The sequence below is a fragment of the Bidens hawaiensis genome, unplaced genomic scaffold, assembly GCF_021521415.1.
Source record: "Bidens hawaiensis isolate Kalapana, Puna unplaced genomic scaffold, B.hawaiensis_p1.1 tig00053967_1, whole genome shotgun sequence".
Taxonomy (NCBI): Eukaryota; Viridiplantae; Streptophyta; class Magnoliopsida; order Asterales; family Asteraceae; genus Bidens; species Bidens hawaiensis.
The window spans coordinates 1,150-73,238 of NW_027499716.1; the positions used below are offsets into that span (position 1 = coordinate 1,150).

Sequence of the window (72,089 nt, forward strand, 5' to 3'; positions counted from 1 at the left end):
GCCAAAGGGGTGTGTTCATTGTCAGCCCGAAAAACTGAGTGTGGGGCTATTCACCGAAAATGACCATATTTTCGGTCCAGGAGACCTGCATCGAACATTTTATGACCCTACGAAAGAATTAGATTGATTTGATGTCCCTAAAAAAGATTAGACTTGCATCGAAATTTTGCTACTACGGCCAAATTGGTATGTTCACCGTTAGCCCGAAAAAACTGAGTATGAGGCTTTTCACCGAAAATGACCATATTTTCGGTCCTGGAGACCTGCATCGAATATTTTTTGACCCTACGAAAGAATCGAATCGAATTGATGTCCATTGAGCTTTCCCTTGGCCCGTTCGAAATTTTTCTACTACGGCCAAAGGCGTATACGTTCACCATTATCCCGAAAAAATTTGAATATGGGGCTATTCACCGAAAATGACCATATTTTCGTTCCTGGAGACCTGCATCGAATATTTTATGACCCTACGAAAGAATCAGATTGATTTGATGTCCCTAGTGCTTTCTCGTGGCCCGTTCGAACTTTTGCTACTACGGCCAATGGGGTATGTTCACCGTCAGGCCGAAAACACTGTGTATGGGGATATTCATCGAAAATGACCATATTTTCGGTCCGGGATACCTGCATCGAATATTTTATGACCCTACGAAAGAATCCGACCGATTTGATTTCCCTAGAGATTTCCCGTGGTCCGTTCAAAATTTTGCTACTACGATCAAAGAGGTATGTTCACCGTCAGACCGAAAAAAATTGAATATGGGGCTATTCACCGAAAATGACCATATTTTCAGTTCTGGAGACCTGCATCGAATATATTTTGACCCTACGAAAGAATCGGATCGATTTGATGTCCCTAGAGATTTCCCGTGGCCGTTCAAAATTTTGCTACTACGATCAAAGGGGTATGTTCTCCGTCAGCTTGGAAAAAATTGAATATGGGACTATTCATCGAAAATAACCATATTTTCAGTTCTGGAGACCTGCATCGAATATTTTTTGACCCTACGAAAGAATCGGATCGATTTGATGTCCCTATAGCTTTAAACTGGCCCGTTCGAAATTTTGCTACTACGGCCAAAGGGGTGTGTTCACCGTCAGCCCGAAAAAACTGAGTATGGGGCTATTCACCGAAAATGACCATATTTTCGGTCCTGGAGACCTGCATCGAATATTTTATGACCCTACGAAAGAATTAGATTTATTTGATGTCCCTAAAGCTTTCTCGTGGCCCGTTCGAACTTTTACTACTACGGCCAATGGGGTATGTTCACCTTCAGTCCGAAAAAACTGAGTATGGGGCTATTCACCGAAAATTACCATATTTTCGGTCCTGGAGACCTGCTTCAAATATTTTATGACCCTAAGAAAGAAGCAGATCGATTTGATGTCCCTAGAGCTTTCCCGTGGCCTGTTCGAAATTTTGCTACTACGGCCAAATTGGTATGTTCACCGTCAACCCGAAAAAACTGAGTACGAGGCTTTTCACCGAAAATGACCATATTTTCGGTCCTTGAGACCTGCATCGAATATTTTTTGACCTTACGAAAGAATCGGATCGAATTGATGTCCCTAGAGCTTTCCCTTGGCCCGTTCGAAATTTTGCTTCTACGGCCAAAGGGGTAAGTTCAACGTCAGCCCGAAAAAAAATTGAATATGGGGCTATTTCACCGAAAATTGACCATATTTTCGGTCCTAGAGACCTGCATCGAATATTTTTTGACCCTACGAAAGAATCGAATCGAATTGATGTCCCTAGAGCTTTCCCTTGGCCCGTTCGAAATTTTTCTATTACGGCCAAAGGTGTATGTTCACCGTTATCCCGAAAAAAATTGAATATGGGGCTCTTCACCGAAAATGACCAAATTTTCGGTCCTGGAGACCTGCATCGAATATTTTATGGCCCTACGAAAGAATCAGATTGATTTGATGTCCCTAGAGCTTTTTCGTGGCCCGTTCGAACTTTTGCTACTACGGCCAATGGGGTATGTTCACCGTCAGGCCGAAAAAACTGTGTATGGGGCTATTCATCGAAAATGACCATATTTTCGGTCCGGGATACCTGCATCGAATATTTTATGACCCTACGAAAGAATCAGACCGATTTGACGTCCCTAGAGATTTCCCGTGGCCCGTTCAAAATTTTACTACTACGGCCAAATTGGTATGTTCACCGTCAGCCCGAAAAAAATTAAATATGGGGCTATTCACCGAAAATGACCATATTTTCAGTTCTGGAGACCTGCATCGAATATATTTTGACCCTACTAAAGAATCGGATCGATTTGATGTCCCATGAGATTTCCCGTGGCCCGTTCAAAATTTTGCTACTATGATCAAAGGGGTATATTCACCGTCAGCCTGAATAAAATTGAATATGGGACTATTCATCGAAAATGACCATATTTTCAGTTCTGGAGACCTGCATCGAATATTTTTTGACCCGACGAAAGAATCGGATCGATTTGATGTACCTATAGCTTTCTAGTGGCCCGTTCGAAATTTTGCTACTACGGCCAAAGGGGTGTGTTCACCGTCTGCCCGAAAAAAACTGAGTTTGGGGCTATTCACCGAAAATGACCATATTTTCGGTCCTTGAGACCTGCATCGAATATTTTTTGACCCTACGAAAGAATTAGATTGATTTGATGTCCCTAGAGCTTTCTCGTGGCCCGTTCGAACTTTTACTACTACGGCCAACGGGGTATGTTCACCTTCAGTCCGAAAAAACTGAGTATGGGCTATTCACCGAAAATGACCATATTTTCGGTCCTGGAGACCTGCTTCAAATATTTTATGACCCTACGAAAGAAACAGATCGATTTGATGTACCTAGAGCTTTCCCGTGGCCTGTTCGAAATTTTGCTATTACGGCCAAATTGGTATGTTCACCGTCAGCCCGAAAAAACTGAGTATGAGGTTTTTCATCGAAAATGAACATATTTTCGGTCCGAGATACCTGCATCGAATATTTTATGACCCTACGAAAGAATCGGACCGATTTGATGTCCCTAGAGATTTCCCGTGGCCCGTTCAAAATTTTGCTACTACGATCAAAGGGGTATGTTCACCGTCAGCCCTAAAAAAATTGAATATGGGGCAATTCACCGAAAATGACCATATTTTCGGTCCAGGAGACCTGCATCGAATATTTTATGACCCTACGAAAGAATCGAATCGAATCGAATTGATGTCCCTAGAGCTTTCCCTTGGCCGCTTCGAAATTTTTCTACTACGGCCAAAGGGGTATGTTCACCGTTATCCCGAAAAAAATTGAATATGGGGCTCTTCACCGAAAATGACCAAATTTTCGGTCCTGGAGACCTGCATCGAATATTTTATGACCCTACGAAAGAATCAGATTGATTTGATGTCCCTAGAGCTTTCTCGTGGCCCATTCGAACTTTTGCTACTACGGCCAATGGGGTATGTTCACCGTCAGGCCGAAAAATTTGTGTATGGGGCTATTCATCGAAAATCACCATATTTTCGGTCCGGGATACCTGCATCGAATATTTATGAACCAATGAAAGAATCAGACCGATTTGATGTCCCTAGAGATTTCCCGTGGCCCGTTCAAAATTTTGCTACTACGATCAAAGGGGTATGTTCACCGTCAGCCCGAAAAAAATTGAATATGGGGCTATTCACCGAAAATGACCATATTTTCGGTCCTGGAGACCCGCATCGAATATTTTATGACCCTACGAAAGAATCAGATTGATTTGATGTCCCTAGAGCTTTCTCGTGGCCCGTTCGAACTTTTGCTACTACGGCCAATGGGGTATGTTCACCGTCAGGGCCGAAAAAACTGTGTATGGGGCTATTCATCGAAAATGACCATATTTTCGGTCCGGGATACCTGCATCGAATATTTTATGACCCTACGAAAGAATCAGACCGATTTGATGTCCCTAGAGATTTCCCGTGGCCCGTTCAAAATTTTGCTACTACGATCAAAGGGGTATGTTCACCGTCAGCCTGAAAAAAATTGAAAATGGGACTATTCATCGAAAATGACCATATTTTCAGTTCTGGAGACCTGCATCGAATATTTTTTGACCTACGAAAGAATCGGATCGATTTGATGTCCCTATAGCTTTCTAGTGGACCGTTCGAAATTTTGCTACTACGGCCAAAGGGGTGTGTTCACCGTCAGCCCGAAAAAACTGAGTATGGGGCTATTCACCGAAAATGACCATATTTTCGGTCCTGGAGACCTGTATCGAATATTTTATGACCCTACGAAAGAATTAGACTGATTTGATGTCCCTAGAGCTTTCTCGTGGCCCGTTCGAACTTTTACTACCACGGCCAATGGAGTATGTTCACCTTCAGTCCGAAAAAGCTGAGTATGGGGCTATTCACCGAAAACGACCATATTTTCGGTCCTGGAGACCTGCTTCAAATATTTTATGACCCTACGAAAGAAACAGATCGATTTGATGTCCCTAAAGCTTTCCTGTGGCCTGTTCGAAATTTTGCTATTACGGCTAAATTGGTATGTTCACCGTCAGCCCGAAAAAACTGAGTATGAGGCTTTTCACCGAAAATGACCATATTTTCGGTCCTTGAGACCTGCATCGAATATTTTTTGACCCTACGAAAGAATCGGATCGAATTGATGTCCCTAGATCTTTCCCTTGGCCCCTTCAAAATTTTTCTACTACGGCCAAAGGGGTATATTCACCGTTAGCCCGAAAAAACTGTGTATGAGGCTATTCATCAAAAATGACCATATTTTTCGGTCCGGGATACCTGCATCGAATATTTTATGACCCTACGAAAGAATCGGACCGATTTGATGTCCCTAGAGATTTCCCGTGGCCCGTTCAAAATTTTGCTACTACGATTAAAGGGGTATGTTCACCGTCAGCCCGAAAAAAATTGAATATGGGGTTATTCACCGAAAATGACCATAGTTTCGGTCCTGGAGACCTGCATCGAATATTTATTTACCCTACGAAAGAATCAAATTGATTTGATGTCCTTGGAGCTTTCTCGTGGTCCGTTCGAACTTTTGCTACTACGACCAATGGGGTATGTTCACTGTCAGGCCGAAAAAACTGAGTATGGGGCTTTTCACCGAAAATGACCATATTTTCGGTCCTTGAGACCTGCATCGAATATTTTTTGACCCTACTAAAGAATCGGATCGAATTGATGTCCCTAGAGCTTTCCCTTGGCCCGTTCGAAATTTTGCTACTACGGCCAAAGGAGTATGTTCACCGTCAGCCCGAAAAAAAATTGAACATGGGTCTATTTCACCGAAAATAACCATATTTTCGGTCCTGGAGACCTGCATTGAATATTTTTGACCCTACGAAAGAATCGAATCGAATTGATGTCCCTAGATCTTTCCCTTGGCCCGTTAGAAATTTTTCTACTACGGCTAAAGGGGTATGTTCACCGTTATCCCGAAAAAAATTGAATATGGGGCTATTCACCGAAAATGACCACATTTTCGGTCCTAGAGACCTGCATCGGAAATTTTATGACCCTACGAAAGAATCAGATTGATTTGATGTCCCTAGAGGTTTCTCGTGGCCCGTTCGAACTTTTGCTACTACGACCAATGGGGTATGTTCACCGTTAGGCCGAAAAAAACTGTGTATGGGGCTATTCATCGAATATGACCATATTTTCGGTCCGGGATACCTGCATCGAATATTTTATGACCCTACGAAAGAATCAGACCGATTTGATGTCCCTAAAGATTTCCCGTGGCCCGTTCAAAATTTTGCTACTACGATCAAAGGGGTATGTTCACTGTCAGCCTGAAAAAAATTGAATATGAAGCTATTCACCGAAAATGACCATATTTTCGGTCCTGCAGACCTGCATCGAATATTTTATAACCCTACGAAGGAATTAGATTAATTTGATGTCCCTAGAGCTTTCTCGTGGCCTGTTCGAACTTTTGCTACTACGGCCAATGGGGTATGTTCACCGTCAGGCCAAAAAAACTGTGTATGGGGCTATTCATTGAAAATGACCATATATTCGGTCCGGGGATACCTGCATCGAATATTTTATGACCCTACGAAAGAATCGGACCGATTTGATGTCCCAAGAGATTTCCCGTGGCCCGTTCAAAATTTTGCTACTACGATCAAAGGGGTATGTTCACCGTCAGCCCGAAAAAAATTGAATATGGGACTATTCACCGAAAATGACCATATTTTCAGATCTAGAGACCTGCATCGAATATATTTTGACCCTACGAAAGAATCGGATCGATTTGATGTCCCTAGAGATTTCCCGTGGCCCGTTCAAAATTTTGCTACTACGATCAAAGGGGTATGTTCACCATCAGCCTGAAAAAAATTGAATATGGGACTATTCATCGAAAATGACCATATTTTCAGTTCTGGGGACCTGCATCGAATATTTTTTGACCCTACGAAAGAATCGGATCGATTTGATGTCCCTATAGCTTTCTAGTGGCCCGTTCGAAATTTTGCTACTACGGCCAAAGGGGTGTGTTCATTGTCAGCCCGAAAAAACTGAGTGTGGGGCTATTCACCGAAAATGACCATATTTTCGGTCTGGAGACCTGCATCGAACATTTTATGACCCTACGAAAGAATTAGATTGATTTGATGTCCCTAGAGCTTTCTCGTGACCCGTTCGAACTTTTACTACTACGGCCAATGGGATATGTTCACCTTCAGTCCGAAAAAACTGAGTATGGGCTATTCACCGAAAATGACCATATTTTCAGTCCTGGAGACCTGCTTCAAATATTTTATGACCTACGAAAGAAACAGATCGATTTGATGTCCCTAGAGCTTTCCCGTGGCCTGTTCGAAATTTTGATACTACGGACAAATTGGTATGTTCACCGTCGGCCCGAAAAAATTGAGTATGAGGCTTTTCACCGAAAATGACCATATTTTCGGTCCTTGAGACCTGCATCGAATATTTTTTGACCCTACGAAAGAATCGGATCGAATTGATGTCCCTAGAGCTTTCCCTTGGCCCGTTCGAAATTTTTCTACTACGGCCAAAGGGGTATGTTCACCGTTAGCCTGAAATAACTGTGTATGGGGCTATTCATCGAAAATGACCATATTTTCGTTCCGGGATACCTGCATCGAATATTTTATGACCCTACGAAAGAATCGGACCGATTTGATGTCCCTAGAGATTTCCCGTGGCCCGTTCAAAATTTTGCTACTACGATCAAAGGGGTATGTTCACCGTCAGCCCGAAAAAAATTGAATATGGGGCTATTCACCGAAATGACCTTATTTTCGGTCCTGGAGACATGAATCGAATATTTTATGACCCTACGAAAGAATCAGATTGATTTGATGTCCCTAAAGCTTTCTCGTGGCCCGTTCGAACTTTTGCTACTACGGCCAATGGGGTATGTTCACCGTCAGGCCGAAAAAACTGTGTATGGGGCTATTCATCGAAAATGACCATATTTTCGGTCCGGGATACCTGCATCGAATATTTTATGACCCTACGAAAGAATCAGACCGATTTGATGTCCCTAGAGATTTCCCGTGGCCCGTTCAAAATTTTGCTATTACGATCAAAGGGTATGTTCACCGTCAGCCCGAAAAAAATTGAATATGGGACTATTCACCGAAAATGACCATATTTTTTCAGTTCTGGAGACCTGCATCGAATATATTTTGACCCTACGAAAGAATCGGATCGATTTGATGTCCCTAGAGATTTCCCGTGGCCCGTTCAAAATTTTGCTACTACGATCAAAGGGGTATGTTCACCGTCAGCCTGAAAAAAATTGAATATGGGACTATTCATCGAAATTGACCATATTTTCAGTTCTGGAGACCTGCATCGAATATTTTTTGACCCTACGAAAGAATCGGATCGATTTGATGTCCCTATAGCTTTCTAGTGGCCCGTTCGAAATTTTGCTACTACGGCCAAAGGGGTGTGTTCACCGTCAGCCCGAAAAAACTGAGTATGGGGCTATTCACCGAAAATGACCATATTTTCGGTCCTGTAGACCTGCATCGAATATTTTATGACCCTACGAAAGAATTTGATTGATTTGATGTCCCTAGAGCTTTCTCGTGGCCCGTTCGAACTTTTACTACTACGGCCAATGGGGTATGTTCACCTTTAGTCCGAAAAAACTGAGTATGGGGTTATTCACCGAAAATGACCATATTTTCGGTTCTGGAGACCTGCATCGAATATTTTATGACCCTACGAAAGAATCAGATTGATTTGATGTCCCTAGAGCTTTCTCGTGACCCGTTCGAACTTTTACTACTACGGCCAATGGGATATGTTCACCTTCAGTCCGAAAAAACTGAGTATGGGCTATTCACCGAAAATGACCATATTTTCAGTCCTGGAGACCTGCTTTAAATATTTTATGACCCTACGAAAGAAACAGATCGATTTGATGTCCCTAGAGCTTTCCGTGGCCTGTTCGAAATTTTGCTACTACGGCCCAAATTGGTATGTTCACCGTCAGCCCGAAAAAACTGAGTATGAGGCTTTTCACCGAAAATGACCGTATTTTCGGTCCTGGAGACCTGCATCGAATATTTTTTGACCCTAGGAAAGAATCGAATCGAATTGATGTCCCTAGAGCTTTCCCTTGGCCCGTTCGAAATTTTTCTACTACGGCCAAAGGGATATGTTCACCGTTATCCCTAAAAAAATTGAATATGGGGCTATTCACGGAAAATGACCATATTTTCAGTCCTGGAGACATGCATCGAATATTTTATGACCCTACGAAAGAATCAGATTGATTTGATGTCCCTAGAGCTTTCTCGTGGCCCGTTCGAACTTTTACTACTACGGCCAATGGGGTATGTTCACCTTCAATCCGAAAAAACTGAGTATGGGCTATTCACCGAAAATGACCATATTTTCGGTTCTGGAGACCTGCATCGAATATTTTTTGACCCTACGAAAGAATCGGATCGAATTGATGTCCCTAGAGCTTTCCATTGGCCCGTTCGAAATTTTTCTACTACGGCCAAAGGGGTATGTTCACCGTTAGCCCGAATAACTGTGTATGGGGCTATTCATCGAAAATGACCATATTTTCGGTCCGAGATACCTGCATCGAATATTTTATGACCTTACGAAAGAATCGGACCGATTTGATGTCCCTAGAGATTTCCCGTGGCCCGTTCAAAATTTGCTACTACGATCAAAGGGGTATGTTCATCGTCAGCCCGAAAAAACTGAGTATGAGGCTTTTCACTGAAAATGACCATATTTTCGGTCCTTGAGACCTGCATCGAATATTTTTTGACCCTACGAAAGAATCGGATCGAATTGATGTCCCTAGAGCTTTCCCTTGGCCCGTTCGAAATTTTTCTACTACGGCCAAAGGGGTATGTTCACCGTTAGCCCGAAATAACTGTGTATGGGGCTATTCATCGAAAATGACCATATTTTCGGTCCGGGATACCTGCATCGAATATTTTATGACCTTACGAATGAATCGGACCGATTTGATGTCCCTAGAGATTTCCCGTGGCCCGTTCAAAATTTGCTACTACAATCAAAGGGGTATGTTCATCGTCAGCCCGAAAAAAATTGAATATGGGGCTATTCACCGAAAATGACCATATTTTCGGTCCTGGAGACCTGCATCGAATATTTTATGACCCTACGAAAGAATCAGATGGATTTGACGTCCCTGGAGCTTTCTCGTGGCCCGTTCGAACTTTCGCTATTACGGCCAATAGGGTATGTTCACCGTCAGGCCGAAAAAACTGTGTATGGGGCTATTCATCGAAAATGACCAAATTTTCGGTCCGGGATACCTGCAATCGAATATTTTATGACCCTACGAAAGAATCAGACCGATTTGATGTCCCTAGAGATTTCCGTGGCCCGTTCAAAATTTTGCTACTACGATCAAAGGGGTATGTTCACCGTCAGCCCGAAAAAAATTGAATATGGGGCTATTCACCGAAAATGACCATATTTTCAGTTCTGGAGACCTGCATCGAATATATTTTGACCCTACCAAAGAATCAGGTCGATTTGATGTCCCTAGATATTTCCCGTGGCCTGTTCGAAATTTTGCTACTACGGCCAAATTGGTATGTTCACCGTCAGCCCGAAAAAACTGAGTATGAGGCTTTTCACCGAAAATGACCATATTTTCGGTCCTTGAGACCTGCATCGAATATTTTTTGACCCTACGAAAGAATCAGATCGAATTGATGTCCCTAGAGCTTTCCCTTGGTCCGTTCGAAATTTTGCTACTACGGCCAAAGGGGTATGTTCACCGTTAGCCCGAAAAAACTGTGTATGGGGCTATTCATCGAAAATGACCATATTTTCGGTCCGGGATACCTGCATCGAATATTTTATGACCCTACGAAAGAATCGGACCGATTTGATGTCCCTAGAGATTTCCCGTGGCCCGTTCAAAATTTTGCTACTACGATTAAAGGGGTATGTTCACCGTCAGCCCAAAAAAAATTGAATATGTGGCAATTCACCGAAAATGACCATATTTTCGGTCCTGGAGACCTGCATCGAATATTTTATGACCCTACGAAAGAATCGTATCGAATTGATGTCCCTAGAGCTTTCCCTTGGCCCGTTCGAAATTTTTCTACTACGGCCAAAGGGGTATGTTCACCGTCAGGCCGAAAAAACTAAGTATGGGGCTTTTAACCGAAAATGACCATATTTTCGGTCCTTGAGACCTGCATCGAATATTTTTTGACCCTACGAAAGAATCGGATCGAATTGATGTCCCTAGAGCTTTCTCTTGGCCCGTTCGAAATTTTGCTACTACGGCCAAAGGTGTATGTGCACCGTTAGCCCGAAAAAACTGAGTATGGGGCTATTCACCGAAAATGACCATATTTTCGGTCCTGGAGACCTACATCGAATATTTTATGACCCTACGAAAGAATCAGATTGATTTGATGTCCCTAGAGCATTCTCGTGGCCCGTTCGAACTTTTGCTACTACGGTCAATGGGTTATGTTCACCGTTAGGCCGAAAAAACTAAGTATGGGGCTATTCACCGAAAATGACCATATTTTCGGTCCGGGATACCTGCATCAAATATTTTATGACCCTACGAAAGAAAATGACAGATTTGATGTCCCTAGAGATTTCCCGTGGCCCGTTCAAAATTTTGCTACTACTATCAAAGGGGTATGTTCACCGTCAGCCCGAAAAAAATTGAATATGGGGCTATTCACCGAAAATGACCATATTTTCGGTCCTGGAGACCTGCATCGAATATTTTATGACCCTACGAAAGAATCAGATTGATTTGATGTCCCTAGAGCTTTCTCGTGGCCCGTTCGAACTTTTACTACTACGGCCAATGGGGTATGTTCACCTTCAGTCCGAAAAAACTGAGTATGGGGCTATTCACCAAAAATGACCATATTTTCGGTCCTGAAGACCTGCTTCAAATATTTTATGACCCTACGAAAGAAACAGATCGATTTGACGTCCCTAGAGCTTTCCCGTGGCCTGTTCGAAATTTTTTCTACTACGGCCAAATTGGTATGTTCACCGTCAGCCCGAAAAAACTGAGTATGAGGCTTTTCACCGAAAATGACCATATTTTCGGTCCTTGAGACCTGCATCGAATATTTTTTGACCCTACGAAAGAATCGGATTGAATTGATGTCCCTAGAGCTTTCCCTTGGCCAGTTCGAAATTTTTCTACTACAGCCAAAGGGGTATGTTCACCGTTAGCCCGAAAAAACTGTGTATGGGGCTATTCATCGAAAATGACCATATTTTCGGTCCGGGATACCTGCATTGAATATTTTATGACCCTACGAAAGAATCGGACCGATTTGATGTCCCTAGAGATTTCCCGTGGCCCAATCAAAATTTTGCTACTACGATCAAAGGGGTATGTTCACCGTCAGCCCGAAAAAAATTGAATATGGGGCTATTCACCGAAAATGACCATAGTTTCGGTCCTGGAGACCTGCATCGAATATCTTATTACCCTACGAAAGAATCAGATTGATTTGATGTCCCTGGAGCTTTCTCGTGGTCCGTTCGAACTTTTGCTACTACGGCCAATGGGGTATGTTCACCGTTAGGCCGAAAAAACTGAGTATGGGGCTTTTCACCGAAAATGACCATATTTTCGGTCCTTGAGACCTGCATCGAATATTTTTTGACCCTACGAAAGAATCGGATCGAATTGATGTCCCTAGAGCTTTCCCTTGGCCCGTTCAAAATTTTGCTACTACGGCCAAAGGGGTATGTTCACCGTCAGCCCGAAAAAAAATTGAATATGGGGCTATTTCACCGAAAATGACCATATTTTCGGTCCTGGAGACCTGCATCGAATATTTTTTTGACCCTACGAAAGAATCGAATCGAATTGATGTCCCTAGAGCTTTCCCTTGGCCCGTTCGAAATTTTTCTACTACGGCCAAAGGGGTATGTTCACCGTTATCCCGAAAAAAAATTGAATATGGGCTATTCACCGAAAATAACCACAATTTCGGTCCTGGAGACCTGCATCGAATATTTTATTACCCTTCGAAAGAATCAGATTGATTTGATGTCCATAGAGCTTTCTCGTGGCCCGTTCGAACTTTTGCTACTACGGCCAATGGGCTATGTTCACCGTCAGGCCGAAAAAACTGAGTATGGGGCTATTCAACGAAAATGACCATATTTTCGGTCCGGGAGACCTGCTCGAATATTTTATGACCCTACGAAAAAATCATATTGATTTCATGTCCCTTGAGCTTTCTCGTGGCTCGTTCGAAATTTTGCTACTACGATCAAAGGGGTATGTTCACCGTCAGCCCGAAAAAAATTGAATATGGGGCTATTCACCGAAAATGACCATATTTTCGGTCCTGGAGACCTGCATCGAATATTTTATGACCCTACGAAAGAATCAGATTGATTTGATGTCCCTAGAGCTTTCCCGTGGCCCGTTCGAACTTTTGCTACTACGGCCAATGGGGTATGTTCACCGTCAGGCCGAAAAAACTGTGTATGGGGATATTCATCGAAAATGACCATATTTTCGGTCCGGGATACCTGCATCGAATATTTTATGACCCTACGAAAGAATCAGACCGATTTGATGTCCCTAGTGATTTCCCGTGGCTCGTTCAAAATTTTGCTACTACGATCAAAAGGGTATGTTCACCGTCAGCCCGAAAAAAATTAAATATGGGGCTATTCACCGAAAATGACCATATTTTCAGTTCTGGAGACCTGCATCGAATATATTTTGACCCTACAAAAGAATCGGATCGATTTGCTGTCCCTAGAGATTTCTCGTGGCCCGTTCAAAATTTTGCTACTACTATCAAAGGGATATGTTCACCGTCAGCCTGAAAAAAATTGAATATGGGACTATTCATCGAAAATGACCTTATTTTCAGTTCTGGAGACCTGCATCGAATATTTTTTGACCCTACGAAAGAATCGGATCGATTTGATGTCCCTATAGCTTTCTAGTGGTCCGTTCGAAATTTTGCTACTACGGCCAAAGAGGTGTGTTCACCGTCAGCCCGAAAAAACTGAGTGTGGGGCTATTCAACGAAAATGACCATATTTTCGGTCCTGGAGACCTGCATCGAATATTTTATGACCCTACGAAAGAATCAGATTGATTTGATGTCCCTGGAGCTTTCTCGTGATCCGTTCGAACTTTTGCTACTACGGCCAATGGGGTATGTTCACGTTAGGCCGAAAAAACTGAGTGTGGGGCTATTCACCGAAAATGACAATATTTTCGGTTCTGGAGACCTGCTTCGAATATTTTATGACCTTACAAAAGAATCAGATCGATTTGATGTCCCTAAAGCTTTCCCGTGGCCCGTTCGAAATTTTGCTACTACGGCCAAAGGGGTATGTTCACCGTCAGCCCGAAAAAACTGAGTATGGGGCTTTTCACCGAAAATGACCATATTTTCGGTCCTTGAGACCTGCATCGAATATTTTTTGACCCTACGAAAGAATCGGATCGAATTGTTGTCCCTAGAGCTTTCCCTTGGCCCGTTCGAAATTTTGCTACTACGGCCAAAGGGGTATGTTCACCGTTAGCCCGAAAAAACTGTTTATGGGGCTATTCATCGAAAATGACCATATTTTCGGTCCGGGATACCTGCAACGAATATTTTATGACCCTACGAAAGAATCGGACCGATTTGATGTCCCTAGAGATTTCCCGTGGCCCGTTCAAAATTTTGCTACTACGATCAAAGGGGTATGTTTACCGTCAGCCCGAAAAAAATTGAATATGGGGCTATTCACCGAAAATGACCATATTTTCGGTCCTGGAGACCTGCATCGAATATTTTATGACCTTACGAAAGAATCAGATTGATTTGATGTCCCTAGAGCATTCTCGTGGCCCGTTCGAACTTTTGCTACTACGGCCAATGGGCTATGTTCACCGTCAGGCCGAAAAAACTGAGTATGGGGCTATTCACCGAAAATGACCATATTTTCGGTCCTGGAGACCTGCTTCGAATATTTTATGACCCTACGAAAGAATCATATTGATTTCATGTCCCTTGAGCTTTCTCATGGCCCGTTCGAAATTTTGCTACTACGGCCAAAGGGGAATGTTCACCCTCAGCCCGAAAAAAATTGAATATGGGGCTATTCACCGAAAATGACCATATTTTCGGTCCTGGAGACCTGCATCGAATATTTTTTGACCCTACGAAAGAATCGAATCGAATTGATGTCCCTAGAGCTTTCCCTTGGCCCGTTCGAAATTTTTCTACTACGGCCAAAGGGGTATGTTCACCGTTATCTCGAAAAAAATTGAATATGGGGCTATTCACCGAAAATGACCATATTTTCGGTCCTGGAGACCTGCATCGAATATTTTATGACCCTACGAAAGAATCAGATTGATTTGATGTCCCTAGAGCTTTCTCGTGGCCCGTTCGAACTTTTGCTACTACGGCCAATGGGGTATGTTCACCGTCAGGCCGAAAAAACTGTGTATGGGGCTATTCATCGAAAATGACCATATTTTCGGTCTTGAAGACCTGCATCGAATATTTTATGACCCTACGAAAGAATCAGATTGATTTGATGTCCCTAGAGCTTTCTCGTGGCCCGTTCGAACTTTTGCTACTACGGCCAATGGGGTATGTTCACCGTCAGGCCGAAAAAAACTGTGTATGGGGCTATTCATCGAAAATGACCATATTTTCGGTCTTGGAGACCTGCATCGAATATTTTATGACCCTACGAAAGAATCAGATTGATTTGATGTCCCTAGAGCTTTCTCGTTGCCCGTTCGAACTTTTGCTACTACGATCTAAGGGCTATGTTCACCGTCAGCCCGAAAAAAATTGAATATGGGGCTATTTATCGAAAATGACCATATTTTCAGTTCTGGAGACCTTCATCGAATAGGCTAAAGGGTATACACCGGTGGGGACATCAAATTTTTTTCGTTGGTCATAAAAACTGTGTATGAGGCTATTCTCCTCATTCGCTCACCGGTAGGCTAAAGGGTATACACCGGTGGGGATGCCCACTGGTCCTAGGTGGCAGCTGATGTGGCTCTCCTCACGTGAGCGGTCTCACTGGAACACCCCCCCCCCCCCCCCGCCTTCTCATATTTTGGTCACGCGTGACCTGAGGCTACTAGCCATGGTCAGTATGCTCATTCGCTCATCCTTCTCTCATCCAATCATATATTATTATTTCTTTTGTTTTTTCCCTTTTTCAATTATTTTTATTATTAAATATGAAATGATAGAGAATAATGTATTTCCTTGGTTGAATGGTGACGTTGAATGATGGAAGGGAGGTTGATGTGGCGAGACGTGGCGAATGAGGAGAATGGTGTTAAGGGGTGTATACCCCTTAGCCTTAGCAGTGGATAGGGTTATAACTAAATCCTTCTATTAAAGTTGGAGAAAAAAAAATTACCCAATGAAGGCATGTAGATGGACCTTCATAATTTACTGTGCGTGGCTGAGAAGTTCAACTTTCATTTAGAGGGTGACGGTGGGGTTTGGTATGAGGATCGAACAACTAAGTTCATGGTCTAGTTTTTGAGAAAGACGATGTCAAATGCATCTACTCTCAAAAGGTGGCGTTGGGTTTAGTCTGAGTTTTGTTAAAAAAAATTGTTTACGTTAAGCGGGTTCCTCTCAAAGTGCCTTGGTGCCCTAGGCAAGGGCGTGAGCAAGGGCATCCGGCCTTAACCCAACTCGTTATTCGTTTACCTCAATCTTGGTTACTCTATATATACTGATTACGCACTTGTAATCCCTTAAAACACCTTAATAGTATTAAACTGCTAGTTGCAACCATTGATGTATGTCACATCAGCCGAACCACGTAAATGTTTGTGTCCCGATTTTCTTTTCTAGTTCATGTTCATGTGTGTGATTGCATTAGTTCCAATACCTAACATGAAGAACCTATTTTCATACTTTAAAAGCCCACTCATCTCGACATGATTCTATTTAATCAGTTCCTGTTTTAACACGAACCCATCAAACTCATTCAGTTCTTCATTGAAATAATAATAATAATAATAATAATAATAATTCCTGAAAGCGCGTAGTAGAAAAAGTCCAAAAACCCCTTCAATAACGTAAGCATTACTTTGATGACTCCGTGACCACCTTCCCACACCAAAGGACAAAACAGTCATTTTACAAACAAACCCAACTTCATATGCCATTTATTCATTTTCTCCGGTTCTCAAATATTTATTTCACATTTTCACCATCTAACATTAATCAAATTCTCACCAGAATCCTCTCTTGTTTCTGGCCGTCGAGAAACCATACCGCCAACATTTAATTGCAACAGTTGTTGTTAACAAAGTCAAAGCACCTTAGTTGCAGCACTTATTATTATTATTATTATTATTATTATGATGATATATTCATCTCTCTATGCATTTATGTACCAAACATGAAGTCCTCAACAACATCAACTACATACCTTTAATGTTTTACAAAAGTCAAACATCTTATTCTTATTCTCCATCTCAACAATTCACTTTTAATACATTACTCAAATTATGATCCTTCATTTCCTAGTATTCTCCGTGATCGTAATTGTCACATCTCCTTTCTCATCTTTTGCTCAGGCAAACTGTACTCGCGTTTGCGCGGCCAAAGATGGTGGCCACGCAAACGCGGTACAGACTGTACAGTACCCGTTCGGATTCTCTGACGGTTGTGAAATCCGTCTGGATTGCACAGCCGCCGGGGAAATCCGAATCAAACAATATTCTGTTCAGAATATTACTAGAGATCATATCATGGTTATTCTTCCGGCAAAATGCGACCGCCCGTACGAAGAAATTATTTTATTCAATACCGTTAACTACGCGCTGAGTTCACGTAACGGGTTGTTGTTGGAAAACTGCAGCTCGACGTTGAACGAATGCGTGATGTCAACTAGTCGTTTCGAGAATCGTTTTAACTTACAACAGTGTGGTACTGGTATTAATAATACAAGTACCACTAATAATAATAACAGTACTGTTGTTAACAACAACAGTACTGTGAATTGTTATTCGGAGGATGATCCGAATAACGAAGAGTTAATGAATTTGACATCACTAGAACAAGCAAATTGTCAGGTCTTGTTCTCTTCGATCAGTGTTGATATATTGAACGGGAGCGTATCGACTAGCATGCCCGTGTCGTTCGAGTTTCAGTCTTTGGAGTTGAGTTGGTGGGTTCACGGGAATTGTAGTTGCGATGAGAATGCGGTTTGTCGCAATGTGACGAAAGCGAATCAGACGGTCGGGTATCGGTGTAACTGTAACGACGGGTTCGCCGGAGATGGGTTCGCTGCAGGAGAAGGTTGCCGGAAAGGTTAGTTTTTTTAATAATGTAATATTATTTGATATATTGACTTTCCTAAAGTTTTATTGTTTTATTTTGGGATTCTTATCAGAAAATAACGTGGTGACATTTTCGTAATTAAATGAATAGCGGAATTACGTTATAAATTATGCTACTTGTAAAAATAAATTGTTGTATTTAGATTGTAGTGTAATGATGATTATGTTATAAAAGTGAGAAGTGATGGAAAAAATAACGATGTGATATTTTCGTAATTAACTGAATAGCATAATAATACGACGAGAGTAATAAATTTATACTACTTGTATAAGAATTTGAAAAATATGTTTTAATGTAGTTACAAATTCACGTAATTTCAAATTTTCAAAAACATAAACGAGTCATTTTTTTCTTTGTTTCTCACGCTTTGTAGAATAAGAACCATTTATATTTAATAATAGGTATATTAGCTTCTAAGTTTTGTAACAATAAAAAAAGGTTGTTTGTTTTCTTTTTATAAAAAAAATTAAGAATATGTTTCTTATTTTTCTTTTAGGAAAAAAGAAACAAGGTTGTGCACTTTATAGATATTTATAAAAATGACAATTTGTCAATAACATGTCTGGCTTATCTTCTTGTATTATTATAAAACATTAAGAATGTAAACTCAGTCAATCTTTTTAAATATTATAAAATATGTACACGAGAATAAATAATTAAAACAGAAAATCAACAATAGTAAAAAAGTTGGTTAATAATATATTTCAAATTGTTTCTAGATAAAACATGGATATAAAATTGACTTTTTGGCTAACTTATACACATAAATGATAAAACTTAAATCTATATAAATGTTTAACACGGGATTAGAACACTCCAACCTATTTTTTAAAGTGACACCTATGCATAAACATAAAGTTTTATAAAAACTTACATAAAATAGACATTTTTATTCTTTTTTTGGCTTTATTACGTGTGAATTCCAACTTTAACCAATATTCCCTAATTATACAAAAATCAAAATAAAGAAGCGAAGAATAAACTTTATTCTTTTAGGTGCATATGGAATATAATTTAAGAATGATTTTACAATATAAAATACCATATTTTATGTTTTATATTTAATATTTGTATACCTAATCCTTAAAAGTCAGAAACCTTGACAGTAAAAACTCAACTAATTCTCACATTAATAAATATTATTATACCTAGTCGACTTTATTTGAAAGCAATATTTGGTCAAAGAATACAAGTCGACATGTGGGAATAGGAAAATAATCAAAATATTTATAAAGTAATCAATTCATTTTAAAGGTTGCCATTTTCATCGGTTTTTAATTTGGCTTTTAATGGATTATTTAATTTACTTTTGACTTTGACTTAGTCTTTGTATGCCATTGTGGAATGAAAATGAAAATGAATATGTGGGACTTATTAGACAATATTAATGGGCTATCTATATCTATATTGTAAATCATGTGCCCCACCCATGTTAGTGCTCGGTTACTAGTCTTGTATTAATAATTATATTTAACTAAACTTTTATTTTTTTTTTCAAGTCTTCACATCGTGGGTTCTAAGTAATTTCCTATACACGTTATGTCATGTGTTTCCATTATTTATAGAAAAATGTTTTTAAAATCAAAGAAATTAGTAATTTACAACATAGGGGTATGCATGGTTTGGTTTGGTGTGGTTTTGGACTAAAACCAAACCGAAAACCAGAACTTTAGGTTTTAGATTTTTGAAATTGCTTGGTTTCGGTTTTTTGGTTTTTGTTTTGGGTTCGGTTCGTTTTGGTTTTTTCAGTTTTCGGCATTTTAATTTGAAAATTTTAGATCGAATAAAAAGTTTACCGAAAATAATGAATATAGGTATAAATAATTTTGTTACATGTTAACTAATAAACTATTATACATTTGAAAAAAAGTATTTGAGTTACATATTTATTAAATTTTTATAAATTACTTAAAATAAAAAAAATAAAAATCTAGAAATTTAGTTCGGTTCGATTTTTTCGCTTTTTATTAGATATGAAACCGAACCCTTAGTTCGGTTTTTACAGAAACATAAAACTACACTGTCGGTTTTTGTTACAAGTCGGTTTAAATTTTTCAGTTTCGGATTTGTTTTTCGATTCCTTGCACACCCATAAATTCTACATGGTTGGACCAAATGGTTCGGTTCCCCTATAGATTGAACTATCACTAGTTGGACAAATGGCAATTAATCCAACCGGTACACTAGTGTGACCGGTTTGATGACTTGTCTTGTTTCAAAACATTTTAAACTTGTCTTAAAACATGTCTTAAAAGTTAAAATAAGTCATTTATGATTTATGTTTTGTAACAGTCGCAAAATGCGGAGCTACAAAGTACATGTCGGGAGATTGCAGAGGAACAACCCGAGTAGGCATGCTTATCGGGGGAATTATCGCTGGAGCTTCGTTAATGTCAATCTCGGCTCTCATTTGCTACTGTCTTAAAAAACGAGCCGCTTTGAGACACCATCAACTCGCAAAACGACAACTATCAGAAGCGACGGGTAGCTTCAACGTACCGTTTTACCACTACAAAGAAATCGAGCGGGCCACGAACTCTTTCTCCGAGAAACAAAGGTTGGGTATAGGAGCATATGGCACGGTTTATGCGGGTAAACTAAGTACGAACGAGTGGGTAGCGGTTAAGAAAATAAGAAACCGAGACACGGATGGAAACGGTAATAATCAAGTAATGAATGAGATTAAACTTATCTCAACAGTTAACCACACGAACCTCGTTCGCCTTTTGGGGTATTGTATCGAAAAAGGCGAACAGATACTCGTGTATGAATACATGCCAAACGGAACACTTTCACAACATCTACAACACGAACGAGGGAAAGGTCTTCCGTGGACCGTAAGGCTCACGATAGCAACCGAAACCGCACAAGCTATCGCGCATCTTCACTCGATGAACCCTCCTATTTATCATAGAGATATTAAATCAAGTAACATACTACTAGACTATAACTTCAACTCAAAAGTTGCGGATTTTGGTCTTTCGAGGCTCGGGATGTTAGACGACTCGCACATATCAACCGCCCCGCAAGGGACACCGGGGTACGTGGACCCACAATACCATCAAAACTTCCATCTATCCGATAAAAGTGACGTTTACAGCTTTGGAGTCGTTCTGGTGGAAATAATCACCGCATTAAAAGTGGTTGATTTTTCCCGCCATCATACCGAAATAAATTTAGCGGCACTCGCGATAGACAAAATCGGGAAAGGTCGAGTCGATGATATAATCGACCCGTTTTTGGACCCGAACCGAGACGCATGGACGCTTACATCGATTCACAAAGTGGCGGAACTAGCGTTTCGGTGTCTGGCTTTTCATCGAGATATGAGACCGTCGATGACTGAAGTGGCAGACGAGTTGGAACAGGTTAGAGTCGGAGGGTGGAACACGGGCGATGATAATGTGACAATGTCATCATCTTCGGTTTCTTCATCGCCGTATAACGGCAGTGAGAGATCGATAGGCGGGACTATTGTTAAAAAAGTCGCGGCGATTGGTAGCCGAAGGCGGTTGGTTGTTCCTCATGTGATGCCTGATTGTTTGAAGATAACAGAAGACAAAGATAGTTCACCAGTTTCTGTGCAGGAGATATGGTTAAGTGATCAAAGCTCACCTTCAACTAATAGTTTGTTAAGTAATGTTGTTAGGTGAATAAAAATGTAATATCATTACATATTACTATTTCATTACATACATTACATGAGTAATATTTTCCTATTTGGATTGTTTAACCGTGGCTTCTCGGGTCAGATACTTGGTGCACTTTTCTCGCTTCGGCACTAGAATACTGACCGACGACGCGGGCGTGTGGGATTGACGGTTTTCCTAAAGCGAGTGCGTCGACGTTTTCCAAAAAGTACTTTTTCGGAAGCTTTCCGACAACGTTTCCTTCCTCATTACCGTTTCCATCTAAAAATGCAAAATGTGGAATACCCTCGACACCGAACTCGTCCAGCTCTTGTTCCCATTTTGTGTTGTCGACATTAAGCATGACAAAGTTTACTCGGTCCCTGGGAGTCGGTTAAGTTGGTGAGATATTGTTAAAGGGAATTGCAGGATTAAATAATGGAAATAAAGAAGAGTATTTACTTGTATTGTTGCTCGACTTTGTAAACGTCTGGAGCTAATTCACGACATACCTCGCACCAGTCGGCATAAAACTCGACAACTGTAGGCTTCCCGTTTGAAAGAGCCTATTGATAACAAAACCATAATGCAGTAATAATTAATAAACACGGGCTAAGGCTTTAAATCGATATAAAAGGTCGTATTATAACATATAAGTTACATAAAACGAAAACTCAACAACTGAAGGCTTCCATGGTGTACTATTAGAGTAGTCATGTACATATTTATCATCATCATAATATATTTATACACCCTCAGTTTAATACAATAGTGAAATATGTTTGGTTTTCGAACTGAGCGAAAACCGAAACGAGCATTTTTTGATTGAACATCGAGCGATTTCAAGCATTATTTATTTCTTTTTAACTTTAAAATTTTTAATAAGAAACAAGTTTGAAGGTTTTAAATTATATATTTTATAAATAATTAGTAGTTTTTAGACAAAAGTGTAATAGATTGTAAATTTTTATTAAAAATAAGTTTGAAGTGAGATATAATGATTATGTAAGCAAATTTCTAGTATTTAAAAATCTTGAAGCGAACAAATAAAACTATAAAATTGACGGAATAGGAAAATTTTAGTGGGGTTAAAAAACTGTAAGCTTATATTTATGTGTTTTGTCAATATATATTTATGTATTTGTTCATATATAAATAAAGCAGAAGCAGGTTTGTTTATATCTCAGGAAAACTATACTATGGACTTGTATTGCAAATATGTATGCAAATCAGTATAAAACTGATGGAAAATAGTAATTAAACTGCTAGTGAGAAAATTAACCTCTTCATAAGGCAATGCTGCAGCAGAAAGATCCTTCAAAGAAACGCCAAAGTCAAGTCTGCCCGATAAGAACAGACCGACCGCTCCAAGAACCGAAACAATTGCAATCCTCCGGTTTAGGCTTTTGTTAGGTAGTTCAGGAAAACCGCCACCACTCGGAGAACTTGTAACTTCTTCATTCTTGTTACTTTTATCAGAACCGGACTCTATGATCAAGTTTTTCTGCATTCAATGTATCGAGAAATAAACTCAACATACAATGTTGAACGCATTCTGAATCCGCTTCACTGATAATTTGAAGACTGTGTTATTCAGAAAACATGAATTGATAATAAAACAGGGGTGTGCATGAAACCGAAAAAACTGAAATAAAAACGACGGTTTGATTTTATGTTTTTGTAAAAACTAATATTACAGTTCGGGTTCGGTTTGCATGTAACAAAAACCTGAAGAAAAAAAATAAACCGAATTTATACATTCTATTTTTTTATAAGTCTTTTATAAGAATTTATGTAACTCAAAAAATTTTAGCTCAAATGTACAATAATCAATTAACTATTTATTAATTAAAAGGGAGATTTAGGTCCATATTCATTCTCGACTCAAAATTTTCAAGCTTAAATGGCAAAACCGAAACCAACCTGTTTTCAAAAATTCAAAAATTTTCGGTTTTTGGGTTCAGATCTAGCCCAAAACCGAACCATGCAAGTGGCCATCCAAACCGCTCGCACTCGCTCGTCGCTCGCTTGGAAACTGCTCGGAAATGCTTGCTCATTTTTTTGCTCATTTGTAAACGAACCGCTCTGCTCAGTTCGGTTTGTAAACGAGCCAAGCTACGAGCAAAGGTATGCTCGGTTTGGTTCGGCTCGAATATTTTTAATTTATTTTTTATATAACTATATATAAAAAAATATATATAAATATATAGACAACACACATAAAATATAAGTATACAATTTTTTAACCTTTTAAATTTTTCCTATCTGTCAATTTTATAGTTTTATTAGCTCGATTCAAAATTTTAAAATACTAAAAGTTTGTTTACATGTTCATTATATCTCACTTCAAACTTCTTTCTCGTAAAATTTTACAACTTATTATACGTTTGTCTAAAAACTACTAATTTATTTACAAAACGTATTATATACAGCATTCAAACTTATTTCTTATTGAAAAATATAAAGCGAAAAATAAATAATGCTCGAAATCGCTCGATGTTCAATCGAAAAATGCTCGATTCGATTTTGGCTCGTTTCGTTTTTCGCTCGGTTCGAATTCCAGTCGGTCGGTTCGGTTGTAAACGAGCCAAACAACGAGCAAGCATTCGCTCGGCTCGTGAACAGCCCTATGTGCAACCCCCGGATATAAACCCAAATTCATTTTCGGCTCAAAATTTTCAAGCTTAAACAGCAAAACCGAAACTGACCCATTTTCAAAAATTCAAAAAGTTCCGGTCTTTAGTTTCAGTTTTAGCCCAAAACCGAACCGTGCAACTGGTATCACACAATCTTTCTCCTAATTATATTTAAAAAAATGCCTAATTAGTACCACCAAATTACTTGAAGTAACATAATAAGTTTGTAAACAGATAGAATATAACCTCCTCCGAGTTAGACTCAGTAGACTGAGTCTGGCAGTAGAGCTTCTGGTATTTAAGCTTTCTAATCGGAGAATCTGAATGAACGGTTGGATTTATAAACTTGCGAGATCCTACGGTCGGATGTGGCCGGAGTTTATAAAGAGCCACGGGATTTGAAGCTACTCGAGCCATTCGCCGGAGAGTTTAATATTTGGTCGGAGAAATCCTTTGTTTATACTGGTAACTTGTAACGTGTGATCGCTGATAAGATAGATATTATTATTATTATTATTATTATTATTATTATTATTATTAACCGGGCCAATGATAGCTTCATAGTTTGGATTGGACGTTTGAGGTGCGTAAATCAGTTTTAAACCATATATCGGTTCGATTTGATTAACAAAAGTTAAAACCGGTTTATCACCAGTTTCGGTTTGTGTTGAAACCAATTCTTGGTTGTTAATGACTGGTTTCGGTTCGGGTATACGTGCAAATTAGATATTATTATTATTATTATTATTATTATTATTATTTGGTATATGGTTTTTATTAATCCCAGTTATCGTCTTTTGGTAGCTGTCGGTCTGAACTAGCGAATTGGCTCTTTACGGTCACAACTTTTAACATATATGTTTCCAACGGTTCGTGACTAACAGGATCCTAGCACCGTTAGTTGCAGGTCGCCGGAAAAACATTTTTGGTCGAAAAACTCAATTTTTTTCCAGGAAAACACCACATGAACACCGCCATCAACCAACCACCAGTACTTGAGCACCGCCAACCGATTCCGACGATGGTTCTAGGGTTCCGGCGACCTCAATAATCAGGGGTTTTACTAGAAAAAGGTTTTTAAAGAACCAATACAAAGTTAAAAAGATGTTTGGCACAGAAATGTTGAGTTTTTCGGGGGGGTGGGGGGGAATGTGATTTTCCAGCCAAAAAAGTTTTTCCGGCGACTTGCAGTGTTAGGATTCTGTTAGTCACGGATCGTTGGAAACATATATGTTAAAAGTTGTGACCGTTAAAAGCCAATTCGTTAGTTGAGACCGACAGTGACCAAAAGATAATAGTTGGGATTAATAAAAACCATTATACCTTATTATTTTATTATTATTAAAGAGAAATATAGTTTGGGCTAAGTGGAATATATTTGGGCTCAACACGTTATTTATGATGCAGAGAAATTTGATAAATAGACTATAACATGATTGGATTGTAATTTAGAGACGTTTTGGTTATGATTTTAGGAAATGGAAAATATCATTTTTGTTTTGGATTAAGGGTTTTAAGAACAATTCGAAGTTGACAAGTCGAGTTAAGAGCACCCACAACGATACGAACAAATGACATCCGAAACAAACAAATGCTATTTGTAACGAACAAATGACATTCAAAACGAACAAACGACATCTTATGATGTTTATGATGTTATACTATACTTTTTAAATGATATATTGAAGAGGCAGGTCCCAGCAGAGCCCAGTTGGACCCACAGACTCACCTTGAAAAGGGACGTCTGCGCAGTTCAACCCGCAAGACTCCTTAAACGGACGTCTGCGCGGTTGAACCCGCAAGACTAAACTAAAGGAACGTCTGCGCAGAAACCAACTGGATCAGCAGGACCCACCACGCTCAGAGACGTGACGTCCTCACGTGCGGTACGCAAGCTGTCCCCGCAGGAAACGCCTCCCAATGGTTTCCAGGTACTCCGCCTGTTCCCGCAGTTACGGATACCGGCCATCAGGGAAGGCCACCCGCGCAGCATGGCTACACGCACAAGGCTTAACTCTCATAATAATTCAGCAGTCACCTGAAGAAGGAATGAGCAAGCCGGGAACATTCCCGCACAAAGGCGGGAGGGGGAATACTCCCGCCCAAATGAGCCAGTCCGTACGATACTGAAGATCTTTTACTGTACCTGACGAGGTATGGGCAAAAGATCTGTCCAAAGATACGACAGCTCATTGACAACAGTATGGCGAGCAGCATGCTCTTGTACTGTATGTCACTATTAGCCGCTACCTACTCACCAACTCCTGACATACCACGTGCATAGCCTGTAGTTGGTGAAAAAGGAATAGTACACAGCAGGCCTGGTCACTATCAGCCGCTGCCTACCCACCAACTACCAGCTTGGCACGTGCGTAGGCCACTGTTGGTGGAACAGGAATACTATTCAGCAGGCCACACCTCCTTGGAAACCTACCTTCGGCTATAAATACCACAAATGGTATGATCATCATATCTTAACATATCTTATCATATTATACCTGATATCTGCTCTAGCAATCTCTTAATATACATTTATATTTAAAGAGCAATCTAGTCTGATTCTCACGCCGGAGGGTGGTCACAAGGAGGAACTCCCCCCCCCCTTCTCAGTGACAAGATCACGGTGTCTGTTTTGCAGGTTATCAGAAGAACCATCTTTTCCGGGTCTAACCCCTCGTGGGAAACAGCTATCTAACCCCCAGGTTACCCGTAGTCTGCCCGGGGTCCGGTTAGTGTTTCTTCATTGGCGCCATCCGTGCATAAAAGCTAGAACTTCATTTTTCTCCAGTTTTTTCAAACTTCTGGAAAGATGGTTAACGTTACTCCGGTCCCAAGGCCAACGAGTTACCAGGAAGCCCCGGTAACCACAACCCCAGCTACTGGGGGGAACACCGGCGAGCACACAAATTTTACGAACACTACCCCGGTTACCCAAGCCGGGGCAAGTGCAGTAAATTTTACGAACACTACCCCAGTTACCCAAGCTGGGGCAAGTGCAGTAAACAACCATCCCCTGGGATTCAATAATACCCAGGTGGAAAGACAGCAGACGAGACTCCCCCGCCAAACACTTGAACAAGTTAAAGCATGGGCGGAGGCACGTCAGAAGGAATTCCAAGCTGAGTTGGACGAACGCTTACGTTCCGTCCAACAGGCTGACGAATTTGGAAGCACTCGCCAACAGCTCAACATGAGCAGTGAGTGCGAGTCCTCGGACGATGATCAGGAGGAATCCGACACCGACGCAAACCCTCGCCTTAGGGCGAAAGGGAAGCGTAAGGAAATGGACTTCCAAACGAGAAGGAATTTCGGAGAAACCTTCAAACAAAGAAACGCGGGGGGAAACCCACGTGACTTCTCCAAAACCTTCAGACCAACTGCTGCAAACGCGGGAACATCCAAGTTTGCAAGGGACATTGCGGAAGCAATCGCCCCAAAAAGCGCCAAGCAGATGCCCAACATCGGCACCTATGATGGTATATCCGACCCAGATGATCACCTGAACAGATTCATAGCGGGGCCAACCGTCAGCAACTGGACGGAACCCACGTGGTGTTATATGTTCCAGATGACACTGGTTGGAGCGGCTAGAGCGTGGTTTGACCGTTTACCGGTCCACCACATTTATGATTGGGCGGACTTCCAACACAAGTTCAACCAACACTTCAGTCAACAGAGGAAGTATATTGAAGAACAGTGGACGATCCTCAGCTGCGTTAGAGATAAGGATGAACCTTTACTAGACTTCATCACTCGCTTTAACTCGAAAAAGCTGAGTCTGGGCGTTATAAGCGAAGACCTTGTTCGCGCCGCTTTCATCCAGGGCGCCGAATACCCAGAACTTATCCGCACGTTGACGGGAAAAGATGGCATGCCACCCACATGGGATGCCATCATGACGGCAGCCAAGCGCTTTGCCGAAACGGAGAAGCAACTGGGTGGGAATCTGCCCCAGACTACAAACTTCTACACGCAGGGGACTAGAGAAAACAGCGTCTAGTCCGCCTGGCAAAACAAAAGGAGGAAGCCAAGCATATGGCAGTCAAGGGTAAACTTTGACACCTCATCCAGCTCTCGCTCCCTATTAGGCGGAAGGGATAATACACACCCATCAGGCCAACACACCAGGTGGACGCCCCTCACCAAAAGCGTCACGGAGATATTTGCCACTGAGAAACTCCCATGGCCAAAAGCTCCAACGGTCCGACAACGACCTGACGCGGACCAGAGCAAATACTGTGACTTCCACGGCACAAAGGGTCACACCACTGAGAAGTGTTTATCTCTGAGGAATATTATCGAAACATTCGTTAAGGAAGGCAAACTTACACACCTGGTGGCATCAATCAGGAATAGAGGGCAGAATGACAACCGATACAAAAGCAACGGACGAAAGCCCGTTGACATCAGCATTCACATGGTTCGTGGTAACATCAGAGGAAGAAAAAGACAGACGACAGAACCATGCGCATGGAAAGAAGCTGAGGTGCGCTTCCCGCGAGTGCCAGGAGGACCCAGCAAAGAAGGCCCTATCGTCATCAAAAGCCAGCTGGGACACTACATCACTTCCCGCACTCTTGTTGACAACGGTGCCTCGTCAACAGTTATGTACAGGCAGTTCTTCGACAAGTTAGATGATGAAGACAAGGAACGCTTGGAAACGGTCTACGCCTCGATGGAAGGGTTCGACGGCAGCACAAACACCCCTCTGGGCATCCTATCTTTCCCCGTCACTCTCACAGACGGAAAACTCTCCCGCACAGAGGATGTAGACTTTGTCGTAATGAGGAAGCCACACCACACGTACGACATTCTCTTCGGGAGAGACGGGATGGCAAGATTCAACGCCGTAGTATCTTCAGTCCACGGCATGATGGGATGGCCAACAGCTGAGGGCGTGGCGATGGTCACCGGTATTCCCCAGGTATGCATCGCATCTGTCTCATCAACACCCAAACCAAAGATGGCTAAACCCACCATCACCGAACCAGAAGAATGGGCTTTTAATGGAAAATACCCCGACCAGGCGGTTACCATTGGCCCAACAATAACTGATCCTACGCGCACATTACTCAAACGCTTACTACAAAAAAACGCTGACATCTTCGCATGGAAACCAGCAGACATGACTGGTGTACCTCGAAGTAAAGCAGAGCATAAGCTCAAGTGTGACCAGGCTTTTACGCCGGTCATACAAAAGCGTAGAGTAATGGGGGCGGAACAAGCTAACGCGTGTAGAACCCAAGTCAAGGAACTCCTTGACGCGGGCATCGTACGCGTTAGCAGATATCAAACTTGGGTTGCAAATCCCGTTATGGTACCAAAGTCTAACAAGCAATGGCGCATGTGCATAGATTTCAAAGACTTGAACAAAGCATGCCCCAAAGATTGTTACCCGTTACCCGAAATTGATCTTAAGGTAGATTCGTTATCACCGTTTCGCCTTAAATGCTTCCTTGATGCGTATAAAGGATACCATCAAATCCACATGGCCGTTGACGATCACGACAAAACCGCATTTCGGACGCCCGATGGCACATTCTGTTATCAAATGATGCCATTCGGACTTAAGAATGCCGGGTCCACATACCAGCGCCTGATGGACAAAGAGTTTCATGCCCAAATTGGGAGAAACTTGGAAGTATACATGGATGACCTGGTCATTAAAAGCCTCAACCCAGAAGTGATGTTGAAAGACATCGAAGAAACATTCAACACACTCAGAAGGATAAACATGAAGCTCAACCCGAGCAAGTGTTCCTTTGGGATGGAAGAAGGGAAGTTCTTAGGAGTCATCGTTACAAAAGATGGCTTCAGAGCGAACCCTGAAAAGGTCGAAGCCATTATTAAAATGGAATCACCTACCACCATCAAACAAGCTCAGACACTGAACGGACGCCTAGTTGCACTTAACCGCTTCTTGGCAAATCATGCGGATAGGTCGTTCCCATTCGTGTCGACGCTGAGAAACTGTCTAAAGAAAACGCACTTCCGCTGGACACCAGAAGCGGAAGCAGCTTTTCTGGAAATTCGGTCACGTTTGATCGAACTCCCAACGCTCACAGCACCAGAAGCGGGAGAGGAATTAATCCTATACCTCTCCGCCACAGATAGAGCGACCGGGGCCGTCCTGTTAGTCGAGCGAAAAGGCATCCAGATGCCAATCTACTATGTTAGCCGTCTCCTAACAGACGTCGAAACTCGGTACTCTACCCTGGAAAAATTAGTCATAGCACTTGTACAGGCTTCACGCAGGCTAAGACGATATTTCCAAGGTCACCCAATTACTATTCTCACCAACTTCAAACTTGCAAACGTTTTAGGCAAACCCGAACTTTCGGGACGCCTAGCCAAATGGGCAATAGAATTGGGAGAATACGCGATAAAATACAAGCCAAGGCCAGCTATAAAAGGCCAGGTCTTGGCCGACTTTATTGCCGAAGTCCCCGCATCGCGGGAGAAAGAGTGCCAGGACAAGGCTCAGCCCTCTCCAGCACTAGACATCGATGAAGTCTGGCGACTTTACACTGATGGAGCGGCCAGCAGCGAGGGCTCAGGCGCAGGGTTAAAACTTACCAACCCAACAGGCCAAGAATACACTTACGCTATTCGACTAGACTTTCCAAGTACGAATAACGAAGCTGAGTATGAAGCATTCTTGGCCGGGTTGAGGATTGCGCGTAAAATGGGAGTAAAGAACTTGGAAGCCCATGTGGATTCCATGTTAGTCGCCAATCAGATAAACGGGACGTACACGGCCGTGAACGACACAATGGCCCTGTACCTCGCTCAAGCAAAAACCCTCATGCGCGATTTTAATGATTGTAAAGTCATACACGTCAAGCGTAGCGAAAACAAATCTGCGGATGCGTTAAGCAAGCTTGCGTCATTAGCTTTCACTCACTTGGGAAAGGACATCCGCATTGAACTCCTGGGAGCACCATCAGTCCCACACAAGGAAGTCTGTGTCATCCAAACCGGCACAGAAACGTGGATGACACCAATAATAAATTACCTTGCGGCGGGCATACTACCGGAGTCAAAAACACAGGCAAGGAAACTACGCTGTAAAGCACTGAACTATCAACTCATTGATGACGTCCTTTACAGACGTAACTTTCTTGGCCCCCTCCTCAGATGCGTTGACGACCAAGATGCCAACTACCTCCTAAGGGAAGTACACGAAGGCATCTGTGGGATACATGCAGGTCCACGCGCAGTTGTAGCTAAGCTAAACAACGCGAGATACTTTTGGCCGGGGATGCATACGGATGCGCTGGCGTACATCAGAAAATGCAGGTCTTGTCAGCTCTACGCACCCAACACGCATCGCCCGAAGAATGAACTTATTCCAGTCACCTCTGCATGGCCATTTCAGAAGTGGGCCATTGACGTGACTGGCCCATTTCCCACAGCAGCAGGGAACGTCCAGTTTCTAGTGGTCGCCATCGACTACTTCATCAAGTGGATAGAAGCAAAACCCTTAGCCCAAACGACCGCAAAACATATCAAAAAATTCATTTGGGAATTTATCATTTGTCGTTTCGGGCTCCCACAGAATTTGGTGAGCGATAACGGCACCAACTTTGCTGACAAGAAGCTACAACAGTGGCTTAAAGAACTTCAAATCACCCACACCTTTACCTCGGTGGCGCACCCGCAGGGTAATGGTGAGGTGGAAAGAGCAAATAGGAGCATCGTCGACGGCATAAAGAGAAGACTATTGAAACACAGATCCGGCTGGGTGGACGAAGTTCCACACGTACTTTGGGCACACAGAACAATGAAAAAGGCAAGTACGGGAGAAACCCCGTTCAGCCTCACTTATGGCACTGAAGCCATGGTCCCGGTCGAAATTGGTTTACCCTCACCAAGGGTCATGATTCAACCAGAGGACAATAATGCGGAAAGACGGTTAGACCTAATGCTAACCGAGGAACGCAGAGACTTAGCCGCAATGCGTGAAGAGAACTACAAACGACAAATGCAAAAGTACTACAACACGCGGGTAAAACTCTGCAACTTCAATGTAGGAGACTACATATTGCGTAACAACGAGGCTTCGAACCAAGATCGCCCAGGAAAGCTGACTCCTGTCTGGGAAGGTCCGTACGTTATCAAACAAGTGCTGGGAAAGGGCGCATACCGGCTCGAAAGGCTCGATGGCACTCCCGTCCCAAGAACATGGAACGGAGCTCAATTACGCAAGTGTTACATGTAGATCAATTCCAAATTTGTAAAAGGCCCAGAGCCACTTTTAATGGAAATGATTCTCCTTAGAACATTGACGCTGATGATTCTACATTTATACTTGTAAACTTTCCACACGGATATGCCGGTCTTCACCGCATAATTACGAGGAAAGTCGTTGCGTGGGGAAGGCGGCAAAACCCGCATAAACCCAAAAAACGGCAAACATTCACGCAGGTCAGTCATAGGTAAACTTTGGTCATTCCACTGAATGAAAGTGCCGGTCCTAACCGCACAAATCATAAGAAACCGAACCTATTGACAACCACGCGTCGAACGGTTAACTTATCCAAAACACTGGGAAAATTGCTAAAATAAACTAAAATATGCATGCGCAATTCATATAACGTTTATAACGCAAGTCTCAAAGATTCAAAAGTAAGCGGGAATATACCCCTTACCTTGGCAACCAAGTAACTATAAGACGGGTGCGGGTACAGTGTCAAGGAAAAACCCTTCACATACTTAGCACCCGCAGGGAATTGAAGCCAAGAATACCTCGGCAACCAAGTAACTATAAGACGGGTGCGGGTACAGTGTTAAGGCAAAACCCTTCACATACCTAGCACCTGCAGGGAATTGACGCCAGGAATACCTCGGCAACCAAGTAACTATAAGACGGGTGCGGGTACAGTGTTAAGGCAAAACCCTTCACATACCTAGCACCTGCAGGGAATTGACGCCAGGAATACCTTGGGAGTAAAGTAACTATAAGACGAGTGCGGGTACAGTGTCAAGGCAAAACCCTTCACATACCTAGCACTCCGCAGGGAAATGAAACCAAGAAGGATCTTCTGGGCCATGCTTGCGCAAACGGGAATAACATCCCCGCATAGCGGGAACGTCGAGAACTAGATTGTTTGAAACTTCAAGATGGAATTGGTGGTTTTAACATAATTGATCACTATGTTCAAAATGACCAAAACCTCATGGAGAATCTACACAAGAGGTACTCAACGCTCCTGACTTGCGAGGAGGTTACAGACCTACCCGCATCATACCCAAAGATCAAGCAGAACAGTGGGAAATTCTGCGTGACATTAGGACTTCCGCGGGAAGAATCCCCATGGAAAACCTTAAAACTAAACCCTTTTCAAAAACCCTTTGCTCAAGTCCAAAAGTTCACCTCACTTCATTACAGTCATGAGAAGAACATTGGACTGGGCGGACTTGAAGAGGTAGGTCCCAGCAGAGCCCAGTTGGACCCACAGACTCACCTTGAAAAGGGACGTCTGCGCAGTTCAACCCGCAAGACTCCTTAAACGGACGTCTGCGCGGTTGAACCCGCAAGACTAAACTAAAGGAACGTCTGCGCAGAAACCAACTGGATCAGCAGGACCCACCACGCTCAGAGACGTGACGTCCTCACGTGCGGTACGCAAGCTGTCCCCGCAGGAAACGCCTCCCAATGGTTTCCAGGTACTCTGCCTGTTCCCGCAGTTACGGATACCGGCCATCAGGGAAGGCCACCCGCGCAGCATGGCTACACGCACAAGGCTTAACTCTCATAATAATTCAGCAGTCACCTGAAGAAGGAATGAGCAAGCCGGGAACATTCCCGCACAAAGGCGGGAGGGGGAATACTCCCGCCCAAATGAGCCAGTCCGTACGATACTGAGGATCTTTTACTGTACCTGACGAGGTATGAGCAAAAGATCTGTCCAAAGATACGACAGCTCATTGACAACAATATGGCGAGCAGCATGCTCTTGTACTGTATGTCACTATTAGCCGCTACCTACTCACCAACTCCTGACATACCACGTGCATAGCCTGTAGTTGGTGAAAAAGGAATAGTACACAGCAGGCCTGGTCACTATCAGCCGCTGCCTACCCACCAACTACCAGCTTGGCACGTGCGTAGGCCACTGTTGGTGGAACAGGAATACTATTCAGCAGGCCACACCTCCTTGGAAACCTACCTTCGGCTATAAATACCACAAATGGTATGATCATCATATCTTAACATATTATCATCATATTATACCTGATATCTGCTCTAGCAATCTCTTAATATACATTTATATTTAAAGAGCAATCTAGTCTGATTCTCACGCCGGAGGATGGTCACAAGGAGGAACCCCCCCTTCTCAGTGACAAGCTCACGGTGTCTGTTTTGCAGGTCATCAGAAGAACCATCTTTGCCGGGTCTAACCCCTCGTGGGAAACAGCTATCCAACCCCCAGGTTACCCGTAATCTGCCCGGGGTCCGGTTAGTGTTTCTTCATATATTTTCAACTATTGCATGCAAATTTATACGTGCTAGCTAACTCGAGTTGTATCGGGTCAAGTTTTTGATTAACTAATTTATAATCAAGTTACAAAGAGTTATGTGCTACGCGTTTATCTTCCATGATACAACAACAAAGGCAATAAAACCCTTGGAGTAGACTACCGGGCCTAAATCATACCTTCAATATTGCTAGAAAAGACAGCGTTTTGAGTGTAGTTATAGCACTAAAGCTTCACCTTAATTATTTAACCATAATTATATAGTTAAAAAACCCAAGTAGAAACTAAATGTCTTTAACATTATTAAACTCGTATAATGTTTCTATTCTAGTTGAGATGTTAAACATGTTTAATACCTTACTAAAATAAGTCTCTATTTAACTTAAAGTTGTTAGAACTTTGAAGAAACCAATCGGTGAGAATCTAACATGACAGAGCGGTCGCAACCTCTCTGTAACACCACTTGTTTAGCAATAGGCTATAGCAATTAGCAAGAACCACTTGGATTAGCATGCTATCGAGCTACCACCTAAGCAGTATCTAGCAAGCAGCAACGACACAACACACCCGTCACATTTGCTACCTAGCCACCGCGTCAACTATAGCTACCAAGCCACTACCGAACCAACTCATCACAAGAAGTCAATACCACTAAGGCACTAACACCAAGCCAACACTCTACAATACAAATGTGGCTCTCAAGCATCCCATTGCATTGTGGCAAACGGGCAATACCACTGTATAAAGTGCACCGTCAAAGCGTAACATAAGTTACATTTGTTATTAAAGATGTAATTAATATTAACTGATATACATACAATACAGTACAATACAATATAATTAAAAAACACCGATTGAACTCAAACTTTAATTAACCCGACTCCGGCCCTAATATCCCATTAACAATCGATGAGGCGATTAAAACCCCAACCGCCTCGGCCCCAACCACCACTCCCGCCTGCGCCAACCCCCCGCCGAATCCAAACTCCACCTCCGTCGTTATCTCCTTCTCCGCCGCTTCAATTCCTTTCTCCGCCGCCTCAATTCCTTTCTCCGCCGACTCAAATCCTTCCTTCACAATCAACTCCGCCTCCTCCTCCGCCGTCTTCAGCTTCTTCCTCAGTCCAAACAGTCCTATATCCGCCGCCATTGACGGCGTGTGTGTTACCGTAACCGCCGTTGTTGCCGTTAACAGGAATAACAGCTGCCGCCTGCTCTGGCCGCCGTTAACAGGAATAACAGAGCATTGTGGCTTGTAAGATGATATGACGTGTGAACTCCGGCGAGTAATAGTGTTTAGTAGTAAGTTACAGAAGCTTGAAGACATGGTGGATGAGTAATGGTGATGAACTCAACTAACTGGTGGCTTATTCTGTGGCCAAATATGATACTAATCAGATCACATAATTGATATCTATATGATGATGTGGCAAGATGCTATTGGTTCTATGCTCACCTTCAGTTGGGCCATAAAACATCTATTTTTTTTCTTTTAAAACAACTTACAAAAATACCATAACCTGGATCAGATCCGGTTTTTTTATACACGGGTTTTTTATTATCCAAACTTGTTCACGATTCTACCCGTAGGCTAAAAATATAGAATGCATTTCAGTATTAATACCCGTACCCAAAACTAAACCCAATTTGTACCTGGTAATACTCAAAAACCGAAACCGATACCATACCAGAAATTGGTTTTTCCAATACCCGAGATCGGCTATTTCAAATACCTGAAATTGCCCAAAAAACACCTGATAAATACCATAAAAGTACCCCCCCCCCCCCAAAAAAAAATTGCAGCCCCGTAAAAAACTCAATCTATATATACCCGGAAAAAAACCCGAATATACGTTTTTTTTAGTACCTGAAAATAGAGTATTCAAATACCAAGTTATTGAATACTTGATTCTATATCCAACCCAAACATGGTGCATAGGGTATGGTTTTTAGAGACAATACACAAACCCAAACCCAACCCAGATAATGTCAATACCCGGTCATACCCCCAACAAGGTTCCATACCCGAAACCGGGTACTTGGAAAACGCGATTTGTGTGTCTTTAACTTATTGTGTTTTTTAAGCCACCGCAACCTTTAAATTGGAGTGTCCCGATGCTCTATTCTGGCCATGGTATGTTTTCTTAGTCGGCACTCACGTTGGCTTTAGAGTTTGGTTTCAATGTTCCTCCATGAAACTATACCGTCAGTTGTTACTTGATAGTCGTTGTGCCCCTACAAGAGCAGAACTCTCTAGCGTAATCATCTCGGGATTCAAACTCACAACCTCTCAATGTCTATCTGAAATTTTTCACTATTATAATCCATCAAAAAAAGATACAAGTAGATCAAACTTGGAGCTCTACTAAATAAACCAAGCATTCCTACCACTAGTTAACAAGTGATAGATTGGGCCATAAAACACCTACCTAGTAACATTTAAAATAGAGCGGCCCAGTTGTAACAAAAAGATGCCCACAGGATATGAGGATAATGTGAACTCATAATAACTAGTAACATTTAAAACAGAGCGGCCCACTAGTTCACTCTCTAAACTCTCCAATCAAGTTCTTTTCATCTCTTTCATTTCTTTTTTGTTTTTAAATAACATAAATAGATTAAAGACAAAATGGCAAAACTAGTCCTTTATGTTTACACGCTTTTTCAACGAACGACCTTTAGCAAACTTAATAACACAAAACATTCTTTATATTTAATAACTCTATCACGTTTTATCCTTTGACCCTAACCCAGTTAAGTTTTTCGTTAAATCTGATCATGTGCTATGCACATGAGGGTAGTTTTGTAAATTATACATTTATTTATTCAATTCCTTAAAATGAAAACATAAAAGTATTTAAAAATAAAATCTCTCTCTCTCTCTTCAACTCACCAATTTTCATCCTCTGGTCACCACCACCACTGCCACAAATGTATAAACTTACAAAACTACCCTCATGTGCAAATAAATAAATGTATAAACTTATTTTTAAATATGTTTATGTTTTCGTATTAAATAAATAAATGTATAAACTTACAAAACTACCCTCATGTGCAAAGCACATGATCAGATTTAACGAAAAACTTAACTGGGTTAGGGTCAAAGGACAAAACGTGATAGAGTTTTTAAATATAAAGGATGTTTTGTGTTATTAAGTTTGCTAAAGGACGTCCATTGAAAAAACGTGCAAACATAAAGGACTAGTTTTGCCATTTTGTCTAGATTAAATTGTGGAGAATCAACTCAATGAAGTATATGATGGAGTTAAAGGTGGATAAAAAGCTAAGGTGACGCTAATATAACAAGTGATTCAAAATGATTGAGAGTGAACCATAACACATAGCCTTACGTGTAATACAATTCATGTATCACCCTTTTAATCATATAGATATAGAATATTTGTCGGTTAGCAACATCTAAAGTAAACAGACAATTTCATACATGAATTCGGGTCAGATATAACATGCATTTACAAATTACACTTGCCTTAATGAGAATAACTTCCGGTACTAAATATGGGACACTCAAATCAAGTGTATGGCATGAGGGTAGAGATTAATAAGATCTCTACTAAGTTGGAATTAGAAAAAAAGAACATACTGATTACAAGTCGCTTATGCACCTTATGTGAGTCATGTTGGGAATCGGCAAATCATATTTTCACGGGCTGGGCGTTAGCGGCGGTGATCTGGGAGAATATAAGTTGTTGGTGTAAGGTTCCACCTATTTTTGGATTCACGATTAGAGACTTGCTTGAACTTTCCAACTCAATGGACTTGGAGGCACGAGAGAAGGATGTTTTTCATTGGATAATTGTTATTACATGTTGGAGAATCTGGAAAGCAAGAAATTGAAATTGTATGAGGGAAATAATTAGCGAAGATCGAAGAGATTATAGGAGATATTATATCTTCAGGTTTCTTTTGGTTTCAAAACTGTTTTAAATGGAAAGTTTTAGAGTGGTCGAATTTCTGTAATTTTAAGTTTATGTTGTTTTCTATATGGTGGGTGGCTACCTCGAGGTTGTGGAGGGAGTCGTTGGCGGTTGGCCGACATATTTATAAAAGTTTAGCTAAAAAAAGTGTATGACATGAGTACATGACTACTCATATCTAACATGGGTATAGCACACTAAAAAATCTATTTAAGTCATTTTGTTCCCTAGTTGCACAATTCTCTGAATATATTTTGTTTGATGAATTTTTGAAATAATAATAATAATACTACCAATATATTTTTGTAGAGGTAAATCAGAAAGTTGATACATAGTGTTTAATTCAATTAAAAGGCAGGTGGCTAAGTCATCACGGGAGCCTAAATATACCAACCTAAATGTCTCGTCTTTATTTGAATTTGCTTAGTGCCTATAACCACCATTCTTTTCAATAAACTGCCAAAATAAACAAAGTCCAAAAGACAACAAACAACTAATTATAATAACAATGTACAACAAATCATGTACTACCCCAATGGATATCGTTATCTTCACCCTCTACTAGGTATCATATGGTCGATGTTACCAATATATCGGTATCTTCTATAAAAGAAGGAAACACGTTAAAGAGTCAGCTACAAAAAAAAACATCAAATTCCACAACACGAAACTAAAACAATGTGTTTCGAGGTGGAATGCAAGAAATGTGGCAAGTCCGGGTGGGGAGGTTGTGGGGAGCATCTAAAAAACCTCTATGCGCGCATAGAGAAGGGGAAACATTGTATGTGCCGTTCCTGGCCTGGTGTTGTCATCCCTTCTTCGGAAAAACCATCTTCCTCAGCAATCGCTACTGTCAAAGCCTCCGCCACTGGTACTGATACAAATATTGTTACTACTATTATTATTACTATTAATGTTCCTAATTATGTTACATTATTATATTCAAACTAAGAGTTAAATTTCTTATTTGACAGGATAACTTGATGATTATGGTCATGTTGGAAGTTTGTGTACTTATAATAATAAAAGAATAATAATAATTGTTGGATATCATCGTATCCTATTCACAAATTATGAATGAAAAAGTTGTTTGGATTTCAATTAGTTGGTAATAATTAAATAAAAAGGTGACCGTTGTATAATGGTTTTGTCTTGGGAGTGTTTTAGAGTTAAAAAAATATTGTATTGTGCAGGGTGCCTCCTTACTATAAGCATCTTTGGTCTTTAGTCTTACTTTTGTGTCCAAAAACATCGTGACCGAGGCTTTCTTTTGTCCTGGTTTTATGTTCTTGTCCTTGTCTTCCTCATCAAACATTTGTTTGTTAATTGTTTTCTTACTTAAATTATTTCATGTTTAAAGTTTAAACACTTGACCCAATAATAAGTAACATCATAACATATAGTGATATATGTTTTGAGTAATTATGTAGCAAAGATCTAGGGTTTGAATATATATATGTTCAGCGTAAGCTACTTTTACATGATTTCATTGGTTAATATGGTACTGAGAAATCACATGAGTATTACAGTAACAAGTTCTCACGGTTTTTAAATATCATCCAAAAGGGGTTATGAGTTATTCAAAAATAGTAAGATCAAGAAATAGTTTAATGTGATAAAAGTAAGCTTTAAACATGATGATACAAAATCATTTAACAAAAATATTTATAGATTGGATGGTAGAAATGACATATGAATATATGATACAAATGCCTTTTTTGGTCTTAAACGGGTATCAAGACATGACTTGAATACGATTATCTTGTAAATCGGATGAGTATATCGTATGCCAACCAAATCAACGTATATTTTGACCCGGCATGATTTCCCTTTTACGCATATTTTAGAAGTATTTTTTTTTCTAAAACAAATATGTAAACTATGGTTTTTTTTCTTCATATATTTCTATTACCATAAATGTAAAATGATCAAGTTATTTATAGAGATCCTGTATATCATGTGTAGGAAACATAATTCTCATCTAGCCATCAAGTTGAACACAGATTGAATAAATGGATGAATAGTTTAAATATATATGATGTATAGTTGATTTTATAAGTATTATAATTTGTTATTTATGGATTCATCAGCTTATCCAAAGTAAAATATTTTTTTTTTACGTTTTGTAATCTATCGTGACCGAAAAACTAAACTACATTAACATAAAAATAAACAAAACTTAAACACGCAAATGCAAAATAAATAAAACCATATATAGTGTCAGCATCATTTACAAAGTGAAGTTAATATGCGAACAATGTGAAGTGAATTGGAGGAAACACACAGTTACATTTTCAAAAGTACAGTAATTACGCTACTTATATAAATATAACATAACAATTATGATACTAGTTGAAAAAATTTGTTGTAGTACTTAATTGATATATAGTTTTTAGAAAACACTTATTTAGTAAATTTTCTATAGATAACCAAGATGATATATTGAAGACAAAGGTCATAAATGTGAGGAAACAGAGGTAGATTTGGAGATATTTATGACTTGATATCCCCACATCATTTAATCATTTAATGTTTTTGTTCTCAAAGTTCAAATCCAACAATTATATCTTCAATCTAAATTCAAATATTTTGGCAACAATTATTCAAATCAAAACTTTGTTTTCTAAAGCAATTTAAAAGGAAAAAAACGTTTACATAAGAGAAATATTTTTGTTTTACTTTTTGCAACTATACTTTTGCAAGTAGAAAAAATATATATTTATATTTTGGTTAATGTCGGTCCCAATTAACGAAGTGACTGCTGACGGTCACATCTTTAATGTATTTGTTCTCAACGGTCCGTGACTAACAGAATACTAACACTGTTACTTGCATGTCGTCGGAAAAACACTTTTGGCAGGAAAACTCATATTTTTTTGCCGGAAAATTACTCAACATGAACACCGCCATTACCACCAGTTGACTCACCACCAACCAACCACTACCACTTGAGCACCATGAACTAATTCCGACTATGGTTCTAGGGTTTCGTCGACCTCAATAATTAGGGCTTTTATTAGAAAAATGTTTCTAAAGGGTCACAAAGATGTTTGGAACCAAATATTGAGTTTTCGGGAAAAAAAACGTGAGTTTTACGGCCAAAAACGTTTTTCCGACGACCAGCAACTAACGACGTTAGGATTCTGTTAGTCGCAGACTGTTGGGAACAAATACGTTAAAAATATTACCCTTAGCAACTATTTCATTAGTTTGGACCGAAAGCAACCAAAAGATAACAATGAGATTAATAAAAGACCAATTCAACAAAATAAATAATGAATAATAAATAAAAATAAGATTCTTCTTGAAAAACTAGAAAAGAATACAATGACATAAATTAAAAAAGCTTACGCAGTATACTATTTCTGAATAAATAATTAAAAATAAAAAGTAAAAAATAAAAAGGTACGTTGTATGGTCTATTTTTGTGCTCCAATGTGTCACATATTATTCAAACTTATTTCTTATTCATATCACAAATTTGATCTTACAATCTTACACCTCTGTCCCAAATCTTGTTTAAACACCATTTGTCTCTTCTCATTTTCTCATTCATTTGTCTTCTCACTTCCTCATACAAAAACACTCACAAGTCAAAAATTGTTCAAGAGTCAACATATGAGTCCTCCTTGATCTTCCGGTTATCCGACGAGTTTCTCCGCTAACGATGGCTGCCGCAACTAACTCGAAAGGCCAAGCATGGTATTTTTACCAAACAAAAACGGTTATGGTTATTATTAATTAAAAGGCACTGTTTACATTGAAAATAAAGAGTTAAAGACAGACAGGCAATAAGTTGCGCTGCTAGCCATATCCATATCATGTCTTGTCATGTCTTATGTAATGATTTTATTGATAGTTTACTTGAATTCGCTTCGTGTGTGTAGGTTTTGTAGCACCGGGTTACCTAGAGATGTCGTTGTGGATGTTGATGACATGACATTTCATTTGCATAAGGTTAGATACAATTAATATGATATATTTGTCTATGAAAATGTTACATATATACTCTTAGATCTGTTTATTATATATTGTGTTAAAGAGTTAAGTAACATGTTACATGTACATTATATTATTGTACAAATGTTTTTCAGTTTCCATTGATGGCAAAGAGTAAAAAGCTTCATGAGCTTATTACTGAACAAGAGGCTAATTTGGCTAGCCAAACTGCGGAAAATGAGACCGCGAAGACAACGGAAGAGGAAGAGCGGAGTTGTCACGTTAAGTTTCCGGATTTCCCTGGAGGTCCGAAAACGTTTGAAATGGCTGCGAAATTTTGTTACGCGGTGAAAATCGATTTAACATCTTCGAATGTAGCTTCGCTCCGTTGCGCTGGGGAAGTTCTGGAGATGTTTGAGGATTATTGTGAAGATAATCTTGTTTTGAAAACCGAAAGGTTCTTGTCGCAAACGGTGCTTCGAAGTTTGATGGATTCGATCAAAACGTTAAAATCTTGTGAGGGTTTGATGCCCGTGGCGGAAAATGTAGGCGTTGTTGAAAAATGTATTGATGCGATTTCTACCAAGGTTTTAGCAATGGATCCGGCTCTGTTCGTGTTGGCCAGTGAAACACCAGTGAATGAGACACTGACACTGGCCAACACGAACAGAGGACAGTTGTGGATTGAGGAAATTACATTCCTCAATCCACAACTTTTCACGCGATTAATAACAGCGATGAAAGGTAAAAATCTAAGCAACGAAGTTATCGAAATTTGCCTTCTTCGATACGCGAAAAAACACATTCCTGGCATCAATCGCGCCACTAGGAAGCCGCAACCTTCGAACAAACACTCGGAGATCGATCAAAAGGAACTTTTGGAGACGATTGTAACGAATTTTCCGCAACAAACATACTCGAAATCTGCATTGGCAGTGAAGATATTATTCGGAATGTTGCGAACCGCAAACATTTTAAACGCGTCCGACGAGTGTAAAGCGACGTTAGAGAAGAAAATCGGATATCAATTCGAACTCGCTACACTCGTTGATCTTCTTATGCCGAGTTATTCGTATTTAAGCGAGACATTATACGATGTCGATTGCGTCCAAAGGATATTAGCACAGTTTCTCCACAATGTGGATAACAGACTGGCCGTGTTACATATGGTTGGAAAATTAGTAGACGGTTACTTATCGGAAATCGCGTTAGACGCGAATCTTAAACCGGATAAATTTTGCGAGCTTGCGGTTGCATTACCTGAACAAGCAAGAGTGTATGATGATAGTCTATATAGATCTGTTGATGTGTACATCAAGGTATGGCTTATGTCTTTTTTATGTCGTGTCCAAAAGGTCATAAATAATATTAAATAATTTGATCTATTAATAATATGTCTAGACTCTAGCGGCGCAGTTTGTTGTCAGTATGCCTTATACTTAGACGCACACACTAAACTTTTACAATGTTGATAACAAATTTATTGTAGGCTCATCCGTGGATAACGGAAGCTGATCGCGAGAGAGTTTCCAGAGTATTAGACTGCCGGAAGCTGACGTTAGAGGCGTGCACTCACGCGGCTCAAAACGAACGGCTTCCGTTACGAGCGGTGGTTCAGGTGTTGTTCTTTGAGCAGTTGCAGCTTCGCCAGGCGATCGCGGGAACATTGATGGCCGCGGATATAGGGCCGTTGGAGGACTCGGAGAGGTCCCCGGGTGGAAGGCAAGAGATGGTTGAATGTGACGAAACGGTGGTTGAAGGTAGGCATGTATATAAACTGAACGGACACGGACATGAACATTTAATCGGACAAATATTTGTGTTCATGTTTATTAATTTAAAAAAAAATGAGCATGTTAGTTTTTGTTTACGTTTGTTTATTTAAAATCTAAACGAACAACTGACGAGTATAAACGAACATAAATGAACGTATATGAACAAACGTAAATGAACACAAAAGAACAAATATAAAACTAAGTAGAAAAATGAACATAAACAATTATAAATAAACGAATGCCCACGAACATAAATGAGCGAACGAAACACATGTTCGCGTTCGTTCCTTTAATTAAACAAACACAATTACACAAACTTTTTTGTTCGTGTTTATCCGTTTATTAAACGAACGGACATAAACGAATTACACGAACATAAATAAACGAACACCCACGAACATAAATGAGCGAACGAAACATATGTTCGTGTTTGTTCGTTTAATTAAACAAACACAAACTTTTTGTTCATATTCGCCAATTTATTAAACGAACGAACATTAATAAACTATTAAACTTCCTGCCAAAAAATTTACTAAACGTTCGGTCCATTTACAGGCCCAGAAGAAGAAGAAGAAAATGTGATGTGGAAGGCGGCGGTGAGGGAGAATCGGGTGCTACGAGTCGGTATGGATAGCATGAGGACGCGGGTTCACGAGTTGGAGGGTGAGTGCAACACCATGAAGAAAGCCATTGAGAAGATTGATAAGGTGGGCCCAGCTGGGTGGCTCACGAAGAAGTTTGGGTGTGCATTTAAGACCCAAGTGTGCGTTTCGCATAAGGCTACGGTTGTCGAGACTCGAAAGAGTCGGGCTCGACGGACTCATAATAAGTCCAGTTGACGCGGGTCAATGGTTCAATCGTCATAGTGTGACTTGGTTTGGTACATTTGTGATTTGAGTTGGTTATGTTGTTTTTGGATTATGATAGGTTTAAATTTGATGGGTATATAATATAGCATTCTAAGTCCACATAGCTTAAATGGTTCATTGAACGTTATGTTTGTTTTTACGGTTTTTATTTAAGAATAAAGTATGATATTGGATGAGAGAGGCATGCTAGGCGGGTTTTTATGGAATACGTCAAAAAAATAAAAGAAAAATTGTTTCAACGAGTGAATGGAAAGAGAGAGAGAGAGAGAGAGAGAGAGAGTTTTAAGTTGTTTTTGGGGTTGCCTTTGTTTGTTATTTGTCAGAGTGGTAAAGCTCAGGAAGGATGAACAGATGCTTACATGAAACTTGTTTTCGGGCTTTCTGTTGTGGTTGGTCTATGAGCATTCCAGCGTTTTTCTTTTGACTTATGTGGAGGAGAGAGGCTGATGGGGCAGTTGACGTGAAGGAGAGGGAGATAATGCAGTTAAGTAGACCGAGAGACATAAAATTGTAAAAATTGAATCTTAAAGCGTGTTTCATGTTATGATTAAGATAAAGATACCGACATATTGGCATAATATTGAAATAATAAATATAATTATTTACACATTTATAGTTAATAATTTTAAAAATACATGATCCATGTTATCTTCATTGTATTAATATCTGAAAGATGTTATTTGAACATATTTTTGCTTAATATATGATGGGATAACCCCATAATTATGTAAAACAATTATCATATGTCATGGATGAAGCCCTAAACAACATCATGTGATAACCAAGTTATGCTGAAAAATGGTAACGAAGTAGTAGTAAACCGCGATCCACAGGGTTTCTACCAAGAAATGAGTTATATGTAAAGCATATGACGAAAGCATTTATTTTACAAGATTAGAGTTTGATACGTGAAATTAAAATGCTAGAGAACGTATTAGAAGAATGCCAGTATCTTTCAAAATGTAAGAATATTTTCATTTAAAAGAGTTGAGGAGAAAGTAAAAGACAGACGACCGATTAATCTATTCAAAAAAACATGCAACAAATTAACGAATATCATTGGTTAGTGTTTCTTTGAAATGGGCAATGGAAAAGATGCATCGACAATGAAACGACCACCACAGGCTTCAAAGATGAGAATCCAGAAAGCAAGAGTAAAAAGAAACACATTTTTTAATTATTTTATTATTAATAATTTTGGAATTTAATCTTTATTTGACCTAAAATACGGACCAGCATAAATGTTCTTTTCTTTTATTAAAGTTTCATTTAGTTTAATGTTATACCTTTTAAAAAGATTATAAATCAGATATAATAGTATTTAAATTTGCTTCTTTTGTTGTAATAATAACATAATAATAAATTGGATTAGTGATTAATCATTTAGGTACTTTTTGAGAGGTGAAATATTTATATCAGTTTGAACATGCAACTTTATAACTTATTGCTTATGTTTATTTTGAAGGTTGACCTATAAAATACTTAAAAACTTTAATCATTAGTGTTAGAATATAGTTGAGTGGCCACTTTATATGTTATCTTCTAAGTAGTAACATGATATAAAAAAATTTGTTTTGTTTTAGAGTATACAATCGTAAATGTAAACAATGAGCTATTCAAGATCGACTTTTTAAAAGCTTAATTCAAGTTGACTTTATACAAGTTCAAGTCTGAATTAACGCTTACCTAGCCAACGAGTTTTATTCTTGGCTTCATAAACCAAACTTGAATTAGTTCCTATATATAAGTAAACATATTGCTTTAATGAAAACAAATACTATTAGATTAAAATGAGATAAGCGAATTCAAACAACTCGATTTCAAATTCAAGCTCTTCTAAGTTAAACGAATATATACTAGCCAAAAAGGTCTAAACTCAAGCTTAATAAATCATTAATTTCACACCAATTAACATTAAATTGAGTGCATATAAAAAAATTGTTGGTTTTCTTTATATTTTGGTACATTAAACTATAATTAGAGTTTAGATATTCATTTTTTTCTTTTTGATGGCATTAACTTGGTGATAGCAGTAGTGATGAACTTAGGATGATACCAGTACCGAAAACTCAAAATTCGGTACCGATTTGGTACTAAATTGGTACCGATAATAAATCTGTTCATCCCTAGATAACAATGTCTCTCCCAAATGGTCATAACACTTACCAACTTCTTCTTAACTAAGTTCGATCCTAAAACGGTGATATTCTCATCCTTTTAGTAACATACACGAATTCGAAGATAAGACTATCAAACAGACCCATGTATTGGCTTAGATATTCATGTAACGTTTTATTTGCATTTAAGAAATCAATATATAACTTTATGAAATAACCAAAAAGCTCACATATTGTCATATGACTCATACTCATATTCGAATATCATACCACATATATATATATATATATATACACACATACAATTTACAAAAAACCAATTTCAAACTACATTAATGGCGCAAAAGAAAACGTTACATTGTTGATATATAATATATAATATTATATATTGATTGATCAATGGAACCACAATTTCCAGGTTCAATTGGTACAAGTTCAAGTCTAGTCCTAAGACTAGGACAAGCTTTGTTTTCTGTTGCATCTTTGCTGTTCATGTGTGTTGGTGTTCAATTCTATGCATATACTTCATTCTGGTAATCATTTGTGTAATATAATATTGGATTGTTTTGTTATTAATTGAAATGGGTATTTATTTTTTATTTCTTTTTTGTTTGTTTGTTTGGTTATTTAGTTTCTTGGTGACGATTAAAGGGTTAACGATTCCGTGGAGTTTGACACTCGCGATGGTGGATGCGTTTTCCGTGTTTGTTAAGCGTCCGTCGCCGCAGTTGCAAATCGTTTCGGTTGTCGTTGTTGGTGATTGGGTATGTTGTTTGATCGAGTCAGGTTAGGACTGGCAGATGGGTCGGGTTAAAAGGTGTCGGGTTATAATGGGTTTGATTTAAAATGGGTTGGTGTGAAAAATGATTTTTTTTTTAAATTACTCCACATAATGTATACACGTGTGTTTAAATGCCGGTTACACGTGTTTAATGTTGGTTATGTGCATTCCGGTACCGGTTACACTTGCAAGGCCTCGACACGTGCTAATCTTAGCTCGTTGTGCATAACTGGCCCTTCATGAGTAACCAGCGCCGGTTATGTGCAACGTCAGTTACACGTGTTTAATGCCTGTTACGGGTAACGTCCACTCTGCATACTTTTCGGATATTAACTAATAACTTTTTTTTAGCAGATTCTTTCATTTCTGTCGCTAGCCGCTGCATGTTCAACGGCTAGTGTATCGGATTTTATGGTTACGGAAGTTGGTGCCACGTTTTGTGGTGGACAAATGTGCAACAGATATCGGTTATCAGCGGCCATGGCGTGTTTGTCTTGGTCATTGTCGCTCACCTTGGCTCTCTTAAATCTTTGGCTTCTGCATTCTTTGTATTCTAATTATTAGATATAAGTTTGTTGGCATTTTAAGTTTCAATTTTGGCATCATGACGTGTAATAAGTGTTCTTTTTTCCTTAGAAGTCGAGGGTTCAAATCATGCAGTAAACTAGTCAGATGTATTTAGAATAGTTTTCAAAAACTAATAATCATAAACATGTGTACACCACTCCATAAGGTTCAATGGTAGACTTTATACTAGCTTTAAAGCTAGACCTCCCATTCTTCGAATAAAGTGTACACAATTTTGGATGGCCATTGGGGATTTTCTTTATTCTCTTTAGAGAAGGCATACCTCATCCTTCACCCAACTATATGACATGTCACTCGCATCGCTATCGGGCAACGTTGCAACGAGGTTTGTCGACCCTTGTAGACGATAAGTGGAAGAGAGAGGAGACGTGGTTAGATGATAGAGACGTCTGTTATTTATGGTCATGGACTATCTTTAAATTTAAACTAAGAATGTCGGTTGTGAAGAAAAGAAAATGTTAAGTCTTTAGTGGAGAAGAAATGTGGTCCGTTGGCCAATCTATGTGTCACACCCCGACCAAAGGCGGAACATGTCGGGATGCAACGTGATTGGACAAATACACAAGACACTATTTAAAGTGACAATATTCATTTAAGTCATTTTATTCAACAAATCGATAAACAACACTTCTCGTCTACACAAACAAACTGAATACAAGTAATAATTATATTGTTAGTTTTGCTAATATCCTAAAGGTCTTGGTAACGTTTTCCGTCAAGCACTCGAGTCAACAAAAGTCAAACCTGTAACATTTCATAAAATAAAGTTTGTCAACACAAAGGTTGGTGAGCAATTCATAAGTTTGAGCATATAAGTGTATAGTATGAAAGTCCACAAAACTTGTATACAAAACAATAAATAAGAGATATAAACTGGAATAAATAGTTATCGCTAAACAAGTTAGCGCCACCTAGCTATTGGCAATTAGTCTAGGATTTTATGACAGTTGCTAATAAGCTTACATTAGCACCACCTAGCTACAAGGGGATGCCGAGTAGTCTAGGATTTATAGTTATCGTTAATAGCATACGTTAACGACACCTTGCCATTGCCAAATGGTATAGGATTTATAGTTTCATCATCCAAAAGCTGTAAACACATAGTCAAATAAGCATACAACACCAAATCGAGCAATTATTCAAGTAAGGTATACAATCACGTTTGTGGGTTTAAGATGCAAGTAATTAAAGCATTTAGTTTGATAAGTATGAAATGTCACCCCAAAACGAAAGATGGAAAAAGGGGTATGAAAGTACTAACCTCGATTGACGAATCGGGAAATAATAAATGATCGACAAATAGAAAGCTTGTAAACGAAACGAACGAATCCGACTTGAAAGCTAATTGAAAATGAATAAATAAAATATATTAATGAACTTGAACTTTAATTGAAACTACATTTGAAACATTGGACGAGACGGTTCGGTTGTTAAACGGGTTACCGGTTAGTTTGTTAATGATTAAGGACTCGTACAATAATCAATAATTAGAATAAAAATAATATTATTTTATTGGGCTTTTAAATAGCTAAACCAATATTAAAAGAGACAAGACGGGTTTTAAATCAAGGGTTCGGTTTTATAATAATGAATTAATAAAGTTTATAATGATATTATTAATGATAATAATAATTTTAAAAGATATGATAGATATATATATATATATATATATATATATATATAAGATAAAGATGTTAATAATAATAACAATAATTATTTTTAATAATACTAATATAGTATAATAATTATAACAATAATTATTATTAATAATACTAATAATAGTTATAGAATAGAAATCTTGGTATTAAATATAATGTTGTTGATAAAAAAAATGGTAATAATAGTAAATAATATTTAGTAATAATGATATCATACTCGAAATGGGTTCGATTTCTAAACGAGTTCATAAAATAGATATAATAATATTATGCTAATAATTAATGATAATAATATGATTTTAATAGATAATGATAATATGATTTTTAATAATATTAATAACAACTTATATATTTATAATAATGATAATAATAATAATATTATCAATTAATAAATATAATAGTAAGTTACATGTAATAATACTATTAACAACCCTTATATATTGATATTAATACTATTATTAACAATAAATTTGTTAAGTATAAAAATTATATCAAAACCGGTCTAGGATGAGTTTCGAACCCGAGACCTCTAGTTTATTAACTAACGTACAAACCGACCGAACCAAAATAGTAATCGTTAATATAAACTCATAATAAAAATACAATATCCATTTCCCCAAATAAAATATATAACTCCATATCCATCCAACCCGAAGCAAGAACTATAACCGACACACAACCCACTATTAACCATTTAAATCTGGAGATCAATTTATGAAAAACTCATAATAACAAAACCCCAAATTATATACCTTTTAGAGGTTCACGAGTCGTGGCTCTATATCGGATAGGACCGAGCCGAACCCGTTTGACACGGAGAAAATAACTGTCCCCGAGGCCGAGAGAGAGAGAAATACGAGAAAGTGAGAGACAGAGAGATAGAGGGAGATAACGAGAGCTGCGGTGTGGCATGGCGGCCGGACTTCCGGTCGCCGGAAAAACGAGTGGAGTGTGAGGAGGGTAGCCGGCGGCTGGGGTTTCGGACCAGAGGGAGAGAGAGCGAGGCAGAGAGAGAGCGCCGGAGAGATAGAGAGAGGTCGGTGGCCGTGGGGTCGCCGGACTGCCGAGAAGGGGAAGGGGAAGTGGCCGGAGCTCGGTGGTGGTGTTTTGGATGGCTGAGGTGGGTGGTGGTTGGCCGGGGGTGATGTTGGTGCTCGCCGGAGGTCCGAGGTCGCCGGAAAACGGCAAGTATGGAGGGAGGCGGCTGGATGTTAGAATGAGATAGGGTTAGGGTATTATGTATATATATGTGGTGTATATATGTTACATTTCTGGCCCCTCAAGTTCTAGTCAATGTTTAATGTGAGTTTAAAAGTTTCCAAAACTTATAATAACTTTGCCAAAATTCAGTTTGAACCCTTTATGTTTTTTTTTAACAACACTATATAATGACAATCATCAGTTTATTTAAGATTGAGGTCTAAAGTATTATCATTTAATAATTTAAATAATGTTATAAAAAAAAATGTTGTGTCGGTTTTACAAAATAAAAGTTTACAACACGAAAACAAATTCGAGGCCCGAATTTGACGAATGTCACAGTATCAACAACTTTTCAAAAATTTCGTCCCGAAATTAAAATAAACTTAAAGAAAAAGGTAATTACTAACGAGTGTTGTCTTTAGTAAGATAATTGCATGAACAAATTTTAAGTAAACGAAAGACGTCAGGTCCTTGCATGATTTGAAAAACCTTACAAATGATAAACATAATAAAGGCACTTATATATAGGATGTACCAGCGGCGTATCCACCGTGCCCTTATCATGATTTCGCATCTTTCTCGTTTTTCTACCTTCATCCTCCGGTCTGAGTTATCGCACAAGTGTACTTACTATGGCTTCCATACGAGGATTTCGATAATTAAGTGTGCACCCAAAATTATTTAGATCGTCGTATGGTCCACATGGTTCGTCCATTGTGTGGTTTAAGAGGCATATTTATTTTGAAATATTTAAATAATAAATGTGTGAATAAATTTGTTAAATTTTACCAATATTGACAAAACAGTACTAGTGGTTGAAAAATTTCGGGATTGACTTTTTAGCAAGTAGGAAAATGGGATACATAAATGAAACAGTTTAAAGTCTTAGAATATAAACCAATGCGAAAATAACAATTCGGCTGAAATAAGTAAAGACGATCGTTTAAATAACTAAAAAAAAATTATTTAAAGGTAACAATGTGAAATGAGTTTTTTTTTTTTTTTGAAGTCAAAAGTCATCAAGATAAATGTCAAGTCGGCATATCAAGGCACTAAATAACGCCGATAGATGAATTTCGATAAGTGAAGAATGAGAAGTTCAATAAATGAACCCATAAAGTTGAGGTAAACGACGATACAATTAATAATATCGTACGATTGTGTTTCACACGTGAACAAACTTGAGGTTAAAAGAAATTGAGAATTTGATTGCGTGAAATCACGAGAATGAGGTGAGTTTCTTTGGGATGACGCATACATGTATCAATATAAATAAAATAGCATCTAGTTAACAATCAAAAACCATCGATGAAATATAATAAAACGTGAATATGGCCACCATTGTGAAACCATTTATATAATCGTCATTATAATAACGGTTTCTAATAGCGCCAAAACTTGTAGACAGCCACACCTGAGCCGTTGATAGATTAGATGAAATAATATAGAATAAGGTATAAAATCGAGTTTACATAAATGCTCAAATATAACAACATAGTCATGAAAATATCGTTTAAAAGATAAACGATATTTTTGGCGAAGTTAAAGTTTTGAAAGTATTACACAAATTGTTATTGAATAGCTTGGACTCGGTCAAATCAAACACCAAAATGAAATCTCATGTGCATAAAGTTACCATTGAAACATCTCATCAATGGGAAAGAAAATCGCAATAATAGTGAGACTCGATTAAATGACGAAATAGGTAAATCGCGTTTTCTATGTTCATTGGAAATATAAGAATAACATCGAAATGAAATCTCAAGTAAAGTCGTTTTATTGTTTCCAAGAAAAATGAATATAATAATATCAATATATCGCGGTATCGCTGGCTAAAGAAAGGTTTTGATCATTATCAAAAGTAAATCTTGTAAGTCCAACTTGTTAAAGGAGTCTGTATACATAGAGTTATTGTGATGAAAATAAAATATATAAAGTGATGATGCTTGCGATAATATGAGGTAATAGTCGCGTAAGTTGTTATTGAGTAAAAATTTGTGTTACAATATAAAGTATTCATAGGCGCGTCTCAAAAGATTTGCAAAGCCATGATCATTGAGTTTATGCAATATGGTGAAAGTTGTAAATTTTAATTTTTTTTTTACTGAATAAACCCTGCATTCATCATTCAGAATGAAACCTCGTATTTATAATGTTATTAAGAGGTTCATCACTTTAGGTGACAATATTTAAAATCTTGAAATCATACATATAATCGTTTAAGAATCTCTGAAAGCAATTCCTCATAATCAAATTTTTGTTGTCATGACAATATTACATTTTACAAAGATAATTTATAAGATATGGACATAACATGTAAACCGTTAATCTTGAAAGAGTTTATAATCGATAAGTGATTATTTGAACACATGAGGTTGTTATACGTACACTAGTTGTATATATATATAAATAAAAAAATCAGGGAAAAACGAAGCTTGCATGTGTAGGGAGGGGTTTTAGGCTCAGTATGGTGAATGGGTTAGAAATTTAGTAGTGAGTGAGAGCGTTTAGGTCGGCTTGGGTAGTTGGGTTTTCTTGAGTTGAATCGATAGGGTTTGTTGAGTTTTGGTCGTTTGAGTGGGTTAGGCTTGGATGAGTTGTGTGAGTAGTGGTTGGGCTAATAGGTGGGGTTTGGCTTATTTGAGCTCGGGTTAAGTTGATGGGTTGGATAATTTTGATCTTTACTAGTTTGGGTTAAGATTTGGTTCATACATGTATTTTTATAAGGAGCGTTTGGGTTGCTATTTTGATATCAACTCTACGGTTGGATGAAAACGATGTGGCGATATGGTTTGGTGAATTGACATAGTATGGGTCGAAGGATTTTAAGTCATAGTTGGGTAAGCTTAGGTTTGTATATGTTCAAGGCATTTGTGAGTGTGTTTGTTGGTGTCTTGGAAGTATTAGGATAGCGAGTTTGATAAGTTTTCGTGGCGTAGGAGTGTCGGTAGTTAGGGCCTTTTGTTGGGTTGATTTTTGTATATCTTGGACTTGCATGAGGTTTGAGTAGGTGAGGATATACTTTTGGATGTTTAGGTTTCGTTCATATTGAGGAAAAATTTGAGTGTGCGGGAAAAACTTTTAAAGTGGAAGGATGGTTGATTTAGGGCGGTAGTTTGAGATGGGATACGGGTGTTTGGGAACTTGTGGTTGTTTATATGGAGATTTTGACTAATAGTAGCTATTAAATTGAAAATATCATAATTTATACATAATGTTTGAAATGTGCATTAAAATTTGATGATTGAAATTGCATGTTAATATATATAAATATATACAGTATATTATATAAATAATTTTTTTTTGAGATTCGAGCGTGTGAATCAAACAATTTTTTTTTTATAAAGATTAAAATAAATTTATTTATTTATTATTTATTATATATATATCTTTTTTTTTTCTTATGAGAAAATTTAAAAATACATGAATTAAATGTTAAAATTTGTTATGAGGTTTCAATATTAAATGATGAATGTCGTTTTGGAAATATAAAGTTGCGAAATGAAATCTTTTTTTTTACCAAGTTTGTTATTTAATATCGTGTAATATGAAGAATATCATGGTAAGTTAAAATGACCGACATTGTAAATCAAGAAAATCACAAGTAAACGACTTTTTTTTGTCTTTAAAATAAAATTTCTATGAGTTTTGCGTGAGAATTTCAAGAAAGTTACAAACTATAAGTTTGCGAATTTTCTGGAAGAAACAAAGCGAAACTACCATAAGAAATTTAAAACGAGTTGTATCATAAGATGCAAGTTTTAATGGTGAAAATTTATAATGAAGCAAAAATGCATAATGAAAGTCGTTGTAAAATAGATTTTAGGTAATGAGAATTCTACCATGGGTATTATATAATATAACTAAAACGTCATGAAAAGTCTAAATAGTTAATATTGTGAAAGGATCGTTCCAAATAAACGAAATAGTTATAAAAATGAAATTTTATACAATTTTTATTTTTGTTAAAGAAATTTAAAGTTTATATAATAGAAGATTTACTTGAAAAGTTGAGGTGAATTTATCATAAAACCTTCTTAATATGATGAAATTTATATAATAAGATTTTCGTTTGTAAATCGTCTTATTGAAAATAAATGGCATATTAAAAATTATTATGAATAGATCAAACTCTATACATACATATATTTATTTATTTATTTTCCTTTTTATAACGAAGTGATTTTAATGAACGAAATTGCAATAAAAATCCTTGTGAAATCAAAATGAGAAAATTGGTGTAAAATTTTACCGTATAAAAGCGAGATATAAAAGAATTATTAACAATGTAAAATTACCTTTATAAATGAAAACTTGTGATAAGGATTTATAATAATATAAAGTGAAAAATGGTTTAGATTTTTGAAACGTAATAATAATGTTTTAAGATTTAAAGGTAGAAAATCGCGTATGAACCACCATGACTTGATATTCCGACACTAAAACCTTTTTACAAAACTACCACGTTGGGGTCTAAACATGTGCACGAAATCATCGCGACTTTTTCATGTTTTAGACTCAAATAACAATGATAACACAATAAATCGAGATAAAACGTCATGCCAAAACACTAGTCCACGAAATCGCCGTAGTCCCATTGGTTTAACACCAAAAATTAGGATGGCGAACGGAACGCTCGCATTGGACTACTTAAAGTGGTCATCTCATATGAGACAATCTTTAAGGAGATTTGAAACAACGGGATCCAAGTTAAGCTCGTGATCCATAAAACACAATAAAAATCTAATGTTTTTTGCGTTTTAAGGTAAGGATACCTTGGAGTACTATGAAAGTGCGTGTATGTGTATATTTATGATTGTTAAAATAAATAAGTATATAATAGACAAGTATATTGAACAATCAAGTAGGGTAAACACGTATAGGCAACACGTATAAGGACCCTAAAGTAAAGACTATGCTAGGTCGTTACGTCTAACCACCTATCTTATAGTCTTGTAGCTCTGATACCAATCTGTCACACCCCGACCAAATGCGGAACATGCCGGGGTGCAACGTGATTGGACAAATACACAAGACACTATTTAAAGTGACAATATTCATTTAAGTCATTTTATTTCAACAAATCGATAAACAACACTTCTCGTCTACACAAACAAACTGAATACAAGTAATAATTATATTGTTAGTTTTGCTAATATCCTAAAGGTCTTGGTAACGTTTTCCGTCAAGCACTCGAGTCAACAAAAGTCAAACCTGTAACATTTCATAAAATAAAGTTTGTCAACACAAAGGTTGGTGAGCAATTCATAAGTTTGAGCATATAAGTGTATAGTATGAAAATCCACAAAACTTGTATACAAAACAATAAATAAGAGATATAAACTGGAATAAATAGTTATCGCTAAACAAGTTAGCGACACCTAGCAATTGGCAATTAGTCTAGGATTTTATGACAGTTGCTAATAAGCTTACATTAGCACCACCTATCTACAAGGGGATGCCGAGTAGTCTAGGATTTATAATTATCTTTAATAGCATACGTTAACGACACCTTGTCATTGCCAAATGGTATAGGATTTATAGTTTCATCATCCAAAAGCTGTAAACACATAGTCAAATAAGCATACAACACCAAATCGAGCAATTATTCAAGTAAGGTATACAATCACGTTTGTGGGTTTAAGATGCAAGTAATTAAAGCATTTAGTTTGATAAGTATGAAATGTCACCCCAAAACGAAAGATGGAAAAAGGGGTATGAAAGTACTCACCTCGATTGACGAATCGGGAAATAATAAATGATCGACAAATAGAAAGCTTGTAAACGAAACGAACGAATCCGACTTGAAAGCTAATTGAAAATGAATAAATAAAATATATTAATGAACTTGAACTTTAATTGAAACTACATTTGAAACATTGGACGAGACGGTTCGGTTGTTAAACGGGTTACCGGTTAGTGTGTTAATGATTATGGACTCGTACAATAATCAATAATTAGAATAAAAATAATATTATTTTATTGGGCTTTTAAATAGCTAAACCAATATTAAAAGAGACAAGACGGGTTTTAAATCAAGGGTTCGGTTTTATAATAATGAATTAATAAAGTTTATAATGATATTATTAATGATAATAATAATTTTAAAAGATATGATAGAAATATATATATATATATATATATATATAAGATAAAGATGTTAATAATAATAACAATAATTATTTTTAATAATACTAATATAGTATAATAATTATAACAATAATTATTATTAATAATACTAATAATAGTTATAGAATAGAAATCTTGGTATTAAATATAATGTTGTTGATAAAAAAAATGGTAATAATAGTAAATAATATTTAGTAATAATGATATCATACTCGAAATGGGTTCGATTTCTAAACGAGTTCATAAAATAGATATAATAATATTATGCTAATAATTAATGATAATAATATGATTTTAATAGATAATGATAATATGATTTTTAATAATATTAATAACAACTTATATATTTATAATAATGATAATAATAATAATATTATCAATTAATAAATATAATAGTAAGTTACATGTAATAATACTATTAACAACCCTTATATATTGATATTAATACTATTATTAACAATAAATTTGTTAAGTATAAAAATTATATCAAAACCGGTCTAGGATGAGTTTCGAACCCGAGACCTCTAGTTTATTAACTAACGTACAAACCGACCGAACCAAAATAGTAATCGTTAATATAAACTCATAATAAAAATACAATATCCATTTCCCCAAATAAAATATATAACTCCATATCCATCCAACCCGAAGCAAGAACTATAACCGACACACAACCCACTATTAACCATTTAAATCTGGAGATCAATTTATGAAAAACTCATAATAACAAAACCACAAATTATATACCTTTTAGAGGTTCACGAGTCGTGGCTCTATATCAGATAGGACCGAGCCGAACCCGTTTGACACGGAGAAAATAACTGTCCCCGAGGCCGAGAGAGAGAGAAATACGAGAAAGTGAGAGACAGAGAGATAGAGGGAGATAACGAGAGCTGCGGTGTGGCATGGCGGCCGGACTTCCGGTCGCCGGAAAAACGAGTGGAGTGTGAGGAGGGTAGCCGGCGGCTGGGGTTTCGGACCAGAGGGAGAGAGAGCGAGGCAGAGAGAGAGCGCCGGAGAGGGAGAGCGCCGGAGAGATAGAGAGAGGTCGGTGGCCGTGGGGTCGCCGGACTGCCGAGAAGGGGAAGGGGAAGTGGCCGGAGCTCGGTGGTGATGTTTTGGATGGCTGAGGTGGGTGGTGGTTGGCCGGAGGTGATGTTGGTGCTCGCCGGAGGTCCGAGGTCGCCGGAAAACGGCAAGTATGGAGGGAGGCGGCTGGATGTTAGAATGAGATAGGGTTAGGGTATTATGTATATATATGTGGTGTATATATGTTACATTTCTGGCCCCTCAAGTTCTAGTCAATGTTTAATGTGAGTTTAAAAGTTTCCAAAACTTATAATAACTTTGCCAAAACTCAGTTTGAACCCTTTATGTTTTTTTTAACAACACTATATAATGACAATCATCAGTTTATTTAAGATTGAGGTCTAAAGTATTATCATTTAATAATTTAAATAAAGTTATAAAAAAAATGTTGTGTCGGTTTTACAAAATAAAAGTTTACAACACGAAAACAAATTCGAGGCCCGAATTTGACGAATGTCACAGTATCAACAACTTTTCAAAAATTTCGTCCCGAAATTAAAATAAACTTAAAGAAAAGGGTAATTACTAACGAGTGTTGTCTTTAGTAAGATAATTGCATGAACAAATTTTAAGTAAACGAAAGACGTCAGGTCCTTGCATGATTTGAAAAACCTTACAAATGATAAACATAATAAAGGCACTTATATATAGGATGTACCAGCGGCGTATCCACCGTGCCCTTATCATGATTTCGCATCTTTCTCGTTTTTGTACCATCATCCTCCGGTCTGAGTTATCGCACAAGTGTACTTACTATGGCTTCCATACGGGGATTTCGATAATTAAGTGTGCACCCAAAATTATTTAGATCGTCGTATGGTCCACATGGTTCGTCCATTGTGTGGTTTAAGAGGCATATTTATTTTGAAATATTTAAATAATAAATGTGTGAATAAATTTGTTAAATTTTACCAATATTGACAAAACAGTACTAGTGGTTGAAAAATTTCGGGATTGACTTTTTAGCAAGTAGGAAAATGGGATACATAAATGAAACAGTTTAAAGTCTTAGAATATAAACCAATGCGAAAATAACAATTCGGCTGAAATAAGTAAAGACGATCGTTTAAATAACTAAAAAAAATTATTTAAAGGTAACAATGTGAAATGAGTTTTTTTTTTTTGAAGTCAAAAGTCATCAAGATAAATGTCAAGTCGGCATATCGAGGCACTAAATAACGCCGATAGATGAATTTCGATAAGTGAAGAATGAGAAGTTCAATAAATGAACCCATAAAGTTGAGGTAAACGACGATACAATTAATAATATCGTACGATTGTGTTTCACACGTGAACAAACTTGAGGTTAAAAGAAATTGAGAATTTGATTGCGTGAAATCACGAGAATGAGGTGAGTTTCTTTGGGATGACGCATACATGTATCAATATAAATAAAATAGCATCTAGTTAACAATCAAAAACCATCGATGAAATATAATAAAACGTGAATATGGCCACCATTGTGAAACCATTTATATAATCGTCATTATAATAACGGTTTCTAATAGCGCCAAAACTTGTAGACAGCCACACCTGAGCCGTTAATAGATTAGATGAAATAATATAGAATAAGGTATAAAATCGAGTTTACATAAATGCTCAAATATAACAACATAGTCATGAAAATATCGTTTAAAAGATAAACGATATTTTTGGCGAAGTTAAAGTTTTGAAAGTATTACACAAATTGTTATTGAATAGCTTGGATTCGGTCAAATCAAACACCAAAATGAAATCTCATGTGCATAAAGTTACCATTGAAACATCTCATCAATGGGAAAGAAAATCGCAATAATAGTGAGACTCGATTAAATGACGAAATAGGTAAATCGCGTTTTCTATGTTCATTGGAAATATAAGAATAACATCGAAATGAAATCTCAAGTAAAGTCGTTTTATTGTTTCCAAGAAAAATGAATATAATAATATCAATATATCGAGGTATCGCTGGCTAAAGAAAGGTTTTGATCATTATCAAAAGTAAATCTTGTAAGTCCAACTTGTTAAAGGAGTCTGTATACATAGAGTTATTGTGATGAAATAAAATATATAAAGTGATGATGCTTGCGATAATATGAGGTAATAGTCGCGTAAGTTGTTATTGAGTAAAAATTTGTGTTACAATATAAAGTATTCATAGGCGCGTCTCAAAAGATTTGCAAAGCCATGATCATTGAGTTTATACAATATGGTGAAAGTTGTAAATTTTAATTTTTTTTTTACTGAATAAACCCCGCATTCATTATTCAGAATGAAACCTCGTATTTATAATGTTATTAAGAGGTTCATCACTTTAGGTGACAATATTTAAAATCTTGAAATCATACATATAATCGTTTAAGAATCTCTGAAAGCAATTCCTCATAATCAAATTTTTGTTGTCATGACAATATTACATTTTACAAAGATAATTTATAAGATATGGACATAACATGTAAACCGTTAATCTTGAAAGAGTTTATAATCGATAAGTGATTATTTGAACACATGAGGTTGTTATACGTACACTAGTTGTATATATATATAAATAAAAAAAATCAGGGAAAAACGAAGCTTGCATGTGTAGGGAGGGGTTTTAGGCTCAGTATGGTGAATGGGTTAGAAATTTAGTAGTGAGTGAGAGCGTTTAGGTCGGCTTGGGTAGTTGGGTTTTCTTGAGTTGAATCGATAGGGTTTGTTGAGTTTTGGTCGTTTGAGTGGGGATGAGTTGTGTGAGTAGTGGTTGGGCTAATAGGTGGGGTTTGGCTTATTTGAGCTCGGGTTAAGTTAATGGGTTGGATAATTTTGATCTTTACTAGTTTGGGTTAAGATTTGGTTCATACATGTATTTTTATAAGGAGCGTTTGGGTTGCTATTTTGATATCAACTCTACGGTTGGATGAAAACGATGTGGCGATATGGTTTGGTGAATTGACATAGTATGGGTCGAAGGATTTTAAGTCATAGTTGGGTAAGCTTAGGTTTGTATATGTTCAAGGCATTTGTGAGTGTTTGTTGGTGTCTTGGAAGTATTAGGATAGCGAGTTTGATAAGTTTTCGTGGCGTAGGAGTGTCGGTAGTTAGGGCCTTTTGTTGGGTTGATTTTTGTATATCTTGGACTTGCATGAGGTTTGAGTAGGTGAGGATATACTTTTGGATGTTTAGGTTTCGTTCATATTGAGGAAAAATTTGAGTGTGCGGGAAAAACTTTTAAAGTGGAAGGATGGTTGATTTAGGGCGGTAGTTTGAGATGGGATACGGGTGTTTGGGAACATGTGGTTGTTTATATGGAGATTTTGACTAATAGTAGCTATTAAATTGAAAATATCATAATTTATACATAATGTTTGAAATGTGCATTAAAATTTGATGATTGAAATTGCATGTTAATATATATAAATATATACAGTATATTATATAAATAATTTTTTTTTGAGATTCGAGCGTGTGAATCAAACAATTTTTTTTTATAAAGATTAAAATAAATTTATTTATTTATTATTTATTATATATATATCTTTTTTTTTCTTATGAGAAAATTTAAAAATACGTGAATTAAATGTTAAAATTTGTTATGAGGTTTCAATATTAAATGATGAATGTCGTTTTGGAAATATAAAGTTGCGAAATGAAATCTTTTTTTTTTACCAAGTTTGTTATTTAATATCGTGTAATATGAAGAATATCATGGTAAGTTAAAATGACCGACATTGTAAATCAAGAAAATCACAAGTAAACGACTTTTTTTTGTCTTTAAAATAAAATTTCTATGAGTTTTGCGTGAGAATTTCAAGAAAGTAACAAACTATAAGTTTGCGAATTTTCTTGAAGAAACAAAGCGAAACTACCATAAGAAATTTAAAACGAGTTGTATCATAAGATGCAAGTTTTAATGGTGAAAATTTATAATGAAGCAAAAACGCATAATGAAAGTCGTTGTAAAATAGATTTTAGGTAATGAGAATTCTACCATGGGTATTATGTAATATAACTAAAACGTCATGAAAAGTCTAAATAGTTAATATTGTGAAAGGATCGTTCCAAATAAACGGAATAGTTATAAAAATGAAATTTTATACAATTTTTATTTTTGTTAAAGAAATTTAAAGTTTATATAATAGAAGATTTACTTGAAAAGTTGAGGTGAATTTATCATAAAACCTTCTTAATATGATGAAATTTATATAATAAGATTTTCGTTTGTAAATCGTCTTATTGAAAATAAATGGCATATTAAAAATTATTATGAATAGATCAAACTCTAAACATACATATATTTATTTATTTATTTTCCTTTTTATAACGAAGTGATTTTAATGAACGAAATTGCAATAAAAATCCTTGTGAAATCAAAATGAGAAAATTGGTGTAAAATTTTACCGTATAAAAGCGAGATATAAAAGAATTATTAACAATGTAAAATTACCTTTATAAATGAAAACTTGTGATAAGGATTTATAATAATATAAAGTGAAAAATGGTTTAGATTTTTGAAACGTAATAATAATGTTTTAAGATTTAAAGGTGGAAAATCGCGTATGAACCACCATGACTTGATATTCCGACACTAAAACCTTTTTACAAAACTACCACGTTGGGGTCTAAACATGTGCACGAAATCACCGCGACCTTTTCATGTTTTAGACTCAAATAACAATGATAACACAATAAATCGAGATACAACGTCATGCCAAAACACTAGTCCACGAAATCGCCGTAGTCCCATTGGTTTAACACCAAAAATTAGGATGGCGAACGGAACGCTCGCATTGGACTACTTAAAGTGGTCATCTCATATGAGACAATCTTTAAGGAGATTTGAAACAACGGGATCCAAGTTAAGCTCGTGATCCATAAAACACAATAAAAATCTAATGTTTTTTGCGTTTTAAGGTAAGGATACCTTGGAGTACTATGAAAGAGCGTGTATGTGTATATTTATGATTGTTAAAATAAATAAGTATATAATAGACAAGTGTATTGAACAATCAAGTAGGGTAAACACGTATAGGCAACACGTATAAGGACCCTAAAGTAAAGACTATGCTAGGTCGTTACGTCTAACCACCTATCTTATAGTCTTGTAGCTCTGATACCAATCTGTCACACCCCGACCAAATGCGGAACATGCCGGGGTGCAAGGTGATTGGACAAATACACAAGACACTATTTAAAGTGACAATATTCATTTAAGTCATTTTATTTCAACAAATCGATAAACAACACTTCTCGTCTACACAAACAAACTGAATACAAGTAATAATTATATTGTTAGTTTTGCTAATATCCTAAAGGTCTTGGTAACGTTTTCCGTCAAGCACTCGAGTCAACAAAAGTCAAACCTGTAACATTTCATAAAATAAAGTTTGTCAACACAAAGGTTGGTGAGCAATTCATAAGTTTGAGCATATAAGTGTATAGTATGAAAGTCCACAAAACTTGTATACAAAACAATAAATAAGAGATATAAACTGGAATAAATAGTTATCGCTAAACAAGTTAGCGCCACCTAGCTATTGGCAATTAGTCTAGGATTTTATGACAGTTGCTAATAAGCTTACATTAGCACCACCTAGCTACAAGGGGATGCCGAGTAGTCTAGGATTTATAGTTATCGTTAATAGCATACGTTAACGACACCTTGCCATTGCCAAATGGTATAGGATTTATAGTTTCATCATCCAAAAGCTGTAAACACATAGTCAAATAAGCATACAACACCAAATCGAGCAATTATTCAAGTAAGGTATACAATCACGTTTGTGGGTTTAAGATGCAAGTAATTAAAGCATTTAGTTTGATAAGTATGAAATGTCACCCTAAAACGAAAGATGGAAAAAGGGGTATGAAAGTACTCACCTCGATTGACGAATCGGGAAATAATAAACGATCGACAAATAGAAAGCTTGTAAACGAAACGAACGAATCCGACTTGAAAGCTAATTGAAAATGAATAAATAAAATATATTAATGAACTTGAACTTTAATTGAAACTACATTCGAAACATTGCACGAGACGGTTCGGTTGTTAAACGGGTTACCGGTTAGTTTGTTAATGATTAAGGACTCGTACAATAATCAATAATTAGAATAAAAATAATATTAGTTTATTGGGCTTTTAAATAGCTAAACCAGTATTAATATAGACAAGACGGGTTTTAAATCAAGGGTTCGGTTTTATAATAATGAATTAATAAAGTTTATAATGATATTATTAATGATAATAATAATTTTAAAAGATATGATATATATATATATATATGTATATATATATAAGATAAAGATGTTAATAATAATAACAATAATTATTTTTAATAATACTAATATAGTATAATAATTATAACAATAATTATTATTAATAATACTAATAATAGTTATAGAATATAAATCTTGGTATTAAATATAACGTTGTTGATAAAAAAAATGGTAATAATAGTAAATAATATTTAGTAATAATGATATCATACTCGAAATGGGTTCGATTTCTAAACGAGTTCATAAAATAGATATAATAATATTATGCTAATAATTAATGATAATAATATGATTTTAATAGATAATGATAATATGATTTATAATAATATTAATAACAACTTATATATTTATAATAATGATAATAATAATAATATTATCAATTAATAAATATAATAGTAAGTTACATGTAATAATACTATTAACAACCCTTATATATTGATATTAATACTATTATTAACAATAAATTTGTTAAGTATAAAAATTATATCAAAACCGGTCTAGGATGAGTTTCGAACCCGAGACCTCTAGTTTATTAACTAACGTACAAACCGACCGAACCAAAATAGTAATCGTTAATTTAAACTCATAATAAAAATACAATATCCATTTCCCCAAATAAAATATATAACTCCATATCCATCCAACCCGAAGCAAGAACTATAACCGACACACAACCCACTATTAACCATTTAAATCTGGAGATCAATTTATGAAAAACTCATAATAACAAAACCCCAAATTATATACCTTTTAGAGGTTCGCGAGTCGTGGCTCTATATCGGATAGGACCGAGCCAAACTCGTTTGACACGGAGAAAATAACTGTCCCCGAGGCCGAGAGAGAGAGAAATACGAGAAAGTGAGAGACAGAGAGATAGAGGGAGATAACGAGAGCTGCGGTGTGGCATGGCGGCCGGACTTCCGGTCGCCGGAAAAACGAGTGGAGTGTGAGGAGGGTAGCCGGCGGCTGGGGTTTCGGACCCGAGGGAGAGAGAGCGAGGCAGAGAGAGAGAGCGCCGGAGAGGGAGAGCGCCGGAGAGATAGAGAGAGGTCGGTGGCCGTGGGGTCGCCGGACTGCCGAGAAGGGGAAGGGGAAGTGGCCGGAGCTCGGTGGTGGTGTTTTGGATGGCTGAGGTGGGTGGTGGTTGGCCGGAGGTGATGTTGGTGCTCGCCGGAGGTCCGAGGTCGCCGGAAAACGGCAAGTATGGAGGGAGGCGGCTGGATGTTAGAATGAGATAGGGTTAGGGTATTATGTATATATTTGTGGTGTATATATGTTACATTTCTGGCCCCTCAAGTTCTAGTCAATGTTTAATGTGAGTTTAAAAGTTTCCAAAACTTATAATAACTTTGCCAAAACTCAGTTTGAACCCTTTATGTTTTTTTTAACAACACTATATAATGACAATCATCAGTTTATTTAAGATTGAGGTCTAAAGTATTATCATTTAATAATTTGTAACATCCCGAAATTTCCAAAATGATATTTATTATATTACTTAATAATAGAGGGAAAGTTGACTCGGGTTCGGGAAATAAATAATAGAGTAGGAGTTGGTATGAGTCGGGCTAGTGTTAGATTATTTGAGATGGGTTAAATGAGAATGGGCCTTAGGTCCATTGGCTTTAAGGGATATAAATATCCCCTAAACCACCATAAAACCCTAAACCTCATCTCTATCCATTCTAGTCTCTACACATTCAAAAACACACACACCATAAACGAGCATGATCCGAGAGAGAGTAAACGTTAGTTGGTGCTAGATCGTCGTGACGAACCAAAGCAACAAGACCAGCTCGTGTTCGTAAGTTCGACTCGTTCAAGGTACGTTTATGGTTAGAAATCGTTCGTATAGGTTCGGTTTGATTTGAGAAATGGTAGATCTGAGTTTGTATGGTAAAAACGAATCCAACAAAGCTAAACTTACTGAAAATGGTTATGATTTGATGGGTTAATCGATTGATAAAAAGGACCCGTAACCTATATGCCTAAATCGCACCCTCTAAACATCGATGTTAGGTCGATTTGATAGTTGGGGTTTGTAGGCGCTGGTCAGACGATTCCATGGGTACCTAAATCGAGTTATTTGGTTAAGGAACGAAGGATTTAAGAGCGAACAGAACCTGCAGACGACAACTTCGCCTGCAAGCTAAGTTCGCCTGATGAACTTCGCCTGCAAGCTAAGTTCGCCTGATGAACTTCGCCTGCAAGCTAAGTTCGCCTGATGAACTTCGCCTAAAGCTAAGTTCGCCTAAGGTTTAACTTCGCCTAAAGCTAAGTTCTCCTAAGGTTTAACTTCGCCTAAAGCTAAGTTTGCCTAAGGTTTAACTTCGCCTAAAGCTAAGTTCGCCTAAGGTTTAACTTCGCCTAAAGCTAAGTTCGCCTAAGGTTTAACTTCGCCTAAAGCTAAGTTCGCATAAGGTTTAACTTCGCCTAAAGCTAAGTTCGCCTAAGGTTTAACTTCGCCTAAAGCTAAGTTCGCCTAAGGTTTAACTTCGCCTAAAGCTAAGTTCGCTTAAGGTTTAACTTCGCCTAAAGTTAAGTTCGCTTAGAAAATAAATTAAAAACCTAATGGAAAATGTGTTAAGACAGTTAATGTAAATAAAATTTTTCCAAGCTGACCTGGCAGCTCGACCCCAGCCAGGGGCTCTGCCCCTTGGACCCTGCTAGGGGCTGCCGCCCCTAGACCCCGCTGCCAGGGGCGCTGCCCCCGGACCCCGTTCGTTGTGGGTAGTAGTTAAGACTGGAAAGATGATATGAGTAGTGATAGTTGTTTGATACGTGTACTTGTTATACAGTCAGCCGTGCACAGCTGAAGAAAGGGATTACGATTAACGGTGAACGTAACCGTGTTCAGGTGAGTTTCTAGCCCCATTCCTTGTTATGTTTTCGGGGCTGTGTGCATACTCGATGTGTTGTTAATACATTTATCCTAAGTGATAAGTGTATGTCATATGTGATATGTGTGATAGATATGAATGATTGTTTGTCGGTACGCGAACGATCTTCGGATATTGCGCGTACTGTCAGGTTAAAAATAAAGGTACGAATATTATATATCGTAGATGTATGAATATTTCAAATGAATACTTGTCGGGGCGTGAACGATCTTCGGATATTGCACGTAACGACAAGGGGTATGGTTGTTAAATGAATGAGGTAAAGAATGCCTAGAGTGTTCTTATGTTATAATGTAAGTATGTGTATTTAGGTACACGAATGGCATGTGAGATCTACGTTCGACATAGTAAGTTAGGATGGCAAATCCCTCTAGCTTCTGTCGGGCATAGACTCGGCTGGTGATGGCGTAGTTAAGGACTGCGAGCCTTATACGTGAAGTAGATGATATATGTAAACGTAGATAAGGACTGCGAACCTTATACGTAATGTAGATAGGTGTCAGCATAGGAAAGGACTGTGAACCTTATACGTGCTGATTTTGTAGCATAGGGGAGGACTGCGAACCTCGTACGTGCTATGAATTAGGTTGCAACATAGGGAAGGACTGCGAACCTTGTACGTGTTGTGGATGTATTTCAGCATAGGAAAGGACTGTGAACCTTATACGTGCTGATTTTGTAGCATAGGGGAGGACTGCGAACCTCGTACGTGCTATGAATTAGGTTGCAACATAGAGAAGGACTGCGAACCTTGTACGTGTTGTGGATGTACTATGGTATAGGGAAGGACCGCGATCCTTGTACGTACCATAAATGGTGAACATAGGTAAGGACTGCGAACCTTGTACGTGTTCACGACCTTGAGTACAGGTATAGACGGTGAACTATGAACGTACTCTCGGTAGACTGAGGTTAGTGATTGTAGATATGTATGTATGTATGGTAGCAAGTATGTATGTAGAACAGAAGGGTAACTAGTGAAGTATGGATATGTATCTACGGATATGTATGTATGTGTATGTATTGTATGGCGTTCGATTAACTAGAACTCACTCAGCGTAGCTGACTTTTAGTATGCACGCAGGTGAGCTGATTATAGAGTTAGCATGAGGATGACACACGGCATGGATTGAACGGCTGGCATCTGAAGAAAGAAGTAAAGATGTTTTAAATATAAAGTTTTGTGTTATGGTATCAAAGAAAAGATTTAATGTTTTGTAACAAATGATTGATGTTTTATATTCCGCGAAAAGTTTTAATAAACTCTGATTTGAAGAACTGTGTTTATGAGTAAATCCGACGCTAAAGTAGGGTCACCGGGTTCGGGGCCTTACATAATTTAAATAAAGTTCTAAAAAAAATGTTGTGTCGGTTTTACAAAATAAAAGTTTACAACACGAAAACAAATTCGAGGCCTGAATTTGACGAATGTCACATTATGAGTAGGTCTACTATGACCTCGTGTGTGAAGGCATCGTGTTGTTGCTGATGCTCTAACGATTTTCATGAATAATTCATTCGTTATATTTACTTTTTATAACACAATTAGCTATTATCATAAACTGATAAGTTTATATAAGCTGTATATGTCTTTACAACTCAAATATGACTTTTTAAGTATACTTTTATAATAATATAACTTAAAGCATTCCTCTTAGTGTAAATTTCGTAAACAAAAATTTATTAACTAACAATTTCTAAAGACAATTTTATAGTTACAAATTTTACAATCATACCTTAAACTTTATTTAAAAAAATAAAATACATAAAAGTGGGCCTACGCCTTCCCACGAGCCCCCCACGAAAGGAGGGTGAACTGGCACAACGCAGCGTATGTGACCAATTCATTCATTAAGTGATAATATGACGTCCATGGCTTTTGAAGGTGCCTCCCTTCGAGTACATAAGATCATGCATTGTGGATAAGTAAATTAACTTAAAAAAGTATAAAAGGTTGGTTTGACGTGGACCACATCTCTTTTATCAGGGCGTTAATGGGTTGGCGCCGGTGGGTTTAATGCTCAGCTTTCACAAGCTTGTTTTGGTGTTTGGTAATGAAATGGGTTTGGGCTTTGGCCCGTGTGGGTTTAAGTTTTAACGTCCAGAAACTATGTTTCCATTTTTTGTTTATATGAGTAAACAAATCAACCCAAAGATATAAAGTTTTAGCACACCGGAATACCGGATCCTTTTGTAACATTAATGTGTTAAAATATAGGCCCAGTATGAATCCACATTTCACTGGACCTAAACACCCCATGTTCTTCTTTGATCTTCCTTTTGCTGTGTTGTTTTACAAAGATATAAAATAAAAACTTAAAACTAGAGGTGCACAAATTGAATTTTTTCTAATACTCGGGTTTGGGTATGATCAGGTATTAGAAAATCGGGTATTGAGAGAAATCGTGTAGGGTTCGGGTAGGGTATTGAGGAGAAAAACTCAACCCTATGTACCCGGGTAGGGTATGATCGGGTTCGGGTATTGGAACCGGGTACGACCGGGTATTAATACCCGGTTTTGAATTTGTAATTTTTTTTATACATTTTTTAATTTGTTTAAAATTTAAATTTGCTTTGTAATTTATAAAAATAACTAAACTATATTACAAAAACCATAAATCCACTTAATTAAATAATTTACTTAGTAATATGCATTTTACAAAAACTTAAACATAAAAGTTGTGAAGTAAACATAAAAATATACTATAAAAACTCATGTATTATTTCGGGTATTAGAAAATTGGTATCGAGTATCGGGTATAGGGTATGACCGGGTCCGGGTATAAATCGGGTACGGTTCTGGGTACGGGTATTGACCTCAAAATGCATACCCTATCCATACCCTACGGCTAGGGTCGGTTCCGGTTTCAGGTATAGAATACCCGGGTATAAAAAAACCGGTTCCGGGTATTTTTTTCGGGTCCGGTTCCGAATACGTTTTTTTTTTCACCTCTACTTAAAACCAGACCAAGTAATAATAAGTTAATAACTTCTCTTTTGTACATGTCACATGTGTTTGGTGAAAATAACTTCTCTTTTGTACATGTCACATGTGTTTGGTGAACGTTTGAAGGTGTTAAGGGATATGTAAAAACTAATGGAATGTGTTATGTCGAAACTATATGTTTTTTTTAAAATTGAAATTCGAACAATAAATTACGCAGTTTTATTAAACTAAGAATTATATGATGATCGTTTAGAACATAAGTAATGGGGGTAATGCCCGTTGACACCTAAGCTTGAAACAACCCCGGCATCACCACACTCATTCTTAGAACTTGGGTGTCGCCCCTCAGGGCTTCTTTAGAGGCAACGCTTTCTAAGAAGTGGGTGGACCCCACCCCTTTATAAGCCGTCACTATCTATCATTTTATTTTTTATTTTTATTATAATATAATTTAATTATTATTTTATTTATAGGTGATAGGTGACACCATTACGCATATAAAGAGGGTATTTTTCACATACGTGACATAATACTAGTGATGCGATAGAATGTCTTTTTATTTTATATTGTGAAATCACTACGGATACTCTAAACAATCACATTAACCATGGCCGAGTTTGAAAGAGGGCTGGGTGGTCGACGGCCTCCGGCCCCCGATCTTCCTGGTAGACCCGATTTAAAAAAAAAAATGTATTTTTAATGTTTAAACTCAGTCATTCAACTAATTTAAACCCATTTCTATAAATAAAAATTGTTTTCACGACCTAAATCATAACAAATGTCCATCTAAACATATAATTGTTTAAGCCCAATATTTTTTTCTAAAGGCCCAACTTTTTTCTCGTGTTCTGATATTAGCAATCATCTTATAGCTAACTTGTATCACAATCATGCATGAATCTAGCATAGGTTAAGGGGTTTTAGTGCAAATTCTTTTCCCCTAGTTTTAAGTATTGACTACCTCTAGTCAAAATATTGTTTAACCTGCACTACCCAACTTTTCTCCTACATCCGTCACTAAATTTACAATATCCATATAAGGCTATGAGCAACCCTAGTGGCATCCGCCAAAGTGGGCCCGGTTGGTAAAGGTTATTGGGTCATTGGGATCAACTAGCATAAAGACAGGCCCATTGGTCTGACACAAATAATTAACCGTAAATAAACCGGTTCTTTCAGTTGGCGGGTCACTTGTTTTGTGTCTGTCAATATATGCATCGTGGTCACCTTCCACACGAGCTTCGTGACATATTGTTCTCCTTGAGTTAGCCACGTATACAAAAATCTGCCACACAAAACCACTATATATTCATTTATATATATATATATATATATATATATATATATATATATATATAT

At 37.8% G+C, this 72,089-nt stretch overlaps 5 protein-coding genes across 5 annotated transcripts; 3 read left to right on the top strand and 2 right to left on the bottom strand.

Moving 5' to 3' along the window:
• The first annotated feature begins 16,675 nt into the window (after positions 1 to 16,675).
• Positions 16,676 to 21,627, top strand: LOC143600354 (wall-associated receptor kinase-like 14). Its single transcript, XM_077078069.1, has 2 exons — positions 16,676 to 17,789; positions 20,112 to 21,627. Exons 1-2 carry the CDS (start codon positions 16,985 to 16,987, stop codon positions 21,470 to 21,472), a joined length of 2,166 nt encoding a protein of 721 aa, XP_076934184.1. The 5' UTR covers positions 16,676 to 16,984; the 3' UTR covers positions 21,473 to 21,627.
• On the bottom strand, positions 21,529 to 24,539 carry LOC143600355 (thioredoxin-like protein HCF164, chloroplastic). Its single transcript, XM_077078070.1, has 4 exons — positions 24,331 to 24,539; positions 22,731 to 22,952; positions 21,911 to 22,014; positions 21,529 to 21,831 (listed from the first exon to the last, which is right to left on the bottom strand). The coding sequence occupies exons 1-4, from the start codon at positions 24,499 to 24,501 to the stop codon at positions 21,549 to 21,551; spliced, it is 780 nt and encodes a 259-aa protein (XP_076934185.1). The 5' UTR covers positions 24,502 to 24,539; the 3' UTR covers positions 21,529 to 21,548.
• A 10,793-nt stretch (positions 24,540 to 35,332) lies between these two features.
• LOC143600350 (uncharacterized) lies at positions 35,333 to 35,906 on the bottom strand. The gene has a single exon (XM_077078066.1). It carries the CDS (start codon positions 35,891 to 35,893, stop codon positions 35,438 to 35,440), a length of 456 nt encoding a protein of 151 aa, XP_076934181.1. The 5' UTR covers positions 35,894 to 35,906; the 3' UTR covers positions 35,333 to 35,437.
• A 6,226-nt stretch (positions 35,907 to 42,132) lies between these two features.
• On the top strand, positions 42,133 to 45,255 carry LOC143600351 (BTB/POZ domain-containing protein At5g66560-like). The gene is made up of 5 exons (XM_077078067.1): positions 42,133 to 42,203; positions 42,389 to 42,458; positions 42,596 to 43,759; positions 43,930 to 44,200; positions 44,771 to 45,255. Exons 1-5 carry the CDS (start codon positions 42,169 to 42,171, stop codon positions 45,052 to 45,054), a joined length of 1,824 nt encoding a protein of 607 aa, XP_076934182.1. The 5' UTR covers positions 42,133 to 42,168; the 3' UTR covers positions 45,055 to 45,255.
• Positions 45,256 to 47,548: 2,293 nt separating this feature from the next.
• Positions 47,549 to 48,546, top strand: LOC143600353 (CASP-like protein 5C3). The gene is made up of 3 exons (XM_077078068.1): positions 47,549 to 47,734; positions 47,833 to 47,965; positions 48,337 to 48,546. The coding sequence occupies exons 1-3, from the start codon at positions 47,601 to 47,603 to the stop codon at positions 48,544 to 48,546; spliced, it is 477 nt and encodes a 158-aa protein (XP_076934183.1). The 5' UTR covers positions 47,549 to 47,600.
• Positions 48,547 to 72,089: the final 23,543 nt, after the last annotated feature.

Coding starts and splice junctions, on each gene's coding strand:
- LOC143600350 (XM_077078066.1), bottom strand. CDS start 35,893: ATGTCTTCAAGCTTCTGTAACTTACTACTAAACACTATTACTCGCCGG.
- LOC143600354 (XM_077078069.1), top strand. CDS start 16,985: ATGATCCTTCATTTCCTAGTATTCTCCGTGATCGTAATTGTCACATCT. Junction 17,790..20,111: donor AGGAGAAGGTTGCCGGAAAG/GTTAGTTTTTTT, acceptor GTTTTGTAACAG/TCGCAAAATGCGGAGCTACA.
- LOC143600351 (XM_077078067.1), top strand. CDS start 42,169: ATGGCTGCCGCAACTAACTCGAAAGGCCAAGCATG. Junction 42,204..42,388: donor AACTCGAAAGGCCAAGCATG/GTATTTTTACCA, acceptor TCGTGTGTGTAG/GTTTTGTAGCACCGGGTTAC. Junction 43,760..43,929: donor CTGTTGATGTGTACATCAAG/GTATGGCTTATG, acceptor AATTTATTGTAG/GCTCATCCGTGGATAACGGA.
- LOC143600353 (XM_077078068.1), top strand. CDS start 47,601: ATGGAACCACAATTTCCAGGTTCAATTGGTACAAGTTCAAGTCTAGTC. Junction 47,735..47,832: donor TATGCATATACTTCATTCTG/GTAATCATTTGT, acceptor TTGGTTATTTAG/TTTCTTGGTGACGATTAAAG. Junction 47,966..48,336: donor TTGTCGTTGTTGGTGATTGG/GTATGTTGTTTG, acceptor TTTTTTTAGCAG/ATTCTTTCATTTCTGTCGCT.
- LOC143600355 (XM_077078070.1), bottom strand. CDS start 24,501: ATGGCTCGAGTAGCTTCAAATCCCGTGGCTCTTTATAAACTCCGGCCA. Junction 22,953..24,330: donor CTGAGTCTAACTCGGAGGAG/GTTATATTCTAT, acceptor CATTGAATGCAG/AAAAACTTGATCATAGAGTC. Junction 21,832..21,910: donor AAAGTCGAGCAACAATACAA/GTAAATACTCTT, acceptor ACCGACTCCCAG/GGACCGAGTAAACTTTGTCA.